Raw genomic sequence first — 72,089 nt, forward strand, 5'->3', positions numbered from 1 at the left:
ATTTTTTTATTAAAATTTCAAAATACAGATAAAAATGCATAGATGAAACGATAGCTTCAGAGAATGTAGAGACGAGGTTCAGCCTGTGACTTTCACTTCGTGGTCTAAGACAGCTGCTCCAGCTGCAGCCAGCACACCTGGTTTCAGCCACCAGCCAGAGAGAAGGGGAGGGGGTGAGCAGGTCTTCTCTGTGTAACAAAAAGTCCTGGAGGCTGCAAACATCACTTTCATTTACAGTACGTTTGCCAGAACCTTGTCACATGACCGAACACAGTACTTGGGGGACTGAGAAATAGAATGTATTCAGTTACAGAACTCACAGAGTCCTACACTGAGAAAAGAGAGAGAGTGAGATATTGAGAATGACGAGCACGGTCTACCTTGGGCGCAAACAGTAAATGGTTTAGGCACAACCCAATTTCCTGTTACTGGAAGCCACTAGTATTCTTAGCTTATATGCAGTGAATGGAAGGACAGAAATTTTAAAAGTATTTCTCAGATTTCCTTTCCAACTAAGATAGAATAACAGGGACCCAATTTACCCTTCTATATTGAAAAAATTACAAACATAGACAAAATATGTAAAAAAACAATGGTATTGGCCCTGGCCAGTTGGCTCAGCGGTAGAGAGTCGGCCTGGAGTGTGGGGGAACCGGGTTCGATTCCCGGCCAGGGCACATAGGAGAGGCGCCCATTTGCTTCTCCACCCACCCCCCCTCCTTCCTCTCTGTCTCTCTCTTCCCCTCCCGCAGCCAAGGCTCCATTGGAGCAAAGATGGCCCGGGTGCTGGGGATGGCTCTATGGCCTCTGCCTCAGGCACTAGAGTGGCTCTGGTCGCGGCAGAGCGACACCCCCTGGTGGGCGTGCCGGGTGGATCCCGGTCAGGCGCATGCGGGAGTCTGTCTGACTGTCTCTCCCCGTTTCCAGCTTCAGAAAAATACAAAAAACAAAACAAACAAACAAAAAAACAATGGTATTCAAGACGCTGGATATCAAGTCGCAAAAAACAGTAAACCCCCGAAAGATGAGAAACAAATGAAGGCAGGCCAGCTTATATTGCCTTGAGAGAGAGTTTCCAGGCCTAGGGGCTGAACCAGGAACTCAAATAAAGGGCCACACGGAGGAGAACCCTGAAGATTGGCAGGGGTCTCTCCCCAGTGCTCTGTGGTAAGCCTGTCAGTGCATACATGTTAGGAAACTAAAGCTGAGGGGAGAACAAAACAAAACAAACAAAAGGAGTAGAGGAAAGAGTGCTTGGTGCTTCTAAAGGTAGGGGTAGTGCCTGTTTCTACCACCCAGACTGAAAAGCCTAATAATTCATGGGTCATCAAGGTGCCATCTTCAGAATGGTCTTGCTTCAGCAGAGTAAATGCTGCTTTTGCTCCACTTAACAAATCTGAAAGACAGTATCTGAAATGATCACTGTTTTCAAGTAAATTAGCTCAATAACAGAACAAAGTCTAAGAGTACTTTTAGAATACAATGCTGTTCAGCACTAACGTGGAAATATTCGTGATGTTTGGTACCCAATAAAAGATTATCATGTATCCAAAAAATAATCATAATAGTAAAGAAAGAAAGAGAAAAGAAATGAAAAATCCACCCATGACTTTTAAGAAAGAAAAGTTGGCTAATCAGAATCAATCTAGAACTGACACAGATGTTAAAATTAAAATCATTATACAGTTGACCCTTGAACAACATGGATTTAAACTGCACTGGTCCTCTTATACTTGGATATTTTTCAATAACTATGTCTGAAAAAATTTGCAGACCAACTGTGTAGCCTAGGAATATATATTTAAAAGTTAGATGTGCCACAAATGTACAAAATATGTGTAGCTACTAGTCTATTTTATCATTAACTACTACAGATATACACAAATCCCGTATAAAAAATTAAAATTGATAGATAAAAACGTATGCACACAATCACAGACCATACATGCTGCCATACAGTTGAGAGAAATGTAGTCATATGTAAAGATACAGTATTTAATCATAACTACATAAAGCAATACAATCTGTACTATGATAATTTTGTAGTCACTTTCTGTTGCTATTGCAGTCAGCTCAAGTGTTGTGAGAATCCCCTTGAAAAACTGCATGACACTAATCATCTCACGTGAGCAGTCTGTCTCTAGTAAATTGGATATGGAAGTTAAAAAAGATTTCTGGCAGTTCTCACATATTTTTCATCATGTTTGGAACAATATTGAATAACACTACAGGGCCCATACCAAATACAACCAGTGATGCTGGAAGCAGAGGAGAGTCATGATGTTATAAAAAAGGTTGCATGGTTTGATGTATGCCATTCATTGAGGTATGCAGCTGGGGGCCCCTCCATTTTAAGATAAATATATCCAGTGTAAGGACCAGTGTAAAAAAAAGAAAAGAAAATTTGTGAAGTTGTCATTATAGCTATACCACCAGGTGCAAGGAACTTGGACTGTTTATAAAATATCTTTTAATCTCGTATTAAAGATGCAGCTGTTATGTGAGTGCAGGACTGGTATAAGAAAGGTATACCTATAGGCTCAAATGTGATTTGAAAAAAATAGCAAAGACATTATATAATAACTTAAAACAAAAGGAAGGTGAAGGATCGAAAGTTGGAGAATTTAATGCCAGTAAAGAAGAGCTGGATAATTTTAGGAAGAGGTTTAGCTTAAAAATGTCAAGATAACAAAAGAAGCAGCTTCTGCTGACCGAAAAGCAGAAGACGAGTTCCTAGACACCACTGAGAAAATAACGGAAGATGGGATATTATTACTCAGCCACGAGAGATGGTGACATAGTGTCATTTACAACAACATGGAGGGACCTTGAGAACATTATACTGAGTGAAATAAGTAAATCAGAAAAAGCTAAGAACTAGATGATTTCACACATAGGTGGGATATAAAACTGAGACTCCTGGACATAGACAAAAGGGAAGTGGTTACCAGGGGGATGGGAGGGAGGGGAAGAGAGGGAGGAAGGACAAATATAGGGTGATAGAAAATGATTTGACTTTGGGTGATGTGTACACAACACAACTATAGTTCAAATGCTATAGAAATGTTTACCTGAAACCTATGTCCTCTTATTGATCAATGTCATCCTATCAAATTTAATTTCTTAAGTAAAATTTTAAAACAAGAAAATCATTGAAGAGAAAGGATATGTGTCTGAACAGGTTCTTAATTCAGATGAAAGTGCTTTGTTCTGGAAAAAAAATTGCCATAAAGAACATTTATTACTAAGGAAAAGAAGTAAGCACCAAGATTTAAGGCAGGAAGGAATCAGCTACTCATTGTTACGTGCAAATGCAGTCGGGTTTATGATGAGGACTGCCCTTATCTGTAAAGCTGCCAATCCCTCAGCCTTGAAGAGCAAAGACAGACGCCAGCTGCCAGTCTTTCTGGTGTACAACACGAAGGCCCGGACCAGGAGAACCCTCTTTCTGAACTGCTTACATCGATACATTGTCCCTGAAGTCCTTGCTTGTAAAGGACTGAATTTGAAAGTGCTTTTGATATTGGATTATGCTTGTGACCACCCAGAATCCCATTTAATTCAGCCTCTAGATCAGGGGCTCATAATGACCTTGAAGGCTCAATACACATAGCACTCTGTGGAAAAGAGCCTCTATAGAGAGGACATAATAAAATTCTGGAAGGATTACATCACTGAAGATACCATTGTTATTACAGAAAAAAAATCTGTGAAAGACATCAGGTGTGAAATGATAAATTCTTTTTTTTATTTTTGTATTTTTTCTGAAATGCGAAGCGGGGGAGGCAGAGAGACAGACTCCCACATGTGCCGGACTGGGTCCACCCGGCAAGCTCACCAGGGGGCAATGCTCTGTCCATCTGGGGCGTTGCTCTGTTGCAACTGGAGCCATTCTAGCGCCTGAGGCAGAGGCCATAGAGCCATCCTCAGCACCCGGGCCAACTTTGCTCCAATGGAGCCTTGGCTGTGGGAGGGGAAGAGAGAGATAGAGAAAAAGGAGAGGGGGAAGGATGGAGAAGCAGATGGGCACTTTTTTGTGTGCACTGGCTGGAAATTGAACCTGGGACTTCCACACACTGGGCCAATGCTCTACCACTGAGCAAAACAGCCAGGGCCTGAAACAATAAATTCTTGCTAGGGAAAACTGTCCAGATATTGTACATGACTTCACAGGATTACAACAGAGCCAATCAAGGAAATCATAAAACAGATAATGAATATGGCAAGAAAAAAAGGGGTGTATGGGGGTGAATAGTTTTAAGGTATGGGTCTTGGAGAAATTGAAGAGCTAATTGACACCACACCAGAGGAATTAACAGGAGACAATTTGATGGACATGAGTGCTTTTAAACCAGTGCCAGATGATGTGGAAGGAGATATGGAAGAAGTCATGCCAGAATACAAACTGACCTTGGCAATCTGGCAGAAGGGTTTTAATTATTCAAGACTGCTTTTGACTAATTTTATGAATGGATATTTCTATGATACAGACACTGAAACAAAAACAAATGGTGAAGAAAGATTTGTACTCAATAAAAACATTTTTAAAGAAATTTAAAAAAAATCTGACAGAACTTCTGATGTATTTCCATAGAGTTAAATCAGGTTAACTGCCCCTCCCACCTCCCTTTCTCCACCTCCACCTCTTCCATCTGTGTCACCTTTGAAACAGCAAAACCAGCCCCTCCTTTTTCTTCTTTTCCTTATCCTTCTCAGTGTGAAGGTGATGAAGACCTTTGTGATGATTCACTTCTTAAATAGTAAATAATAATCATGCCATGCAGTTAGTAAACTTATCTGATGTGTATGTGTGGATCTTCATGTGACAGTCTAATAACTGTACAGCAAGAATTGTATGAATGAGAGGGCCTTGGCCAGTTGGCCCAGTGGTAGAGTGTCAGCCCAGCGTGTGGACGTCCCAGGTTCGATTCCTGGTCAGAGCACACAGGAGAAGTGACCATCTGCTTCTCCATCTCTCCCTCCCTTTTTTCCCCTCCTTCAGCCATGGCTCAAATGGTTCTAGCAAAGTTGGCCCTGGGGTGCTGAGGATGGCTCCATGACCTCGGCCTTAGGTGCTAAAATGGCTCAGTTGCAGAACAACAGATCTACAGTCCGGCTGGGGAGAGTATCACCGTAGTGGTTTGCTGGGTGGCTCCCGGTCGGGGTGCATGCAGGAGTCTGTCTCTGCCTCCCTGCCTCTCACTTAGTAAAAAAAAAAAAAAATTGCATAAGACATTTTTGTTTCATCATCATTGCCTAAGTATTCATCATGTAGAACACTGTGTTTAAAACTTGTAGTGAAGTGGATAGTATATTCTTATATAGGCATAAGGTGAGAGATATTCAATATAAAATTAATAATATGTTAGTTTTCTTAATGCTTTATAACCTTGCTTTCAACGAATTATATTACTGTATAGTATGCCTTACTCATAATTGGAAAAACTGTATATCAGTCTATCATAACAAGTAAATGGTTTTTAAAAATGTAGCAATGTTTTTGCAGAGGACCCAGGTTCGATTCCTGGCCAGGGCACACAGGAGAAGCGCCCATTTGCTTCTCCACCCCTCCGCTGCGCTTTCCTCTCTGTCTCTCTCTTCCCCTCCCGCAGCCGAGGCTCCATTGGAGCAAAGATGGCCCTGGCGCTGGGGTTGGCTCTGTGGCCTCTGCCTCAGGCGCTAGAGTGGCTCTGGTCGCAACATGGCGACGCCCAGGATGGGCAGAGCATCGCCCCATGGTGGGCGTGCCGGGTGGATCCCGGTCGGGCGCATGCAGGAGTCTGTCTGACTGTCTATCCCTGTTTCCAGCTTCAGATAAATGAAAAAAAAAATAAAAATAAAAATAAAAATAAAAATGTAGCAATGTTTTGCCTGACTGGTGGTGGCACAGTGGATAGTTCAAAACCCTGAGGTTGCTGGCTTGAACACAGGCTTGCCAGCTTGAGCATGGGGTCACTGGCTTGAGTGCAAGATCATCAACATGATCCCCTGGTAGCTGGCTTGAGTCCAAAAGTCACTGGCTTAAGCCCAAGAATAACAAAGAATAAAGTAACCCCTTGCTTAAGCCCAAGGTTGCTGGCTTAAGCAAGGGGTTACTGGCTTGGCTTGAACTCCCGGATCAAAGCACATATGAGAAGCAATCAATGAACAACTAAAGTACTGTAACTATAAGTTGATGCTTCTCATTTCTTTTAATTCCTGTGTATCCCTTTCACACACACACACACACACACAAAAGAAAAAAAAGAAAAGAAAAAAAAAGTAGCGATGCTTCCAATACGGTGTTGCAAATATGACTGTAGTACTACATGCTATAAAAATTCTGTAACAATTCCTTCATTGGTGTATAGGCTAAGCTGCCATGAAGCAATCATATTGATTAGACTAGACTATCATAAAGCAATCATTTCTGCTTCTTTATTATCAGTGCATGAATAGTTATACTTGCAAATAAATAAATTTTTTTATATTACCTTTTCATTTATTGATGTCTAGTGTTAGCAATACCTATAACATCTACAGTGTTTTGTATCATATTGATGTAGGTATTGACAGATTATTTATCTTATAAACATGATATAAACTCATAGTATCAGTAGATACAGTACAATACTATACATGTATTTTTATTACAATTTTATTAATAACATATTCTTTTCTCCAGCTTACTTTATTGTAAGAATACAGCACATAATACAAATAATATAAAAATATGTATTAGTTATTTATGTTATCAGTAAGGCTTCCAGCTAACAGTAGGCAATTAGCTGTTAAGTTTTTGTAGAGTCAAAAGTTATGCATGAATTTTCGTCTCTGTGGAGGTCAGCACCTCTAACCCTCACATTGTTCAGGCTTAACTTTGTATTCTATATGTTCAAAAGTTAGAGACTCAAATCAAACTTTTAGGGATGAAAACTACAATGTCTTAGATAAAAATAATACAATTAATGACTGCTTAAACTTTGCAAAAGAGAAAAATCAGTGAACTTGAAGACATGGCGATAGAAATCATATAGAATGAAACAGATAAAAAAAAGAATAAAGTAAACAAGCAGTGTATCAGTTAGCTGTGAAAAAACTTCAAGTGGCCTAATAAATGTGTAATCAGGGAAGGTCAGTAAAGAAAAAGATATTTGAAAAATTTCATAATATGATGTCAACTATAAAACTACACATGCAAGAATATGAATGAACCCCAACACAAGAAACATGAATAAAATGACACCAAGGTACATTATGATCAAACTATTTAAAATCAGTTACAAAATGTATTAAAAGGCATGTTCACATATAGGAACAAAGGTAAGGATAATCATATTTCCTTTTGGAAAAAAAGCAATTGAGAGGACAGTGGAACAACATCTTTTAAACACTGGAGTGAGGGAGGTGAGGACAGTCATTCTAGAACTAAATAAAAACAAAAGCGAAGTAGAAAACATTTTAAGCTTATGAAAGTTGAAGAAATTCATCACCAATGCAATAACACTATTATTTTTATTAATTTTAATTTATTGTGTTAACATGGATTCAAGTATCCCACTCAATATAACTCACCGACCCTGCCCCTTTGTCCCCCATTACACCCCCTTTGTCCCCCTTAGCCCTAACTTCCTTCCTCCTTCCCTCTGGGATTTGCTGTCCTGTTATCTGTATCTATGTGTTATGCATATGTAATTTCTCTAATCCCTTCACCTTCTCTGATCCCATCCCCTCATCCCCCTTCCCTCTGACAGCTGTCCCTCTGGTCCCTGTGACCCCGCCTCTGCCTCTATTCTGTTCCTCAGTTCACTGTGTTCATTAGATTCCACATATAAGTGAGATCATATGATATTTGTCTTTCTCTGCTTGGCTTATTTCACCTAGCATAATAATCTCCAGGTCAATCCAATCCATGCTGTCACGAAAGGTAAGATTTCCTTCTTTTTTTCACGGCTGCATTGTATTCCAATTGTGTATATGTACTACTGTTTTTTAATCTACTCATCCACTGATAGACACTTGGGCTGTTTCTAGATCTTGGCTATTGTAAACAATGCTGCAATAAGCATGGGAATGCATATTTTCTTTTGAATCAGTGATTTGGTATTTTTAGGATATATTCCTAAAAGTAGGATAGCTGGGTCAAAAGGCAGTTCCATTTTTAATTTCCAGAGGAAACTCCATACTGTTCTCCACAGTGGCTGCACAAGTCTGCATTTCCACCAGCAGTGCAGGAGGGTTCCCTTTTCTCCACATCCTTACCAGCACTTATTGTGTGTTGTTTTGTTAATGAGCGCCATTGTGACAGGTATTAGGTGGTAACTCATTTGCATTTCTCTGATGATTAGTGATGTTGAACATTTTTTCAACTGCCTATTGGCCATCTGCATGTCCTCTTTGGAGAAGTGTCTATTCAGTTCTTTTGCCCATTTTTTAATTGGATTGTTTATCTTCCTGGTGTTGATTTTTAAAAGTTTTTAAATAAATTTTTGTTATTAACCCCTTTTCAAACATATTGAAGAATATGTCCTCCAATTGTGTGGGTTGTCTTTCTATTTTGTTCATGGTGTCTTTTGCTGTGCAAAAGATTTTTAGTTTGCATAGTCCCATTGGTTTATTTTGTCCTTTATTTCTCTTGCTCATGGAGATAAATTGGCAAAAATATTGCTACGAGAAATATTGGAGAGTTTACTGTCTATGTTTTTTTCCAGGATGTTTATAGTTTCACAGCTTAAATTTATCTTAAGTCTTTTACCCATTTTGAGTTTATTTTTTTGAATTGGTGTAAATTGATGATCTAGTTTCATTTTTTTTTGCATGTACCTGTCCAAGTATCCCAACACCATTATTAAAAAGACTATCTTTACTCCACTGTATGCTCTTACCTCACTTGTCAAATATCAATTGACCATAAAATATAGGTTTATTACTGGGTTCTTTGTTCTGTTCCATTGACCTATATGCCTGTTCTTATGCCAGTACCAAGCTATTTTGATTACTGTGGCCTTGTAGTATAACTTGATATCAGGAAGTGTGATACCCCCCACTTTATTCTTCGTTTTTATGATTGCTGAGGCTATTTGTGTTGTTTTGTGGTTCCATATAAATTCTTGTAATATTCTATATCTTTGAAATATGCCATTGGTATTTTGATAGGAATTACATTGAATTTATAGATTGCTTTGAGTAATAAAGACATTTTAATGATGTTTATTCTTCTGATTTATGAATGTGGTATATACTTCCACTTGTTTGTATCTTCCTTGATTTCTTTTTTCAATATTTTAGAATTTTCTGAGTACAAGTCTTTTACTTCCTTTGTTAAATTTATTCCTGGTACTTTATTATTATTTTTTTGTTGTTGCAATAGTGAAGGGAATTGTTTCCTTTCAGACAGTTTATTGTTGGTGTATAAAAATGCCACTGATTTCTGTATATTAATTTTATATACTGCCACCTTGCTGAATTCATTTATCAGGTCCAGTACTTTTTTGAGTGAGACTTTGGGGTTTTTTATGTACAGTATCATGTCATCAGCAAATAATGATAATTTTACTTCTTCTTTTCCAATTTGGATGCCTTTTATTTCTTCTTCTTGTCTGATTGCTGTGGCTAGGACTTCCAGAACTATGTTGAATAAGAGTGGTGAAAGGGGGCACCCCTGCCTTGTTCCTGATCTTAAGGGGATTACTTTTAATTTTTGCTCATTGAGTATGATGTTGGCTGTGGATTTGTCATAGATGGCCTTTATTATGTTGAGGTATATTCCCTGTATTCCCATTTTGCTGAGAGTTTTGATCATAAATAGGTGCTGGATTTTACAAATGCTTTTTCTGCATTTATTGTTATAATCATGTGATTATAATCCTTCATTTTGTTTATGTGATTAATCACATTGATTGATTTACAAATATTGTGCCAACCTTGCCTCCCTAGAATAAATTTTACTTGATCATGATGCTGGATCCAGTTTGCTAATATTTTATTGATAATTTTAGCATCTATTTTCATCAGGGATATTGGTCTATAGTTTTCTTTCTTTGTAGTGTCTTTACCTGGTTTTGGAATGAGGATAATGCTTGCCTTATAAAAGGAGCTTGGAAGTCACTCTTTCTCTTAAATTTTTTGAAATAGCTTGAGAAGGATAGGTATTATTAGTTCTTTGAATATTTGGTAAAATTCACTTATGAAGCCATCCAGGTCCAGGACTTTCGTTTGTTGGAAGTTTTTTGATAGCTGTTTCAATTTTATTTGTTGTAATTGGTCTGTTTAGATTTTCTGATTCTTCCAGATTGAGTTTTGGAAGACTGTATGTTTCTAGGAATTTATCCATTTCACCAACCCTAGTCCAATTTTTTGGCATAGAGATCTTCATAATATTTTCTTACAAGCCTTTGTATTTCTGCAGTGTCAGTTGTTATTTCTCCATTTTTGTTCCTAATTTTATTTATTTGAGTCCTCTTTATTTTTTTCTTGATGAGTCTGGTTAAAGGTTCATCAATCTTGTTTACTTTTTCAAAGAACCAGCTCTTTGTTTTATTGATCTTTTCTATTTTTTCTTAGCTTCTATGTCAATTATTTTCGCTCTGATCTTTATTATTTCCTTTCTTCTACTTCCTCTAGGCTTTATTTATTGTTCTTTTTCTAGTTTTTTTTTAGATGCCAGGTTATGTTATTTATTTGAGCTTTTTCTTCTTTTTTTGTGACAGAGACAGCGACACAGAGAGAGGGACAGATAGGGACAGACAGACAGGAAGGGAGAGAGATGAGAAGCATCAATTTCTTGTTGTGGCTCCTTAGTTGTTTATTGATTGCTTTCTCATATGTGCCTTGACTGGGGGGCTACAGCAGACGGAGTGACCCCTTACTCAAGCCAGCAACCTTGGGCTCAAGCTGGTGAGCCTTGCTCAAACCAGATGAGCCCGTGCTTAAGCTGGCCACCTTGGGGTTTCAAACCTGGGTCCTCTGCATCCCAGTCCGATGCTCTATCCACTGTGCCACCACCTGGTCAGGCTTTCTTGCTTCTTAAGGTATGCCTGTAATGCTATGAACTTCCCTTTCAACACTGCTTTTGGTGTCTTCATAGATTTTGAGTTGTTAATTTTTATTTGTTTCAAGGAAATTTTTTATTTCTTCCTTGATCTCATTGTTAACCCATTTGTTATATAATATGTGGTATGCTATTTAGCCTTTAAGTGATTGAATGTTTTCCAGTTTTTCTATTGTAGTTGATTTCTGGTTTCATGTTACTGTGATCAGAGAAGATGCTTGATATGATTTCAATCTTCTTCAATTTATTGAGACTTGTTTTATGTCTTAACATGTGATCTAAATGTACCATAAGCCCTTGAAAAGAATGTATATTCTGCTGCTTTGGGGTGAAAAGTTCTGAGGATATCTATTAAACTCAGTTGATGTAGTGCAGGAATAGTCAACATTTTTATACCTACCGCCCACTTTTGTATCTCTGTTAGTAGTAAAATTTTCTAACCGCCCACCAGTTCCACAGTAATGGTAATTTATAAAGTAGGAAAGTAACTTTACTTTATAAAATTTATAAAGCAGAGTTACAGCAAGTTCAAGCATATAATAATAATTACTTACCAAGTACTTTATGTCAGACTTTTGCTGTTTGGCAGAATAAATCTTTATGAAACAACTTACTATAGTTAAAGCTACCTTTTTATTTATACTTTGGTTGCTCCGCTACTGCCCACCATGAAAGCTGGAATGCCCACTAGTGGGTGGTAGGGACCAGGTTGACCAGCACTGATCTAGTGTGTCAATTAAGGCCACTGTTTCTTTGTTAATTTTCTGTTTGAAGGGTCTATTCATTGATGTTAGTAGGGTATTAAAATCCCCTACTATTATAGTATTGCTGTTGATCTTGTCCTTTATGTCAAAATCTGCTTTGTATGTTTAGGTGCTCCTATATTAGGCACATAAATATTTACAATGGTTATATTCTCCTGTTGGATTGCTTGCTTTATCATTATGTAATATGTAGTGATCTTCTTTATCCCTTACTATAGCCTTTGTTTTAAAGTCTATTTTTTTATATAAGTATTGCTACCCCAGCTTTCTTTTTATTTCCATTTGCATGAAATACTTTTTTCCATCCCTTCACTTTCAGCCTATGTGTATCTTTCATTCTGAAGTGGGACTTTTGTAGACAGCATATGTACGGTTCCTGTGTTCTTATCCACATAGCTACCCTATGTCTTTTGATTGGAGCATTTAATCCATTTACATTGAAGGTTATTATTGATATGTAGTTATTTATTGCCATTTTATTTTTTAAATCTACAATTCTCTTTTTCTAGATTTTTTCCTGCTCTTTTTACAGCAGGCCCCTTCCCTTAATGTTTTTTGCAGTAATGGTTTGGTTGTGATGAATTCCTTGAGTTTGTTTTTTTTTTTTTATCTCAGAAGCTTGTTATTTCTTCTTTATTTTAAATGATAGCCTCTCTGGATAAAGAAGTCTTGGTTGTAGGTTCTTGTTTTGCATCACTTTGAATATTTCTTGCCAATCCTTTCTGACCTCAAGTGTTTCTGTTGAGAAGTTGGATGTCATTCTTATGGGAGCTTTTCTGTAGGTAATTAACTGCTTTTCTCTTGCAGCTTTTAGAATTCTTTCTTTGTCTCTTAAGTTTGTCACTTTAATTATGATATGTCTTGGTATAAGCCTCCTTGGGTTCCTCTTCAATAGGACTCTGCGTCTTGAACTTGTGTGATTTTTTTCCCCATCAATTTAGGGAAATTTTCTGCTATGATTTCTTCAAGAGGTCCTCTATCCCTTGTTCATTCTCTTCTCTTTTAGGAACCCCTTTGATGTGGATGTTGTTTCTCTTCATATTGTTGAAGAGATCTCTTAGAGTTTACTCAGTCTATTTGAGCATCTTTTCTTTTTGCTGGTCTACTTCTGTGCTTTTGTTTATCTTGTCCTCTAAATTGCTGATTCAGTCCTTTGCTTCATCCACCTGCTATTGATTCCTTCTAGTGCAGTCTTTGTTTCTGATATTGTATTTGTCATTTCTGACTCGTTCTTTTTTATTATTTCAATGTCCTTTTTGATGCTTGCTATCTCTTTATTTAGGTGCTTATTATATCCATCCATTGTTGCTCTAAGACAGCGGTTCTCAACCTGTAGATCGCGACCCCGGTGGGGATCGAATGACCAAAACACAGGGGTCGCCTAAAGCCATCAGGAAATACATATTTTATTTAAAAATGTATTGTATAATAAATATGTATTTTCTGATGGCTTTAGGCGACCTCTGTGTTTTGGTCGTTCGACTCCTGCCAGGGTCGCAACCCACAGGTTGAGAACCACTGCTCTAAGATCTTTGAGCATCCTAAAAATAGTTATTTTAAACTCTACATCTGGTAGTTTGGTTACTTCCATTTCATTTAGTTCTTTTTCTGAAAATTTTTCTTGTTAATTTATTTGGGTTGCATTCCTCTGTGTGCCCATTTTGTCTCTGACTTTGCAATTTTTGTGGTGTCTTTATGAGGAAGGTGGGTTTGGTGGTACTGACCTCCAGGCCACCTGTTTTTCTTATTCTAAGAATTCTTCTTGAGGGTACTGTTTTTTTCTCTTCCTGTATTTGAGTATTGAATGCAGATGGTCCTTTCATGTATATGGTTATCTTTTCAGGCTGGCTGGCTCTAAGGGTCAACCTTGATCATGTATATTACACACTGTGCAATGTCTGTCCTTTTTGGGCATATTTATTCTCCACACTGTCTGGTGCCTGCTAGATGCCTCCTTTTAGCATGCTGCTTGTGTATCTAGCTGACTCTAGGGTTTCTGCTGTCTGCCACACACTACCAGTTGTGTTGGCTCTGGATCTTCTTGGGTTGGTGTCAAGTGTTGTTTGTAACTCGCTCTGGGCTACCTGTCTGAAGCTACTGCACTTTTCAATGTTTGTGTCTGTGTTTCCTGTGCCTGGGTAGTATGGGAGTGGCCAACCTTTGTATAAATATCAGGTCCCTCCTGCTTAGAGAAGACAGTAGCTTCATAAAAGCTCCAAGCTCCATTAGATTTGTTTCTACTTTTCAGGTGCTCCTCCTGCTCTTGCAGCTGCCTGATCTTCCCACACAGACATAGAAGTAGAATGTTGCCCCAGGAATCTGGTGGGTGTGGTCTCTGATACCCAGAGTTATGGTCTGCCAGTCTCAGTGTGGCTTCTTCTGTGATCCTTGGTTATAGACTTCTCTTCATGTAGTCCCAGGGCTCCACCAGAGGGAGGGCTGAGAGAACTAGGGTCATGTGAGGAGAGTGTGAAATTGGTGGCCCAGGGAGGGACATGATAAGGGACAGCCACCAGAATCCCTGTGCTTAGTCATTCTCAAATACTGCCGTCACCATATTTCCTGGGTGAAGCAGTCCCTCATACTATTATACAAAGTAATAAAGAGCACTAGAAATAGTAACTACATGGGTAAATATATCAAATGTTTTTCTTATTCTTTAAATTTTCTCAAAAGCTAATTGATACTTTTAACAAGTTTATAACTAAAATATAAGTAAATTATATGAAGACAATAGCATAAAATCACCAGGGGAGAAATGAGAGTAAACTATTATGCAGTTCTTTCAACATAACTGAATTGGCATAATATCACTTGAAATAAAGTAAGACAAATAATGTTTGCAACAAATCCTAAAGCCTCCATTAAGATAACAAAATAAAGTTTTAGTTTTTAAGCCAACAAAAAAAGATAAAGTGAAAAAATTAAAAAATTTAATTAAATAAGAATAAATAAACAGAAGAAACAAAAAGAAAACAAGTAGCAAGATGCTGGATTTAAACATACCCTATCAATAGATACATTCAATGTAAATTCTCTTAACAGGCCAATTAAAAATGGATATTTCCAGATTGAATGACAAAGCAGGACTCAATTACATGCTATCTACAAAAATCTGTTTCAAAAGTATAGATGCAAATAAGTAAAAATCAAAAGGATGGGAAAAGATATACCATACTAACAGAAATAAAAAAATATGAAGTAGCTATATTAATATAAGACAAAGTAGATTTCAGAACATTAAATATTACCAGGAATAAAAAAGATCAATTCACCAGGAAGAAATAACAGTCTTAAACATTTGTGTACCTAATAGAATCTCAACATACATGAGGCAGGAGCTGATAGAACTTCAAAAAGAAATAGGTAAAATCACAATCACAATCTAATATTTTAATGTCCCACTCTCAATAATTGATGAAATAAGTAGAAAAAAAATCAGCAACACGAAAAGAAAAATAATAAAAAAAGAAAAAAAATCAGCAACAATATAGAAGACTTAAATAACACTATCAACAAACTTGACCTAATATTCATTTATAAAATATTCAGCCCAATAGCAGTAGACAGATACCCTTTTGTGGTGTATGTGGAACAAGATAGACCATATTCTGAGCCATAAAATTATCTCAATAAATTTTAGAGGATTCAAGTCATACAAAACATATTTTCTGACCTTAATATAATTAAATCATAAATAAATAACTGTAAAATATGTGGAAAATCCCCTAAAACTGATGAAGTAAATAACACACGGGCCAAGGAAGAAATGAAAAAAAAAAGTTATAAACTGAATAAAAATGAAAACGTGACATGTTACAAATTGTGGGATATTAGTAAAACAGTCTTGAGAGGTAAAGTTACAACTCAAAACAGTTATATTAGAAAAGAAGAATGATCTCAAATCAATGCCCTCAGTTTTCACTTTAAGAAACTAGAAAAAAGAAGAGCAAATTAAACCCACATGAAGCAGAAGAAAGGAAGTATAAAGAACAGATTAGAAATAAATAATCATGAACATAGATAAAAGTGAAGTGGTTACCAGGGGGAGGGGGAGGGGAGAATGGAGGGGGAAAGGTGTACAATTGTCCCTCATCATATTGTGGTTCACTTTTTGTGATATCACTGTATCATGGATTTTAAATTGTATATATCTAATTGTGTATCGCAAAGTTTTTGCTATATTGCGGGATTTTGTGGTATATAGGTATTTTTATATATTTATTGTTTTAATTATTTTTGCGATAAAAAAATCAAAATAAGTGTGGGAAAGGTTAGTAACAGTATGGGAAAGGTTTATAAGAGTGTGGGGAGGATTTATAAAGCCTTAAAATATATATAAATAATAAAATAAATATAAGGTCACTACTTCACGGATTTTCACCTATCACTGGGAATTCTGGAACTTAACTCCTGCGATAGATGAGGGAGCACTGTAAAGAGGGACAGATATTCAGTGATGGAAAATGATTTGACTTTGGGTGATGGGTATACAATGTAATCAACAGTTTATATGCTATAGAACTGTTTACCTAAAACCTGTGTACTCTTATTGATTAATGTCACCCTGCTAAATTTAATTTTTTAAATAAAATTTTAAAAAGAAATAAGTATTCAATCATGTATTGAAGAACTTTTTGGTTATTTCCATGTCTTGGCCACTGTGAAAAATGCTGCAGTGAACATGGGGCTGCATGTGCCTTTATGTACCAGTGTTTTTGAGTTTTGGGGGTAGATACCCAGTAGAGGGATTGCTGGGTCATATAGCAGTTCTATTCTTAATTTTTTGAGGAACCACCATACTTTCTTCCATAGTGGTTGTACTACTTTACATTCCCACCAACAGTGAATGAGGGTTCCTTTTCCACCATAGTCTCTCCAACACTTGTTATTACCTGTCTTGATAATAGCCGATCTAACAGGCGTGAGGTGGTATCTCATTGTAGTTTTGATTTGCATTTCTCTAATAGCTAGTGAAGATGAACATTTTTTCATATATCTATTGGTCATTTGTATTTCTTCCTGGGAGAAGTGTCTGTTCATGTCCTCTTTCCATTTTTTTTATTGGATTATTTGCTTGTTTGTTGTTGAGTTTTGTGAGTTATTTGCATATTTTGGATATTAGGCCCTTATCTGTGCTGTTGTTTGAAAATATCATCTCCCATTCAGTTGGCTGGCTGTTCTGTTGTCAGTTTCTTTGCTGTGAAAAAAGCTTCTTAGTCTGGCCTGACCAGGTGGTGGCACAGTGGATAGAGCGTTGAACTGCGATGCCGAGGACCCAGGTTCAAGACCCCGAGGTCGTCAGCTTGAGCGTGGGCTCATCTGGTTTGAGTGAAAGTTCACCAGCTTCGACCCAAGGTCGCTGGCTCAAGCAAGGGGTTACTTGGTCTGCTGAAGGCCCATGGGCAAGGCACATATGAGAAAGCAATCAATGAACAACTAAGGTGTCGCAATGTGCAACGAAAAACTAATGATTGATGCTTCTCATCTCTTTGTTGCTGTTTGTCTGTCCCTGTCTATCCCTCTCTCTCTCTCTCTCACTAAAAATAATAATAATAAAAAAAGCTTCTTTGTCTGAAGCCCTTCAATAGATGATTTGATAAAGAAGATGTGGTACATATATACTATGGAATACTACTCAGTCATAGGAAATGATGACATAGGATCATTTATGACAACATGGATGGACCTTGATGACATTACACTGAGTAAAATAAGTAAATTAGAAAAAACTAAGAACTGTATGATTCCATACACAGGTGGGGCACAAAATTGAAACTCATGGACATGGACAAGAGTGCAGTGGTTACCAGGGGGAGGGGAAGGGAGGTGAGAGAGGGGGTGGGGGAAAGGGAGGGGCATAAAGAAAACCAAATTAAAGGTGACAGGGGGCAATTTGACTTTGGGTTATGGGTATACAACATAATCAAATGTCAAAATGATCTGGAGATGTTTTCTCTGAATCTATGTACTCTAATTGATCAATGTCACCCCATTAAAATTAATTGTTTAAATAACATTTAAAAAAAAAAATAAGTAATATAGAAAATCAATAAAAAAATCAATAAACCCAAAAGCTGATTCTTTAAGATTAAGATTACTAAATGCATTTTTTCAGAAATTGCCAGAGAAACAGAACAGTAGATTATCTATATCTTTGTATATGTTTATGTACATGTATATTTATATTTATATCTATATGTATATCTGTATCTATATCTATCTATGTCATCTATCTCTATTTATCATGTCTGCAAAATCCCTCACAGCAGCACCTAGATTAGTCTTTGTCAAATTTTTAATTTATTATGTTAACATGGATTCAAGTGTCCCACTTAATATAACATCTAACCCCACAACAAAATGACCCCCATTATCTCCCCTCCTCTCCTCTCCCTGACACCCTCCTCTTCTCCCCTCTGGGATTTGCTGCTTGTTATCTGTATCTATGTGTTACATATATATAATTTCACTAATCCTTCACCTTCTCTGATCTCCTCCCTTCAACCCCCTTCCCTCTGACAGCTGTCCCTCTGTTTCCCATGACCCCGCCTCTGCCTCTATTCTGTTCCTCAGTTCACTTGGTTCATTAGAATCCCACATATAAATGAGATTATTTGATATTTGTCTTTCTCTGCCTGGCTTATTTCACTTAGCATAATAATCTTCAGATCCATTCATGCCATCACAAAAGGGAAGATTTCCTTCTTTTTCATGTCTGAGTAGTATTCCATTGTGTATATATACCCAAGATCTTTTACTTACTTGTCCACTGACAGACACGTGGGCTGTTTTCAGATTTTGGCTATTGTAAAGAATGCTGCAATAAATGTGGAAATGTATATCTTCTTCTGAATTACTGTTTTGAGATTCTTAGGATATATTCCTAAAAGTGGAATAGCTAGGTCAAAAGGCAGTTTTATTTTTCATTTCTAGAGGAAACACCATACTGTTTTCCACAGTGGCTTGCACAAGCCTGTATTCCCACCAGCAGTGCAGGAGGGTTCCCTTTTCTCCACACTCTTACCAGCACTTACTGTGTGTTGATTTGTTAATTAGTGCTATTCTGACAGGTGTGAGGTTGTATCTCATTGTGATTTTAATTTGCATTTCTCTGATGATTAATGATGTTAAACATTTTTTCCGTATTCCTATTGGCCATCTGTATGTGCTCTTTGGAGAAGTGTCTATTCAGTTCCTTTGCCCATTTTTTAATTGGATTGTTTTTCTTCCTGGTGTTGAGTTTTAGACGTTCTTAATAATTTTTGTTATTAACCCCTTATCAGATGTATCAGCAAATATGTTCTTCCATTGTTTGGGTTGCCTTTTTATTTTGTTCATGGTATCTTTTGCCGTGGAAAAGCTTTTAGTTTGATATAATCCCATTTGTTTATTTTTGTCCTTTATTTCACTTGCCTGTTGAGATATACTGGCAAAAATATTGCTATAAGAGATATCAGAGAGTTTACTGCCTATGTTTTCTTCCAAGATTTTTATGATTTTGCAGCTTACATTTAAGTCTCTAATCCATTTCAAGTTTGTTTTTGTGAATGGTATAAGTTGGCTGTCTATTTTTATTTTTTTTACATCTACCTGACCAATTTTCTCAACATAATTTATGAAAGAGACTGTCTTTACTTCATTGTATATTCTTGCCTCCTTTGTCAAATGTCAATTGACCATAAAGGTATGGGTTTATTTCTGGGTTCTCTATTCTGTTCCATTGATCTGTATGCATATTCTTATGCCAATATCAAGCTGTTTTTATTACAATGGTCTTGTAGTATAACTTGATATCAGGAAGTGTGATATCTCTCACTCTGTTCTTCATTTTCAAGATTGCTGAAGTTATTTGCATTCGTTTTTAGTTCCATATAAATTTTTAAAATATTTGTTCCAGATCTGTGAAGTATGCCATTGACATTTTAATAGGAGTTGCATTGAATATATAGATTGCTTTGGGTAGTATACACATTTTAATAATGTTAATTCTTCTTATCAGTAAACATGGTATATGCTTCCACTTGTTTGTATCATCCTTGATTTCCTTTTTCAGTGTCTTATAATTATCTGAGTACAAGTCTTTTATATCCTTGGTTAAATTTATTCCTAGGTACTTAAATTTTTTATTTTTGCAATAACAAAGGAGATTTTTTTCCCTTTTTTTGTATTTTTTTGAAGTGAGAAGCAGGGAGGCAGAGAGACATATTCCTGCATGCACCCAACAGGGATCCACCGGGCATACCCACTAGGGGGCAATGCTCTGCCCATCTGGGGCATTGCTTTGCTGCAACTGGAGCCATTCTAGCACCTGAAGCTGAGGCCATGGAGCCATCCTCAGCGCCCAGGCCAACTTTGCTCCAATGGAGCCTTGGCTGTGGAAGGGGAAGAGAGAGACAGAGAGAAAGGAGAGGGGGAAGGATGGAGAAGAAGATGGATGCTTCTCCTGTGTGCCCTGGCCTGGAACTAAACCTGGGACTTCCACATGCTGGGCTGATTGATGCTCTACCATGGAGTGAACAAGCCATGGCAGGAGATTGTTTTTTTTAATTTCTATTTCTGTTGTACAAAAATGCCACTGATTTCTGAATATTAATTTTATATCCTGCTACCTTGCCAAATTCATTTATCAGATCTAGTAGTTTTCTGACTGAGACTTTAGGATTTTCTATGTACAGTATCATGTTATCAACAAATGACAGTTTTACTTTTTCTTTTCCAATTTGTTTGCTTTTTATTTCTTCTTCTTATCTGACTGTTATGGCTAAAACTTCCAAAACTATGTTAAATAAAAGTGGTAAAAGGGGGCACCCCTGTCTTGTTTTTGATCTTAAAAAAGTTGCTTTTAATTTTAGCCCACTGAGTATGATGTTGGCTGTCAGTTTGTCATACATGGTCTTTATTATGTTGAGGTATGTTCCCTGTATTCCCAGTTTGCCAAGAGTTTGGATCATAAATGTGTGCTAAATTTTATCAAATCCTTTTTCTGCATCTATTTACATAATCATGTAATTTTTATCCTTCATTTTGTTTATGTGATAAATCACAGTTATTGATTTGTGAATATTGTACCAGCCTTGAGTCTCTAGAATAAATCCCACTGGACCATGATGTATGATCTTTTTAATGTATTGCTAGATCTGGTTTGCTAGTATTTTGTTGAGAATTTTAGCATCTATGTTCATCAGGGATATTGGCCTATAGTTTTCTTTCTTTGTAGTGCTTTTATGTGGTTTTGGAATGAGGATAATGCTTGCCTCATAAAAGGAGCTTGGAAGTCTTCCCTCTTCTTGAATTTTTTATAATAGCTTGAGAAGGATAGGTGTTAGTTCTTCTTTGAATGTTTGGTAAAATTTGCATGTGAAGCCATCTGGTCCAGGACTTCTGTTCACTGGGAGGTTTTTTTTTTTAATTGATTTTAATTTATTGTGTTTACATAGATTCTAGTGTCCCTTCGAATGCATTCCCCCTCTCCCTTGTGTTCTCCTCAACACCCCCTTGCCCCCTCCCCCCCAGTACCCTCCCCCTTCCCTCCAGGATTTGCTTTGCTGCTCTCTATAATGCTGTGTTATGTGTATATAATTTCACCAATCTCTTTCCCTTCTCTGATCCCATCCTACCATCCCCTTTTCCTCTATCTGCTTTCACTGGGAGTTTTTTGATTATTGTTTCCATTTCATTTATTGTAATCTATCTGTTTAGGTTTTCTGATTCTTCCGGATTGAGTTTTGAAAGATTATATATTTCTATGAATTTATCCATTTCCTCTAGGTTGTCCAATTTTTTGGCATATAGATCTTCATAGTATTTTCTTGCAATCCTTTGTATTTCTGTGGTTTCAGTTGTTACTTCTCTACTTTCATTTTTAATTTTATTTATTTGAGTCCTCTCTTTTTTTCTTGATATGTCTGGTTAAAGGGTCTTTAATCTTGTTTACCTTTTCAAAGAACCAGCTCTTGGTTTCATTAATCTTTTTTATTTTATTTTATTTTGCCTCTATTTCACTTACTTCCTTTCTGATCTTTATTATTTTCTTCCTTCTACTTCCTCTGGGCTTTATTTGTTGTTATTTTCCTAGTTCTATTAGGTTATTTATTTGAGCTTTTTCTTGCCTTTTAAGCTATGCCTGTCATGCTAGAAACTTTTCTCTCAGGACTGCTATTTTTATGTCCCAAAGATTTGGAGTTGTATGTTCATTTTTGTTTGTTTCAAAAAAATATTTGATTTCTTCCTTGATCTCATTATTAACCCTTTCTTATTTAATAACATGTTATTTAGCCTCCAAGTGTTTGAATTTTTTTTATTGTTTTCTATTTTAGTTGATTTCTAGTTTCATGCCATTGTGATCAGAGAAGATGCTTGACATGATTTCAATCTTCTTAAATTTATTGAGACTCGTTTTGTGTCCTAACATGTGGTCTATCCTAGAGAATGTACCATGAGCACTTGAAAAGAATGCATATTCTTCTGTTTTGGGGTAAAAGTTTTTGAAGATATCAATTAAATCCAGTTGATCTAGTGTATCATTTAAGGCCATTATTTCTTTGTTAATTTTCTTTCTGGAGAATCTATCCATCGATAGTGGGGTATTAAAATTCTCTACTAATATAGAATTGCTATTGATCTTTCCCTTTATGTCCATCAAAATCTGCTTTAGCCTGACCAGGCAGTGGTGCAGTGGCTAGAGCGTTGGACTGGGATGCGGAGAACCCAGGTTCAAGACCCCAAGGTTGCCAGCTTGAGCGTGGGCTCATCTGGTTTGAGCAAAGCTCACCAGCTCGAACCCAAGGTCGCTAGCTCGAGCAAGGGGTTACTCAGTCTGCTGAAGGCCCACAGTCAAGGCACATATGAGAAAGCAATCAATGAACAACTAAAGTGTCACATCAAAAAACTAATGATTGATGCTTCTCATCTCTCTTTGTTCTTGTCTGTCCCTATCTATCCCTCTCTCTGACTCTCTCAGTCTCTGTAAATAAAAAAAAAAAATCTGCTTTATATATTTAGATGCATAAATATTTACAATGTACAATTTAGATGCATAAAAAATAGATGCGTAAATATAAATATATATTCCTGTTTGATTGCTCCCTTTATCATTATGTAGTGACCTTCTTTATCCCTTAATATAGCCTTTATTTTAAAGCCTATTTGTCAGATATAAGTATTTTTTTATTACTCAGCTTTTTTTTATTACCATTTGCATGAACTACTTTTTTCCATCCCTTCACTTTCAGTCTATGTGTATCTTTTGTTCTGAGGTTGGTCTTTTGTAGACAGTATATATACAGGTCCTATTTTCTTATCCATGCAGCCACCCTGTATCTTCTGATTGGAGCATTTAATCTATTTACATTTAAGGTTGTTATTAATATATACTTATTTATTGCCATTTTATTCTTTAAATGTACAATTCTCTTTCTCTCGATTTTTTTTCCTTTGCTCTTTTTATAGCAGTCCCCTTAACATTTCCTGCAGTACTGGTTTTATCGTAATAAATTCCTTGGGTCTTTCTTTTTGTCTGGGAAGCTTTTTATTTCTCCTTTACTTTTAAATGATAGCCTTGCTGGAAAAGTACTCTTGGTTGTAGGTTCTTGTTTTGCATCACTTTGAATATTTCTTGCCAATCCCTTCTAGCCTCAAGTGTGTCTGTTGAGAAGTCAGATGTCATTCTTATGGGGGCTCCTCTGTAGGTAATTATTGCTTTTCTCTTGCAGCTTTTAGTAGTCTTTTTTGTCTTATAACTTTCGTATTTTAATTATGATGTGTCTTGGTGTAGGCCTCCTTGGCTTCATCTTTAATGGGACACTCTGTACTTCTTGAATTTGTGTGACTTTCTCCATCAATTTTGGGAACTGTTTGATTATAATTTCTTCAGAAATATTCTCTATCCCTCTCTTTTCTCCTTCTGAAACCCTTGTGATGTGGATGTTGTTTTTCTTCATGTTGTTAAAGAGGTCTCTTAGAGTTTTCTTAGTCTTTTTTAGCTTTTTGTCCTTTTGCTGCTCTGCTTCTGTGCTTATGTTTATCTTGTCCTCTAAATCACTGATTTAATTCTCCACTTCATCCAGCCTGCTGTTGATTCCTTCTATTGCAGTCTTCATTTCTGATATTGTATTTGTCATTTCTGACTGGTTCTTTTATATGAGTTCAATTTCCTTTTTTTATGTTTGCTATCTCTTCATTTAAGCTCTCATTGTGACCAGCAATTGTTACTCTAAGGTCCTTAAGCATCCTAAAAAAAATCATTATTTTAAACTCTGCATTTGGTAGTTTGGTTACTTCCATTTAATTTAGTTCTTTTTCTGGGGATTTCTCTTGTTCATTCATTTGAGTCATATTTCTTTGTCTTCCTATTTTGTCTGTGTATTAGGTAGCTTAGGTCTGCCTTTGAAATTTGTTATGACATCTTTTTTTTTTTTTTTTTTTTTTTTTTTTTTTTTTTTTCTTTTTTGCATTTTTCTGAAGCTGGAAACAGGGAGAGACAGTCAGACTCCCGCATGCGCCCGACCGGGATCCACCCGGCACGCCCACCAGGGGGCGACGCTCTGCCCACCAGGGGGCGATGCTCTGCCCATCCTGGGCGTCGCCATGTTGCGACCAGAGCCACTCTAGCGCCTGGGGCAGAGGCCACAGAGCCATCCCCAGCGCCCGGGCCATCTTTGCTCCAATGGAGCCTTGGCTGCGGGAGGGGAAGAGAGAGACAGAGAGGAAGGCGCGGCGGAAGGGTGGAGAAGCAAATGGGCGCTTCTCCTATGTGTTATGACATCTTTATGAGGATGATGTGCCCAGTGGTTATTGACCTCCAGGCCACCCAAATTCCTTGCTATAGGAATGCTTCTTGAAGGTGATATTTATCCTCCTGTTGTATGTGAGTATTGAATGCAGTTGGTTCCTTTATGGGCGTGGTTATTCTTTCAGGCTGGCTGGCTTTAAGGGTCAACCTTGATTGCATGTATTAGATACTATACAGTGTCTGTCCTGTTGGGTGTATTGTATTTATTCTCCTTAGTTTTTGGTGCCTGCTGAACCTTTCTTTGGGAATGCTGCTTGTGTAGATAGCTAAGTTGGTACAATCTGTCACCCACTACTGGTTGTGTTGGTTCTTGATCTTCTTGGGTTGGCATCAGCCACTGTTTAAAATTTGCCTTGGGTCACCTGTCTGGAGCTACTACTCTGTTTGATATTTGTGTCTGTGTTTTCTGTGCCTGGGTTGTGTGGGAGGGACTACCCTATGTATAAAGATCAACTTCCCTCTGCTTAGAGATGACAGCAGCTCTGTAAAAACCCCAAACTCCATTACATTTGCCTCTACTTTTTAGCTGCTCCACCCCCTCTTTCAGCTGCATGGTTTTCCCACAGTATTCTGTAGAAAGGCTGTAGTGTGGGCTCAGACTTGCCTCATCCCACCAAGCACTCTGCAGGTTGCTTGCTTGGTGGGTTAAGGCAGCTGATGTTGGGAATATAACATTAGTGGAACTCCCTAATTCAGAGGTCTCTTGGTCAAGAGCTCAGTATGGTGAAAGTGGCCTCTACTCCAGAGCCTAATCTCTCTCACACTGCTGGATACTCCAATTCTATTTCTCCCCCATGAGGTGAGGGGCAGGTTCAGATTGGATGGAGTTGATAGTCACCTCTGCTGAAGTTCTTCCAGCTGGTGAACCCTTGATTTCAGGAAGGAAGACTGAGAGGGTCCTCCCCTGGGGCTGGCTGTGCCCTAACCCCCAGAAAATGGCTAAGCCTTTTGACCAGACCGTACAATCAGCTCATGGGGACCAACTCTTTGCATGTCCATGCTCCAAGTCTCTCCCCCTTCCCTCTGTGGAACCTAGCCCAGTGGGGCAGAATATACAGTACCTGGGCTGGCTGAATGTGTATCTATACTCAGTCTAATATGTGTGAACCACCATGTTGGTGTTAATCACAGAGAGCAGAACTCACCTCAGCTGGGCCTAGTGTCCAAGGATCCTTCCCTTAGGACATGCCACCAGCAAGGGTCTTTAGATCCTGAATCAATGCTCTCTGCCACTGACTTCTGGATGTGTCAGCCCTGGGCCTCCCTGGAGGAAAACCAGTGCAGACCAGTGGGGGACACTAACTGTAACTGGCCCTCAGCAACCTTCTCAGAGCTAAAAGCAATCTAGAGTTTGTAGCTGCCTCTGCTGGGCCCAGGTGCTCATGGAAATACCAAGCTGCACACCTACGCTGGCTTTAACCCATACTGGACCTGGGAGAAGGTCAGCAAAAAACCAAGGTTCCCTGGGACCCTCATCCTGCAGCATCTGCCTACTGGCTGCTTATTGGGCTTGGCCACTAAAATAAAATCTCTGGTAGAGTCTAGTCTAGAGCCCGAGGCAATTCAGGGATTAGGAAGGGTGGTGGGTGTGGCTCCCACCCCTTGGCCCCAGGTGTCAGTCTGTCCAGACTTTTTTTACAGACCTCAGTAGGGTGTGGCCCCCATGGGCAGAGGCAGATTAAGTTCAGTTGAAGCCCTGGACACAGAAGAAAAGATTGGTCCCCTTAAAAGAGAGAGAGAGAGAGAGAGAGAGAGAGAAAATAAAAATATTTGTTAACTATATTTTTAAATAAATAAAAAATATTATGTATTATTAATGTTAACATTGCACACACAAAACCAAACTTGGTGTCATTAGAAAAAAATGTAAAGTTGGAGTTTTGCGGACCCCTTCAGAGTTTGGAGCCCAGAGCACACTCTTGGTGCACCAGCAGTTAAATCTGCCTCTGCCTGTGTGTCTGGTGGGTGTGGCCTCTGACAACCAGAGATGTGATCTACCTGCTGTCTGGACAGTTTCTCTACTGAATTTCCTGTGAGGCAGAAGCACCAGTCATAGACTTGGGAGCCTGTGAGGGAAACAGCTCTGGCCTCAATGCCAGAAACTGAATCACTGACATGCCCCCTTGCTTCCTGGGTTCTCAGAATGACCCAGTCTCCATGGGTGGGGCAAAAGAGTCCCAAGGGTGGGGCAATTGTTTACCCTCAGGCTAATGCCACAGGGAGAAAACTGCTCCACCCAAGAAAGATGGTGACTGTAGTTTTGGAGAATGACTCAGCACAGGGGTTCCAGTGGTCATGCTCCATGGTGTTTCTCCCTGCGCCTCCTACTTTACACTGTCCTCACACAACTCTTATTCTGCCAGCCCTCCCTCTGTTGGAGCCCCAGGTAAGTGGCTGTGATCGAGATTTTTCTCTGTTGTCCCTTTAAAAAGGTGCCTGTATTTCTGAGATCTTCTCTCTCTTTCTCGTAGACAGAAAACGTCACCTATTTTCACTACCAAATGCTATGTGGGCACCTCTTCTAGGCTGGGGTGTGATCTAGGCAGAGGTGCCTGGCCTGAGGCTTAGGACACACACCTCTCAGGGAAATCCTCTCTGCAGCTGAAAGTTTCTCCAGACCCTCAGCGGGCACTCATTCCTGAGTATGAGATAGTCCTTTTTGTGTCTCCACCCTTCCTACTAGTCTCAATGTTGCTTCTTCTATAACTCCTTGGTTACGGACTTGTAAAGCCAGAAGCCACGGCCAGGGCTACTATCACAGCAGCCGCCTGGTCCATGCAGGTTCGCATTGGATTCGGACAGTTGGTAAAGAAACAACGGAGCCAAAAACTGGTGGGCCATAGTCTTTAATCCTAGCTTGTACCCGGCGGGCAAGTAAAAACACACACTGGGCTCCAAAACCCACTCACATTCAGTGCTCACAAAGCTACTGACTTATCCGAGTTTCCTAGAATCAAAGGTTTCTAGCTCACCAGACTTATTCACCTCTGTTCCCCATCTCCTTCCTTCTCCAGCGTCAAACTGCGCAAACTGGCCTCTCATTCAGCACTCCGCCATCTTGGCTGCTTCTCCTGGCCACATGGCCTCTTTCTGCTCTCTGCTCTGCTCCCTCTGCTCTCTCATGATAATCATCCCAGGAACCAAGAGAGCAAACTCTCGTTCTGCCCCCATTTTATATTGTAGCTTCACAACCTCTAATCCAATATACAAAATAGGGAAGTCTCTAATAAAGTCACTTCTGAGGCATAATTGGATTGTACCACCCCACATCAAAAAGGGTGGGAAAGGCTTAATCCCAAAACCAAGCCCCAGGCTACAAGGATTATCAACACACATTAATATCACCTGGGCAACAGCCTCACATGGGCAGCACCATTTTTAACAAAGTGAGCATAATACACTTTATCTGCCCAACAGGACTCCTCTTCATTTAGTCTGAAGTTGGTTTTTCTTTCTTTTCAAAATCATTTTTATTTATTTATTTTTGTTTTCCAAGTGAGAGGAGGGTAAATAGAGAGACCGACTCCCTCATGTGCCCTAACCAGGATCCACTCAGTAACCCCCATCTGGGACTGATGCTCTGCCTGTCTGGTCCATTTTCACAACTGAGCTATTTTTATCACCTGAAGCAGAGACTCCACAGAGCCAACCTCAGTGCCTGGGGCCAATGCACTTGAACCAATCGAGCCATGGTTGCAGGAGAGGAAGAGACAGAGAAAGAGAGAGAAGGGGGAAGGGTAGAGAAGCACATGGTCACTTCTCCTGTGTGCCCTGACCAGGAATTGAACCCTATACATACATACCCTGGGCCAATTTTCTACCACTGAGCCAAACAGCCAGGGCCCAAAGTTGTTTTTTTTTTAAAGGTGATTGTTTTAAAATCATCTTATAAATATAACTCCAATTTGGTCCTGAAAAGTGGCAGTTGGAATGTCTACCTACTCCATCACCATCTTGAAGTCTCCTAAGGCATCATTTCTTTCGTTATCATGTACTCAAATCTGTCAGTCACCTGCGTTCTGTTCCCAAAATTGCTTTCTCGTTTACTAAAGCTTCCTTCACCATGTGATTTTTAAAATATTTGTTTCTAAAACTTTTATAAACCTTTTTATGTATAGCTCTTTAATACATTTGAAATTTATTCTTACACATGGTGTAAAGAAGGGTCTAACATTATTGATTTCAAAATGGCTAGAGAGGCTTCTGGTCAACATGGCAGAAGAGGTAATAAGCACTGTACTTGCCTCCTCCCATGATCACATCAAAATTATAACTAAATGATAGAACAACCACCCTGGAGAAACATCTAAGTACTAGCTGAACAGAAGAGTCATCACTCAGGATATGATAAACAAGCCACACTGAGACCAGTAGGAGGGGCAGAGATATGAAATAAGCTAGTCCCACACTCACATGTAGCATTTGAGAATCAGAGAGATATCTCAGCTGCAGAGGCTCTTCCCTGAGGAGCAAAGGGTCTCAGCCTAACACTGAGCTCCCCAGCCCTGGGCTCCAGTGCTGGAAAGAGGAGTCCTTACAACAGCTGACTGTGAGAACCAGCAAGGATTCTGTCAGGGTGAGGCAAAGCGATGCTGGAAACCCGGGCATCCTCCTAAAGGGCACACGCACTCCCTCACTCACAAGCACTCACCCTGAGCACCAGCAAAGGGCCGGAAGCCTGAAAGTTTCCAGAGACATATGGGAAGGAACTGAATTGTATGGTTTCAGAATAAGGCCTGCATTGTCTTTATGTTGAGCCCTCCTTCTTACCTAGCTTAAGGTGCAGACTGGTGCCAAATTTGAACCTGCATTAATCTGGAGAACATTGCTTTCCCCATCCTGGTGACCCCCTGAGGTGGCCCATGAAATGACTGTTATTTTCAAACCCTTCTCTTAACCACCAGCTAAGGAATAACAACACAAAGGCACCAGAGACATATGGGGAGAAAAGGAAATGCATAGCCTCAGAACAAGGGCTGTCACTGCCTCTGTGTTGAACTTACAGTGCACATAGCCTGTAGGTGCAGGTGGTCACCACATCCAAATCTGCATTAACTGGTCGACCACTGCTTACCCCACCTTGATGACATCCTGAGACTCACCCCACCTAACTTGCACACTGCCCTTGGACTTCTCAGCCGCTGTGTCTCATGGTCAACTAGCGTTGGCCCTTGATGCAACTTTCTTAAAAACTCTCCAAATTCTGCAAGAACCAAGCAGGTGACAGTTGACCTCGGTGCATCCTGTGCCTCTTGCTGAGCAGCCCCAGGCCCCATGCCAGTTGTAGATGGCCTCAGGTCAAAGTGTGGATTCTCCCATGCACTTCTGGGCCAAGCAGGGACAGCTACCAACCTCAGATTAATTTGTAATTCTTACCAGATGGCCCCGGGTTGAGTACAGACAGTGGCTGAACTCAGCCTGCATGAAAGCACCTCCCAAGAAGAATCAGCACTAATACTCAGTGGCTAGCTTCAGACCACAACAGAGCACCACCCTATTAGCTCCACAAATGGCACACCCAAAGGGTGGTCTTAGCAGCCATCAAAGCCCTGCTGGGGCCAATCTCACTCTATGTAATCAGCTCCCACTATGGTTGTGACCAGTCCTCACAGTGAGCATCATGGTCAAGCTCACAGACTGACATGCCAACAAGAAGCAAGGCCCAACTGCAACAGGAGGGCACACACAACCTACACACAAGACATTCCTGCAGCACCCAGCTCAGTTGAGCAGGGAGACTGCATCACAGGGCCCCACAGGATACTGACTACTTAAGGCCAACTTGCCAAGACTAGGAGATACAATAGAACTACCTAAATATAGAAATAAACACAGGCATCCAACCAAAATTAGAAGACAATGAAACATGTCCCAAATGAAAGAGCAGGAGAAAACTTCAGGAAAAGAACTATAAGCAAAATGGATGCAAGCAATCTATAATATGTAGAGTTCAAAACACTGGTTATAAGGATGCTCAATAAACTTTGGGGAAGAATAGATCAACTCAGTGAGAACTTTCACAAAGCAATAGAAAAAAATAAAACAAAGGACACAAAAACTATAAAAAAGAACTAGTCATAAATAAAGAATACAATAATTGAAATGAAGAGTACACTAGAAGGAGTTTCTATGAAGCAGAGGATCAAATCAGTGAGTTAGATGAAAAAGTAGTATAAAATTCCCAATTAGAGCAGTAAAAAAAGAAAAAAAATTAAATGAGAACAGTTCAAGGGAGCTCTGGGACATCAAGCATAATGACATTTGCATCACAAAGGGACCAGAAAAAGAAAAAAAAATAACAAGGGATTGCAAACCTATTTGAAAAGATAATGACAGGAAAATTTTCTAACCTGGTGAAGGAAAAAGTCATACAAGTCCAGGAGGCAAAGAGAGTCCCACACAAGATGAACCCAAAGAGACACATACCAAGACATCATAATTAAAATGGCAAAGGTTAAAGACAAGGAGAATCTTAAAAGCAAGAGAAAAGCAATTAGTTACATTGAAAGGAGTTTCCATATGATTGTCAGATGATTTCTCAACAGAAATTTTGTAGGCCAGAAGGGATTGGCATAAAATATTTAAAGTGATGAAAAACAAAGACCTAAAACCAAGACAACTCCACACAGCAAGGCTACCATTTAAAATCAAAGGGGAGATAAAGAGCTTGTCAGACAAGAAAAAGCTAAAAGAGTTCATCACCATCAAGCAGTATGACAAGAGATGTTAAAGGGACTTTGCTAACAAGAAGGAGGAAAAAGAACATAAATATAAATAATAAAATGACAATAACTATACATGTAAATGGATTAAATTCTCCAGTCAAAAGATACAGAGTGGCTGAATGAATAAGAAAACATGACCCATATATATGCTGCCTACAAGATACCCACTTCAGATTGAGAAGACACACAGACAAAAAGTAAGGGATGGAAAAAGATATTTCATGCAAATGGAAACAAAAAAGCTGAGGTAGCAATACTTATATCAGACAAAATAGACTTCAAAACAAGAGCTATGACAAGAGACAAAGAAAGACACTACACAATGATAAAAGGGTCAATCCAAAAGAAGATATAACCCTTGTTAACATTTATGCACCCAAATGTAGGAGCACATCAATTTATAAAGTAAATAATGGTAGACCTGAAGTGAGAGATCAACAGTAATACACTAATACTAGGGGGATTAATACCCATTGACATCAATGGATAGATCATCCAGACAGAAAATCAACAAAGAAACAGCAGTCAGATGGATTTAATTGATATTTTTAGAGTATTTTATCCCAAAACAGCAAAATATACATTCTTTTCAAGTAGAACATTTTCTAGGGTACACCACATGCTAGCCTACAAAAGAAGTCTCAATAAATTATAAGAAGCATCTCCTTTGATCACAGCGGTATGAACCTAGGAATCAATTATAAGAAGAAAACTGAAAAACACACAAACACATTGGAGACTAAATAATATGCTACTAAACAATGAATGAGTTAACAACAATATCAAGAAAGAAATCAAAATATACCTTGAAACAAATGAAATTGAAAACTCCAAATCTATGGGAAGCTTGTTTTATGAGGTCAGCATTATTCTGATTAAAAAACCAAAGACATGTGAATTCTGAAAAAGAAGACACTTATTAGGAAGGGTTTCTCCTGGCTAACTGGGTTCAAATTTTTTAAAAAACCGAGGCTAGCAGCCATATCTACACAGGGGCCTCTCACACAAACTGCACTCCAGGGAAAAACCTGCCCTGAACTGCCTGCCTGTGCTGTGTTTCTCCTGTCTGAGCCCTTCCTTCCTTCCTTCCTTCTTTCCTTCCTTCCTTCCTTCCTTCCTTCCTTCCTTCCTTCCTTCCTTCCTTCCTTCCTTCCTTCCTTCCTTCTTTCCTTCCTTCCTTTTTTTTGTATTTTTCTGAAGTTAGAAGTGGGGAGGCAGTCAGACAGACTCCCACATGCACCCAACTGGGATCCACCCGGCATGCCCACCAGGGGGTGATGCTCTACCGATCTGAGGCATTGCTCTGTTATGGCCGGAGCCATTCTAGCACCTGAGGCGGAGACCATAGAGCCTTCCTCAGTGACTGGTCCAACTTTGCTCCAATGGAGCCATGGCTGCTGGAGGGGAAAAGAGAGATAGAGAGGAAGGAGAGGGGGAAGGGTGGAGAAGCAGATGGGTGCTTCTCCTGTGTGCCCTGACTTGGAATTGAACCTGGGACTTCCACATGCTGGGCCAATGCTCTACCACTGAGCCAACCGGCCAGGGCCTGCCTGAGCCATTTCTGATACAGGAGTTCTTGGAATCTTATTTCTTCTTCCTCCTTTTCTTCTTCTTCTTTCTTCTTTTTTTTTTTTTGTAAATTAAATTTAATAGGTTGCACTGATCAATAAGAACACATAGGTTTCAGGTAAACATTTCTATATCACATGAACTGTTGATCATATTGTGTGCCCATCACCCAAAATCAAATCATTTTCCATCACCATATATTTGTTCCTCTTTAGTCCCTTCCCCTTGTCCTTCCCTCCTTCCCCAGGTAACCATTTCACCTTTTCCTTGCGTCCATGAGTCTCAGTTTTATATCTCACTTATGTGTGAAATCAGATAGTTCTTAGCTTTTTCTGATTTACTTGTTTCAATAAAGAAGACTGAGGCTTTTCTCAATCAGTCAGAGCTGTGCAGCTCTGACGAACCAGAGAGGCTCTATCCTGACAAACCAGGACATTGCCTTTTAGAATAATCAACCTGCATAGATTTGTAGTCTGCATTTGCATGAGGACAGACCAGGTGTGGGAACTTTCTGTCTATATGAGCCAGCTCCCCTCTGGCTCTGGGAGCACACTTTCCTTTTCCACTGAGGACTGAAGACTGTTTCCCTGGTTGAGCTGCAACATGGAAGATGTATTGTCAGAGCAGAATAAAGCAGATTTGTGCAGGCCAGAGCAGACTGGCATAGAATGGAGCAGACCAAGACACAACAGAGAAGACTAGATCAATGAGGAGAAGAGCAGAGCTGTCTAGCAGAATAGGGACCTGGCCCTAGGGTTGCCTTATCCCTGTGGTGTTTTTACAGATGTGATGTATCACAATTGAGCTGTTCCACAGCCATGCTGTTTTCACAGCTCTGTTGCATCACAATTGAAATATTTTGCACTGAATAAAGTTTTCTTTTTCACTGCACCCCAAATTGGGATTCTTGTTGGTGCTGAATTAGTGCCAATGACTATAAGTTGACAGACATTACAAAAAAGAAAATTATAGGTCAATATCCCTGATAAACATGGATGCAAAAAATCCTCAACAAATATTGGTAAACCATATTCAGCAATACATTAAAAAGGTCATACACCATGTTCAAGTAGAACTTATTCCTGAGATGCAAGGTTGGTTTAAAATCTATAAATTAATTAACATAATACAGCACATTAAAAAATGAAGATTAAAATTATATGATTATGTCAACAGATGCAGAAAAACTATTTGACAAAATCTAGAATTTATTTGTGATGAAAATTCTCAGCAAATACGGGGTTAGAGGGAACATACCTCCAAAAAACTATTAGTACTGATAAATGAGTTCTGATAATGTAGCAGGGTACAAAATTAATATTCATGAATCAGTTGCATTTCTGTACACCAATAATTAACTATCAAAAACAGAAATAAAGAAAACAATACAATTTACAATTTTATAAAAATAAATAAAATACCTATAAATAAATTATCCAAGGATGTAAAAGACCCGCACTTGTAAAATAAAATGTTGAAGCATGTATTGTGCTCATAGATAAAAAGCATTAACAATATTAAAATGTCCATACTACCCAAAACAATCTATAGATTCAATGTAATCCCTATCAAAATACCAATGACATTTTTCACTAGAAGAAACAATCCTAAAATTTATATGCAATTACAACAGAACTTTAATGGCCTCAGAAATTTTGAGAAAGAAGAACAAAGTTGAAGGTATTATGCTACCTGATATCAAACCACGCTACAAGGCTATAGTAATCAAAGTGGCATGGTGCTGGCATGAAAATGGACTCATCGATCAATGGAACAGAATAGAGAGCCCAGAATTAAACCATATTAATATGGTCAAGTAATCTATGACATAGGAGGCAAAAATGTACAATTGGGTATAGACAGCTTCTTTAATAAATGGTGCTGGGAAAACTTAAGAGATATATGCCAAAAAATGAAACTAGACCACTTTCTTATATCATATACAAGAATAAACTCAAAATGAATTAAAAACTTAAATATAAGACCAGAAACCACAAAACTCCTAGGAGAAATCTCAGGCAGTAAACTCTCTGGCATTTCTCTTAGTAATATATATTTTTGCATATCTCCTTCGGCAAGGGAAACAAAAGAAAAATAAACAAATGGGATGACAACAAACTAAAAATTTTTACACCGGACAGGAAATCAGCAACAAAACAAAAAGACAATCTATCAATTAAAAGAAGATATTTGCCAATGACACATCTGATAAGGGGTTAATATTCAAAATTTATAAAGAACTCACACAACTCGACACCAAAAAAAACCAAAAAACAAAACAAAACCTCCTAACGAACCCAATTAAGAAAATGGGCAGACAACCTGAAGAGACATTTATTCAAAGAGGACATAAGGATGGCCAATAAACATGAACAGATGCTCAACATCACTAATCATCAGAGAAAGGCAAGTTAAAATCACATTAAAATATCACTGTATACCTGTCAGAATGGCAGTCACCAAAAAATCAGCAAACATGTGTTGACAAGGTTGTGGAGAAAAGGGAACCCTTGTGCAGCATTGGTGGGATTGCAAATTGGCACAGCCACGATGGCAAACAGTATGGAGATTTCTCAAAAAAATTAAAAATAAAAGTACCATATGACCCAAGCAATTCTACTTCCAGGTATCTATCTGAAAAAACCCAAGAAACTAATTCAAAAGGATACATGCACCTCTATGTTCATTGCAGTGTTATTTACAATAGCCAAAATATGGAAGCAACTTAAGTGGCCATTAATGGATGATTAAATGAAAAAGATGTGGTACATATATACAATGGAATATTATGCAACCATTAAAAATAATGAAATTTTGCCATTTGTGACAACATGTATGGACCTGGAGTTTATTATGCTAAGTAAAGTAAGTCAGACTGAGTAAAACAAATGCGATATGATTTTACTGATATGTGGACCCCAAAGGACAAAATAAAGGTTCAAACAAAACAGAAACAGACTTAGATATAGAGAACAAACTGATGTTTGCCAGATGAAACCAGAACTCGGGGGGCTGGGTGAAAAAAGGTGAAGGGAATCAAATACAAATTGGTAGTTACAGAATAGTCACTGGATGTAAGGTAAAGCATAGGGAATTTAGTCAATAATGTAAAAACCATGTATGGTGCCAGGTGGGTACTAGGCTTAGAGGAGGGATCACTTGATGCATTATATAAATGTCTCACCACTATGCTGTATACCTGAAGTTAATATAAAATAATATTGACTGTCAACTGTAATTGAAATAAAAAAAGATAGTTTTCCCCAAAGCATTTGTTGACCCTCCATCCTTTTAGCTTTGGTTGAAATGCAGCTTCTTTTGAATAATAATACATTTCCACATAAACACGAGCCTGTTTTTAAATTTTAAGTATTAATTACCAAAAGTTTTTTGTGTGTGTGTGTGTGGGGGGGGGCTTTTCAAATAGCCTGATATATTAAGTATTTGCTCATCCAGATGTACTTTCAAATCAACTCGTTTCATTGTCCTGTTGAGATTTTGGTTGAAAATGGACTGAATTTATAGATTTTGCAGTTATAAAAAAAATAATATTTGAATTTTGGGGGAAATTTTAAATGGTTTGTTTTTAGATTGTGACAAGATGTCCCTCCATATAAAGCTATCAGATGCCTAGGCCTGGGGGTCAACGTGGGGAAGTGTTAGCTGCACGATCAGTTTGCTGGTCTAGCCCTGACTACTTGGTCAGGACTGCAAAACCCTTGCTAAACCCAGCAGGAAGGAGACCACATGTAAAATGGAATCAGCAACACTCACCGTCGTAGTGAAGGAAGACTCTGACAACCTGTAGCACATGGGAAGGGCGGGGTGTGAAATGGAGTTAGTCTGGCCATTGCAAGAGAGGAAGCATTGACCAAAGGAAAAGCCACTGAGGCTGGACCTCTGTATTCCTCCCTCGGCATCACTTCCACTCAAGTTCTCAGTGCAGACCCTTGGTCCTCCCTGTGCATACATAGTGTGTGTGCTTCTCAGGATGGGCTGAAGAAGGAGAGCATGCACCAGGTGCCTAGCACTTAGCCTTGGCACCTGCCACAGCCGATAATTGACTTGGGTTGGTCTTGCTTGTTGAAGAAAGGTTTATTTATATGTTTATATATACATATAAAAGTTCAAACCCACCTATTGAGGGAACCAGAGGTAGATTTAACGGCGGGCTCACCAGGTGTTCGCCCTGGGCCCTGACTTCTGAAGGGTCCCACAAAACCCCAACTTTATACTTTTTTCTAATGACACCAAGTTTGGTTTCATATGTGAAATTTTAACATTAATAGTACATAATATTTTCATTTATTTAAAAATATAGTTAACGTGTATTTTTTTCCCCCTGTCTCTCTTTTTTTCAAGGGGCCCAATATTTTCTTCTGCACCCAGGCCTCAATTGACCTTAATCTGCCTCTGGATGGAACTCAGATTTTCTTGAAAATCAGTTGCTCTTGTTACTTTTTTTGGCATTTTCCACATTTCTATGGATTGATTTCTTTTTTGTTTTTTGGTTGACTTAATAATATTTTAGTTTACTTGACTGACTTTTAAGCATTCAAATGTCCCTCTCAGCCTCATTTTAAGCAATAACACCTATGAAAGCATGGATTTGAAATGCCAACTTTGTTTCCATTTACATTAAAATAGAAAATAACTGTTGAATATGCTATGCTTACCCATTTCCCACTTCAAATCATTTTTGCCCACCACTGGTTAGCAAAATACTGGTAGAGAGATGTAAGTATTGGCCAAGTACCGGCAGGCAGATGACAGGGTCACAGGCCTTGATGTTTGCCCTGGCTTTGCCTCAACTTCTCAGATGACGATGAGAAAGGAATTTTGGTCTTGAGGTGTCATTCTCCTCTTGTGGAATTACCGCGTTTCCCCATGTATAAGACGCACCTTTCCCCCCAAAATTTGGGGTCTAAAAACTGGGTGCGTCTTATACAATGGTTGTAGATTTTTTTTATTTGCACTTCTCGCTTTTTCGTGCTTGTTGTTTTTGAGGTTATTGTTTCGCACTTTTTACTGGTATATTACAGTAGGTTACATTTTGTCACATTCTGCCTAGAAATGGCTCAGAAAAGAGTTTCATAGAGTGCTGAATTCAAGTTAAAGGTGATCCAGTTTGCCAATTGAATGGAAATCATGCTGCTGAATGTAAGTTTGGTCCTCCTCCAACTGAGAAATCGATCTGAAAATGGCTATGGGAAGAAGAAACCTTACTGAAAACACCATGGCAGAAGAATGCCATGAGAGACAAGTCAGCAAAATGGCCCGATTTAGAGAGAGAATTGAAGATACAGATTGAAGAGCAAAGGACAATTGGAACTCCTGTGTTGACAAAGATGGTTCAGCAACTGATTTCAAAGGAGGACACAATTGGTGCTTCAGGTTCATGAAACGAAATAGATTAAACATGCGTACATGCATCAGACTTGCCCAAAAGATGCCTGAAAGCTATGAGCAGAAGGTCCTTGAATTTCATCGTTTTGTCATTCAATGTCAGAAGACACACCAGTTTGAGCTGGGACAGATTGCAAATATGGACAAAGTCCCCCTTCAATTTGATGTCCCAAGTAACAGAATTGTTGAGAAGAAGGGGGTGAAAACTGTCACTGTGAAGATGAGTGGACATGAAAAGAGCCATTACACAGTTGTTCTAGCTTGTGTGTCAGTGGAACCACGCTTCCTCCTATGCTGATTTTCAAATGCAAAACATGCCAAAAGATGACATTCCTTGAGGAGTGATTGTTCATGTTCCTGACAAGGGTTGAATGGATCAGGATGGGATGATCTGGTTTGAGAAATTTTGAAGAAGAAGACCAGGTAGGCTCTTATGCAAACCTGCCCTATTGGTGCTTGATCAGTTCAGGGCACACATAACAAAAAAGACAAAGAAAATTGCTGCAGAGCAAAAAACAAAACTTGTCGTCATAGCTAGAAGTTGACATCCCACTTCCACTCACTTGATGTCAGCATTAACAAACCCTTTAAAGCTGCCATGAGAGACAAACAGAACCAATGGATGAAGTCTTCTGGGGACAATTTGACACCAGCAGGAAGAGTGAAGAAACCAACTATAGGAGAAGTTTGTACCTGGGTAAAAAGATCCTGGGATAACATCAAGATTGAGATAGTTGTGAAGTTATTTAAAAAGTGTGGCATTTCAAATGTCATAGATGGAACTGAGGATGAGGCTATATATGAAAACAGTGATTTTTCATCAGACACAGACGAGGACAAGCTAATGGATGGGAGTTTTGACAGCGATGAGGACTTGTATGAATTTTATGATGAATGAAACTTGAGTTCAATAACTTTATGTAATACTTTCTTTTTTTCAAATTCTAGGCCCCAAAATTATATATAAGAGCATCTTATACATGGGGAAATGTGGTAAAAAGCTGACTCAGTACTGCAATTGTTAAGGCAATAAAACTCATTTCATCATGGCCAGGAACCTTGGGTTCCTCTTGAGCAGATTCCCACCCATAGGACCTCCTGTGGAGGATGGAGTCCTAAGGGGCAGATCTAGGCTAGAGTTCATATTGACTCTGGACCAAGGGATGTTCTTATTTTTATATCTCCTGAGAGTCCATACCAGATAGCAAGGAAGGACCTGAGCTATATGGATATTGAGGTGAAGAAGAAAGCATACACATCAGCTCGTCGGTAGGTGGGACTAGACTTGCCTCACCAGAACAAGAATCCTTGGCAGCTGAGTGGTGGCCCCAAAAGGGTTGGGCCTTGTCAGAGCATTCCCTCCTGGACCCCTGGGGAACTAGGGACTCTAGCACTCTTGTCTGTCAGTCTGAGTTCACAGGGGCTCTGTTTCCCTCTAGGCCTGACACTGAGTCAAGCCACAAGATAGGGGAGTGAGTTATCTCGGTGGTCATTCAGACCCTTTCCCTCACATTAAGAAGAGAAAGGAGGAATCTAACAGGGAGGGGGACTTGATTAGAGCTGTTCTAGTGTAAAATGGCATCTCATTGTGGTATTGATTTTCATTTGTCTGAAGACTAATGATGTTGAACATCTTTTCATGTGCTTATTAACCATTTGTACATCTTGTTTTATTTATTTATTTATTTATTTATTTATTTATTTATTTATTTATACATTCATTCATTCATTTTAAATATAAGGGAGAGAGAAAGAGAGAGAGAAAGAAAAGGAGGAAGTATCAACTCCCATAGGTGCCTTGACCAGGCAAGCCCACTGAAAGAAATTAAGGATCTAAATAAGTACAAAGACATCCCACGGCTGTGGATTATAAGACTTCATATGGTTAAGATAGCAATACTCCCCCACAGTGGTCTGCAGAATGTCAGTCTCTGGATTCCTTGTAGGAATTGTCAAGCTGGTCCTAAAATTAATGTGGAAACTCAAGTGACTCAGACTAGGCAAAACAATTTTGAAAGAAAAGAACAAAGTGAGAACTGATACTTCTTGACTTAAAAATTTCTACAAGCCTACAGTAAGTAAGACATTTACGGTACTGGCATGAGGACAGACATATGGATCAATAGAATAGAATCAAAAGTCTTGAAACAAACCTATGTATCTACGGTCACCTAATTTTTAACAGGAGTGCTAACTAAGTCTGTTTGATGGGGAAAGAACAGTCTGTTCAACAAATAGTGTTGGAATAACTGGATAGCCTTATGCAAAACAATGCAGTTGCAGTTGAACCCTTACATCATCCCTACTAATGAACTATAAATGGGTCAAAGACCTAAATGTAAGTGCCAAAACTATAAAACTCTTACAAGAAAACATAGAAGTAAATCTTCATGACCTTGGGTCTGGCAATAAAATTTTAGACATAATAACAAAAGCAAAAAGATAAAAAGAAAAAAATAGATAAATTGGATTTCCTCAAAATTAAAAGTATTTGTACTCTAAAAGATATTCTTAAGAAAGTGAAAAATACAGTCCACAAAATGAAACTAATTATTTGTAAATCATGTATAAAGAAATTATATGTAGAATATACAAAGAACACTTACAACTCAATAACAAGGAGACAAATCACACAATTAAAAAATGAGCAAAGGGCCTGACCTGTGGTGGCGCAGTGGATAAATCGTCGACCTGGAAATGCTGAGGTCGCCGGTTCGAAACCCTGGGCTTGCCTGGTCAAGGCACATATGGGAGTTGATGCTTCCAGCTCCTCCCCCCTGTCTCTCTCTCCTCTCTCTCTCTGTCTCTCTCTCTTTCCCACTCTCTCTCTTCTCTAAAATGAATAAATAAAATAAAAAAAATGGGCAAAGGTTCTGAATAAACATTTCTCCAAAGAAGATTTACAGCCTGATCTGTGGTGGTGCAGTAAATAAAGTGTCAACCTGGAATGCTGAGGTCGCCTGTTCACAACCCTGGGTTTGCCTGGTCAAGGCACATATGAGAGTTGATGCTTCCTTCTTCTTGCCCTTTCTCTCTCTCTCTCTTTCTTTCTCTCTCTCTCTCTCTCTCTCTCTCTCTCTCCCTTATCTCTAAAATAAATAAGTAAACAAATAAATAAAACAAAGAAGATGTACAAATGGTCCATAAGCACATGAAAAGATGTTCAACATCATTAGTTTTTAGACAAATGAAAACCAAATACCACAATGAGATACTACTTCAGACTAGAACAGCTCTAACCAAAAAGTCTAATTAATAACAAGGCAAAGATGTAGAGAAATTGGAATCTTCATTCTGCTGGTAAAAATGTCAAGTGGGATAACCACTTTGGAAAACAATCTGGCAGTCTAACAAAAAAATTAAGTTAAAAGGTTAAACACAGACTTACCATTTAACTCTGTGATTCCATTTTCAAGGGAACTGAAATATGTCCACATAAAAACTTCTACACAAATGTTCATAGCAGTGTTACTTCGTAATAACCAAATGCCAATCAAATGATGGATAAATAAACAAAATATAAAATAAAATTTTATTTGACTTTAAAAAAGAAGGAAGTATTGATACATTTTATGATATGATTGTGCCTTGAAAATATTATACTAAGTGAAAGAAGCTAATCACAAAAGACCATTTATTGTATGGTTGCATTTATATGAAATGTCCAGATTTGGTAAATATATAGAGACAGAAAGATTGTCTAGGGTTGGTGAGTAGATAATAGGTGGGGAAGAAGGTAGGTAATAGCTAAAGGGTACAGGGTTTCTTATTGAGAAGATGAAAATGTTCTGTAATTAATACTAGCTGCACAACTTTGTGAATATACTAGTAACTACTGAATTATATACTTCATATGAGTGAAGTGTGTGATACATGAATTGTATCTCAACAAAGCTGTTGCCACAAAAACAAAAAAGACCCATGTGAGGAAAACAAAAAAGGCAACTAAAAAGATTTTTTTCTCTCTACATTCTATGATTATTTTATTTTCAAAACTTTTTACATTTATATACAAAGATTAACCAATAAGAAAAAAGTACTCAGATTTATTTACATTATTATTTTATGGTTTATCTTTTTAAATCCTTTTTATTTTTAAAATTTTTAAATTAATTTTAATTTATTGTGTTAACATGGATTTAAATGTCGCACTGAATATACCCTTTACCCCTCATCCCATGTTCCTATTTACACCCCTTTTGCCTCCCTCCCCCCCCTTCCTTCCGGGATTTACTGTCCTGTTATCTGAATCTCTGTGTTATCTATATATATATATATGCACTTTTGACTGGTCACAGGAAAGCAACAAAAGAAGACAATAGAAATGTGAAATCTGCACCAAATAAAAGGAAAACTCTCCCAGTTTCATACCTAGTCAGTGCAGTTCGATGTGGGCTCATGCACAGATTTTTTAGGGCTCCTTAGTTAGCTATCCCGTATAGCCTCTACAGACTCGTCACTGACTGATGGCCTACCAGAATGGGGTTTCTCCACCAAACTGCTGGTTTCCTTCAACTGCTTATCCCACCAAGTAATGTTATTCCTATGTGGTGGCGCTTTGTTATAAACGTGCCAATATTCACGTTGCACTTTGGTCACGGATTCGAATTTAGTGAGCCACAGAACACACTGAACTTTCCTCTGTATCGTCCACATCTCAACTGGCATGGAAGTGGGCTGCTTTGCTGTATACACGGTGTTAGGTCATCATCCGCGCATGCGCACATGCTGCCACATCATCCTACAGAAACTGGGAGGGTTTTCCTTTTATTTGGTGCAGATTTCACATTTCTATAGTCTTTTGTTGCTTTCCTGTGACTGGTCAAAAGTGCACCATGACTTTATGAACACACTGTATATATACACATATACATACATACACATACACATACACACACAATTTCAGTAATCCCTTTACCTTCTTTGATCCCAACACCTAATCCCCCTTCTCTGACTGCTGTCCCTCTGGTCCCTGTGACCCTGCCTCTGCCTCTATGCCATTTCTCAATTCACTTTGTTCATTAGATTCCACATATAAGTGAGATCATATAATATTTGTCTTTCTCTGCCTGGCATATTTCACTTTGCATAATAGTCTCCAAGTCCATCCATGCCATTGCAAAAAGTAAGATTTCCTTTTACCCAGCTGCATAGTATTCCATTGTGTAAATGTACCACTGTTTTTTAATCTACTTGTCCACTGACAGACATTTGGGTTGTTTCCAGATCTTGGCTATTATAAACAATGCTGCCATAAACATGGGAATGTATATCTTCTTTTGAATCAGTGATTTGGTATTTATAGGATATATTCCTAAAAGTGGGATAGCTGGGCCAAAAGCCAGTGCCATTTTTAATTTTTTGAGGAATCTCCATACTGTTTTCCACAGTGGCTGCACCAGTCTGCATTCCCACCAGCAGTGCAGGAAGGTTCCCTTTTCTCCACATCCTCCCAAGCACTTATTGTGTGTTGATTTGTTAATGAGCGCCATTCTGACAGTGGTATCTCACTGTGGTTTTAATTTACATTTTTCTGATAGTGATGTTGAACATTTTTCATATGCCTGTTGGCCATCTATATGTCCTTTTTTGGAGAAGTGTCTGTTCAGTTCTTTTGCTCATTTTTTAGTTGGATTGTTTATCTTCCTGGTGTTGAGTTTTAGAAGTTTTTTAAAAATAAATTTTGGTTATTAACACCTTATCAGACATATTGGTGAATATATCCTCCCATTGTGTGGGTTGTCTATTTTATTAGTGGTGTCTTTTGCTGTACAAAAGCTTTTTAGTTTGAGAGAGTCCTGTTTGTTTATTTTGTCTTTTATTTCACTTGCCTGTGGAGACATATCGGCAAAAATATTGCTATGAGAGATATAGGAGAGTTTACTGCCTATGTTTTCTTCCAAAATGTTTATGGTTTTGTGAATTACACTAAGTCTTTTATCCATTTTGAGATTATTTTTGTGAATGGTATAAGCTGGTGTTCTAGTTTCATTTTTTTGCATGTACCTGTCCAATTATCCCAACACCATTTAATAAAGAGACTGTCTTTACTCCATTGTATGCTCTTACCTTCTTTGTCAAATATTAATTGATCATAAAGATGTGAGTTTATTTCTGAGTTCTCGGTTCTGTTCCATTGATCTCTATGCCTGTCCTTATGCCAGTACCAAGCTGTTTTTATTACAATGGCCTTGTAGTATAACTTGATATCAGGAAGTGTGATATTCTTCTTTTTCAAGATTGCTGAGGCTATTTATGTTGTTTTATGGTTTCATATAAATTTTTGAAATATTTGAAGTATGCCATTGGTATTTTAATAGAAATTGCATTGAATTTATAGATTGTTTTGGGTAATATAGACATTTTAATGATGTTTATTTTTCCTATACATGGACACGGTATATACTTCCATTTGTTTTTGTTATCCTTGATTTTTTTTATCAATGTTTTTTTTTTTTTTTGTATTTTTCTTAAGTTGGAAACGAGGAGGCAGTCAGACAGACTCCCGCATGCGCCCTACCGGGATCCACCCGGCACACCCACCAGAGGGCGATGCTCTGCTTATCTGGTGTGTCACTTTGCCGCAATCAGAGCCATTCTAGCGCCTGAGGCAGAGGCCATGGAGCCATCCTCAGTGCCCGGGCAAACTTTGCTCCAATGGAGCCTTGGCTGCGGGAGGGGAAGAGAGAGACAGAGAGGAAGGGGGGGAGGGGTGGAGAAGCAGATGGGCGCTTCTCCTGTGTGCCCTGGCTGGGAATCGAACCCGGGACTCCCACACGCCAGGCCGACACTCTACCACTGAGCCAACTGGCCAGGGCCGCCTTTTTTCAATGTTTTAAATTTTCCGAGTACAAGTTTTTTTTTCTCCTTGGCTAAATTTGCTCCTAGCTACTTTATTTATTTATTTTTTGTTGCAATAGTGAAGCAGATTATTTCCTTAATTTCTCTTTCAGATTGTTTATTTTATTTTTTAAAGGTTATTTTATTTTTATTTATTATTATTATTATTATTATTATTTAGAGAGGAGAGGGAGAGACAGACAGAGAGAGAGGAGAGACAGAGAGAGAAGAGGGGAGGAGCTGGAAGCATCAACTCCCATATGTGCCTTGACCAGGCAAGCCCAGGGTTTCGAACCGGTGACCTCAGCATTTCCAGGTTGACGCTTTATCCACTGCACCACCACAGGTTAGGCCCAGATTGTTTATTTTTGATGTATAAAAATGCCACTGATTTCCAAATATTAATTTTATATCCTGCTACTTTGTTGAATTCCTTTATCAGGTTTAGTAGTTTTTTGACTGAGATTTTAGGGTTTTTTATGTACAGTATCATGTCATAAGCACATTGATAGTTTTACTTCTTTTCCAATTTGGATGCCTTTTAATTCTTCTTGTCTGATTGCTGTGGCTAGGACTTCCAGAACTATATTGAATAAGAGTGGTGGAAGGGGACACCCCTGCCTTGTTCCTGATCTTAAGAGGATTGCTTTTAATTTTTGCCCATTGATTATGATGTTGGCTGTGGGTTTGTCATAGATGGCCTTTATCATGTTGAGGTATGTGCCCTGTATTCCCACTTTGCTGAGAGTTTTGATCATAAATTGATGCTGAATTTTATCAAATGCTTTTTCTGCATCTATTGATATAATCATGGGATCTTTATCTTTCCTTTTTATTTATGTGATGAATCACATTGATTGATTTGCAAATATTGTACCAGACTTGCCTCCCCAGAATAAATTCCACTTGACCATGATGTATGATTTTTTTAATGTATTGCTGGATCTGGTTTGCTAATATTTTGTTGAAAGTTTTCTTTCTTTGTAGTGTCTTTACTTGGTTTGGAATGAGAATAATGTTTGCTTCATAAAAGGAGCTTGGAAGATTTTCTTTCTCTTAAATTTTTTGAAATAGCTTGAAAAGAATAGGTGTTAGTTCTTCTTTGAATATTTAGTAAAATTCACCTATGAAGCCATCCAGTCCAGGACTTTTGTTTGCTGGGAGTCTTTTGATAGCTCTTTCAATTTATTTATTTTTTCTTTTTTTTTCAACATGACAAATCATACAATTTCAACAATTACAAAGGTACATTTCACCAGTCTCTGAGCACTTTGCCAAAAGTGCAAAATGTCCTCGGCTTCCTTTCTAGCCGTTTAAAAGGCTTCCCGGGACAGGCGATGGTCTCCAGCAAAGCCATCCCCCACCCCCATCAGGGTGTTTCACATTGTCCAAAATCCATAAGTCCATCCAACAAAGGAGCCAGTGCTCACTCCAGTCGTAGTCCAGGAATCAGTCCACACACATGGGGCATCAGCCTCCCCCCTCAACCCTGCCGTCCTGGCAGGTCTTACACTGTCCCAAGGAGGAGCATGTGGCAATGGCAGTCAGCATTTCCATCTCTGCTCCGGAGAGCATGATGGTGTTCACCCCTATGTCCCAAAATCGCAGACCTACCAGGGCCGTAGTAGGTGCTCCTTCCAGCTGGGCTGTCATCTTCTGGAGATTGCAGATTGCAACTCCAGCCCGATTCTCCTCATCCTCCAAACAGGAACTGAAAACTCCAGCTCGCGCTGCTGGGCTTGAGCTGTGGGCCGCTGCTTCCGTCTGCTCTGAGGGCCTTGCAGCTCCTGCCCTAGCCTCCTGCTGCTGGCTCTCCACAACGTCCAGTGCAATCTGCAACTCATGAACCTGTGATTCCTTCTCCAGCAGCTGCTCCATTTCCAAGCAAATTTTATGAACCTGGTCGGACTCCTTCTCTGGTGCTTGCTCCAGCTCCAGGGTCGGCATCTCTTTCTCCCGTGTTTGCTCCAGCTCCTTCCACTGCTCGGTTTGCAGGTCCTGGGCAGCCTCTTCCACAGAGCTCTTGGTTTCCTCACGCATGGCTGTTAGTCAGCCAGCCTACGGTCCCCAAAAGGACAGCCGTGGGGAACCATAACAGCAGCCAGTCCTCTACTCCGCTCAAAGGTGGTGGCGGCTCCTTGCCGATCTGTATCGAATCCTGCCCCGACAACGCCAAATGTAAGGTCCGGAGCCTCCATCATGGCCATTCACATGCAGGTTCACATTAGATTCGGATAGTTGGTAATGAAACAACGGAGCCAAGAACTGGTGGGCCATCATCTTTAATCTTAGCTTGCACCGGCGGGCAAGTAAAAACACACACTGGGCTCCAAAACCCACTCATTCAGTGCTCACAAAGCTACTGACTTATCCGAGTTTCCTAGAATCAAAGGTTTCTAGCTCACCAGACTTATTCACCTCTGTTCCCCATCTCCTTCCTTCTCCCTGCACAAACTCTGCACAAACTGGCTTCTCACTCAGCACTCCACCATCTTGGCTGCTTCTTTTGGTCTTCTCCACATGGCCTTTCTCTGTTCTCCTCTCTAATGCTAATCTCAGGAACCGAGCGTTAACTCTTTCAATTTATTTGTTGTAATCAGTCTCTTTAGATTTTCTGATTCTTCCAGATTGAGTCTTGAAATATTGTATATTTCTAGGAATTTATCCATTTCACCTAGATTGTCCAATATTTTGGCATATAGATCTTTATAGTATTATTTTTACAATCCTTTGTATTTCTGCTGTGTCAGTTGTTACTTCTCCACTTTCATTTTTAGTTGTATTATTTTGAATCCTCTCTCTTTTTTTCTTGATGAGTCTGGTTAAAGGTTTATCAATCTTGTTTACCTTTTTAAAGAACCAGCTCTTGGTTTTATTGATCTTTTTTATTGTTTTTTTTTTTAGTCTCTATGTCAATTATTTTCACTCTGATCTTTATTATTTCCTTCCTTCTACTTCCTCTGGGCTTTATTTGTTGTTCTTTTTCTAGTTCTTTTAGATGCAGTGTTAAGTTGTTTATGTAAGCTTTTTCTAGCTTCTTAAGGTATGCCTGTAATGTTATGACCTTCCCTCTCAGTACTGCTTTTGCTGTGTCCCATATATTTTGAGTTGTTGTATGTGCATTTTCATTTGTTTCAAGGAAATTTTTTATTTTTCCTTCATCTCATTGTTAACCCATTCATCTAATAGCATCTCTAAACATGCTATTTAGCCTCCAAGTGTTTGAATGTTTTAAAAATTTTTTTTATTGTAGTTGATTTCTAGTTTCATACCATTGTGATCAGAGAAGATGCTTGATATAATTTCAATCTTCTTAAATTTATTGAGATGTGTTTTGTGTCCTAAAATGTGGTTTATTTTAGAGAATGTACTATGAGCACTTGAAAAGATGTATATTCTGCTGCTTTGGGGTGAATGGTTCTGAAGATTTCAGTTAAATCTGGTCGATCTAGTGTGTTATTTAAAGCTGCTATTTCTTTGTTTATTTTCTGTCTGGAGGATCTATCCATTAATGTTAGTGGGGTATTGAAATCCCCTACTATTATAGTATTCCTGTTGATCTCACCCTTAATATCCATCAAGGTCTACTTTATATATTTAGGTGCTTCTATGTTAGGTGCTTAAATATTTATAACAGTTATATCTTCCTGTTGGATTGCTCCCTTTAACATTAGGTAGTGATCTTTATCCCTTACTATAGCCTTTGTTTTAAAAGATATTTTGTTAGATATAAATATTGCTACCCCAGCTTTTTTTTCATTTCCATTTGCATGAAATACTTTTTCCATCCCTTTACTTTCAGTCTATGTGTATCTTTTTTTCTGAGGTGGGTCTTTTGTAAAGAACATATGTACGGGTCCTGTTTTCTTATCCATGCAGCTACCATATGCCTTTTAATTGGAACACTTAACCATTTACATTTAAGGTTATTTTTGACATGTACTTATTCATTGCCTTTTTATTCTTTAAATCTATATTCCCCTTTTTTCTATTTATTTTTATTTTTTATCTTCTTTGCTTTATTTTACAGCAGGCCCTTTATCTTTTCTTGCTGTACAGGTTTGGTTGTAATAAATTCCTTGAGTCTTTTTTTGTCTGGAAAACTTTTTATTTCTCCTTCAATTTTAAATGATAGCCTTGCTGGACAAAGAAATCTTGGTTGTAGGTTCTTGTTTTGCACCACTTTAAATATTTCTTGCCAATCCTTTCTGGCCTCAAGTGTTTCTGTTGAGAAGTCAGATATCATCCATATGGTGGCTCCTCTGTAGTTAACTAGCTGCTTTTCTCTTGCAGCTTTTTGTATTCTTTTTTGTCTCTTGATTTTGGCATTTAATTATGATGTGTCTTGATATAGGCCTCCTTGGCTTCCTCTTTAATGGGACTCTCTGTGCTTCTTGAACCTGTGTGACATTTTTCTTCATCAATTTAGGAAAATTTTCAGCTATGATTTCTTTATTCAGGTTCTCTAGCCCTTGTTCATTCTCTTCTCCTTCAGGAACCCCTATGATGTGGATGTTGTTTCTCTTCATGTTGTCACAGAGCTCTCTAAGAGTTTCCTCAGTCTTTTTGAGCCTCTTTTTATTTTGCTGCTTTACTTCTGTGCTTATGTTTGTCTTTTCTTCTAAATCGCTGATTTGATCTTCTCCTTCCTCCAACCTGCTATTGATTCCTTCCAGTGCAGCCTTCATTTCTGATATTGTATTTGTCATTTCTGATTAGTTCTTTTTTATGACTTCAATGTCCTTTTTGATGCTTGCTATCTCTTTATTTTAGTTCTTATTACATCCATCCATTGTTGTTCTAAGATCCTTGGGCATCCTAAAAATCGTTACTTTAAACTCTGCATCTGATAGTTTGGTTGCTTCCATTTCATTTAGTTCTTTTTCTAGGGTTTTATCTTGGTGATTCGTTTCAGTCACATTTCTTTGTCTACCCATTTTGTCTATCTATGAACTCCTCCTTTGGGCGTGCTGCTTGTGTAGCTAGCTGAGTCTAAGGTTGGTGCTGTCTCCCACCAGCTACCAGTTATGTTGGTCCTAGATCTTTTTTGGGTTGGTGTCAGCTGTTGTTTCTAACTTGCTGTGGGCTAGTTGTCTGCAGCTACTGCTCCTTTCTGCTGTTTGTGTCTGTGCCAGGGTGGTATGGGAGGGGCCAACCTGTGTCTAAGAATCAGCTTCCTCCTGCTTAGATCTGACAACATCTCCTTAAAATCCCAGCTCTGTAAGATTTGCCTCCACTTTTCAGCTGCTCCACCTCCTCTTGCAGCTGCCTGGTCTTCCTACAGTCTTCTGTAAAAAGACTGTAGTGTAGGCTCAGACTGGCCTCACCCAACCAACCCCTTCAAAATTTGCAAGCTTGTTGGGTTAGGGCAGCTGAGGCTGATATTATAACGTTAGTGGTACCCCCTAATTCAGGGGTCTCTTGGCAGTACTACAGTACAAGGATTGTGGCTCCTACTCCAGACAGAGCCTAATCCTTTAGCCACTGCTGGATACTCAAATTTTATTTCTCCCCAACAAGTAGAGCAGCAGGTTCAGATCACGTTGGGCTGATAGTTCCCTCTGCAGAAGTTCTTACAGCTGATGAGACCCTGGTCTCAAGGAGGAAGACTGAGAGACTCTTCTCCTGGGGCTGACAATGTCCCCCAAGAAAATGGCTAAGCCCCTCGACCAGATCCAAGTATAGACTCACGGGGACACACATTTTGAATGTCCATGCTCTAAGCCTCTCTCCCTTCCCCCATTGGAGTGTATACCAGCAGAGTGGGATATCCAGCACCCCTGCCAGCTGACTTTGAAGCTTCACACTATCCAATGCACATGAGCTGCTGTGCCAGTGCTGATCACAGAGAGCAGAACTTACCTTATCTGGGATAGGTGTGAGGAGCACTTCCTTAGGATACCACTCTAACAAGGGTTGTTAGGTCCTGAACCAATTCTCTGTGTATCTGGCCACTAGATGTGCCAGCCCTGGGCCTCCCTGGCAGGAACCCTGCACAGACCTGTGGGAGACATTGCCTGTGACTGGCCCTCAGCAACCTTCTTGGAGCCACAAGCAATCCAGAGTTTCGGGTTGCCTCTTCTGAACCCAGGTGCACATGGAAATACCAGCTGCAAACCTAGGCTGGCTTTTACCCCTTCTAGGCCTGGGGGGACGTTCACTTAAAATTCCAGTGTTCCCTGAGTCCATCCGTCTGTAGCCTCTGTCTGCTGGATGCTTGTTGGGCTTGGCTGCTGAATAAACTGCTGCTGGAGTCTAGAGCCTTCAGCAATTCAGGGATTAGGAAGGATGGTGGGTGTGCCTCCCCACCTCGGCCCCAGGTCTCAGTGTGTCCAGAGTTTGTTTATAGACCTCTGTAGGGTGTGGCCCTAGAAGTTCAGTGTGTGTGGCCTCTGAGACCTAGAGATGTGGTCTGCCCACCCTCTGGAAAGTTTTAACTGAATCTCCAGTGAGGCGGAAGCACCAGTCTTAGACTCAAGAGCATGAGGGGGAGGTAGCTCTGGCCGTAACACCATAAAACTGAGTCACTGATGTGCCCCTGCTTCCTGGCTTCTCAGAACAACCTTCTGCCCTGACTGGAGCAGGGGAGTTTCCCGAGGTTGGAACTGTTGCTTTTCCCCAGGCTGATGTCACTGAGAGGGATTGTTCCACCTAAGAAAGATGGTGACTGCATTATTAGAGAATGACTCAGCACAGAGGATTCTGGTGGCCATCCCCCATGGTGTCTCTTTGTGGGCCTCTAACTTACACTCTCCTCCTGCAACTCCAGTCCTCTCAGCTCTCCCTCCACCGGAGCCCCCAGTAAGTGGCCGTGAATGAGATTTTCTGTGTGAGCCCTTTAAGATGGAGCCTGCACCTCTGAGAGCTCAGTCTTTTTCTTGCCAACAGAAACTCTGCTCTTATCACCACCAAATGCTCTCTGGGCACCTCTTCTAGGCTCTGGGGCTGTCGGCTAGGGCTCCAGGCCTGCGGCCGAGCACCCACACCTCTCAGGGTGACCCTCCCCACAGTGAGAGTCCCCCCAGACCCTCAGCCACTGCTCATTCCTGGGAGCAGGCAGCCCATTCCACGTCTCCACCCCTCCTATCAGTGTCAATGTGGCTTCTTCTGTGACCCTTGGTTATAGGCTCCTTTTCCTTTAGTCCAAAGTTGGTTTTTCAAGATGATTGTTCTTAAGTTAAATTGTAATCCAGTTTGGTCCCGGGAAGTGGCAGCTGGAACATCTACCTACTCCATCGCCATCTTGGAATCCTCACTAAAAACATTTTTTTAAAAGACCACAATAAGCAGTGGTTTCTTAGGAAAGAAGACAATATTCTAAAAGGCAATTTCGTTCTAATCAGTTTACAAATTCATTTCAATCCCATTCAGAATTCTGATGAAATTTTTTTTTGAAATTTAAAAAATTCTAAATTTTATCAGAAGGAATAAATGTTTGAGGATGGTCTAGATATATTTGATACAACAAAAGAGCAATGGGAATTATTTGTCTTATTGGATATAATTTATTTGAAAGGCAGAGGGATTAAAAAGCACCCTGCCAGACACAGGAACAGGAAAATAGAAACAATAAATGAGAACACGGAAGTAAGAGCCAGAGAAGCACATTGCTGGGCCTTCAGCAGGTCATACAAACGGCATTCCAGATCAATGAAATGGATTATTTAGTCAATGGTATTGGACTCCATGACCCAAACCTTAAAACTTAGATTTCTTCCAAAAGAATGAAATATGAAGATGTGAAAATAAAACCTTAAAGGAACTGGAGGCAAACATAGAAAAATAATTCTACAAACTTGGCTTGAGGAAGGCTGTTCTCAGCCAGCTGAAAAGGAAAAACCTGGATGGATTTGTCCACATAAAAATTAAAAATTTCCTAAGCAAATCAGAAAATACTAAGAACTGTATGATCCTATACATAGGTGGGACACAAAAATGAGACTCAGGGGCATGGACAAGAGTGTGGTGGTTACCAGGGGGAGGGGGGAGAGGGAGAGAGAATGGGGGGAGGGGAAGGGAGGGGCATAAAGAAAACCAGATAGAAGGTGTCAGAAGACAATTTGACTTTGTGATGGGAATACAATAATCAGATGTCAAAATAACCTGGAGATGTTTTCTCTGAACCTATGTACCCTGATTGATCAATGTCACCCCATTAAAATTAATTTAAAAAAATTAAAATTTTCACATGGCAAAAGGCCTTACAATAGAGCTAAAGATTGAAATAAAAAATAGTTTAATAATTTTGACACTTGCAGACATTTTAAGTTATAGAATGTATGAAGTGGTCTTAAATTCAATAGGAAAATGATACCCTTCAAATATCATCTATATAAAAATGATGTCTTTGCCATCATGAGATTTTTTTTTAATGAACTTGAAATATTTTTCAACAGGCATGTACTGTTTACATTGGTACAGAATTTGAAGATATGGGGCCCCTGTGAATGCTCATGACAAGGGGTCTCAGCAGAGAAGAATCTCTTAGCCGTATGAGGACAGGAGGATTCTTAGATATGGTTCAATAGCAGCTTCTTCTAAACCATTTTGGCTGAGAGAGCCATGAATGCCACATATTTTAAAATGTAATTCCAGGCCCTGGCCAGTTGGCTCAGCGGTAGAGCGTCGGCCTGGTGTGCAGGGGACCCGGGTTCGATTCCTGGCCAGGGCACATAGGAGAAGCGCCCATTTGCTTCTCCACCCCCCACCCCCTCCTTCCTCTCTGTCTCTCTCTTCCCCTCCCGCAGCCAAGGCTTCATTGGAGCAAAGATGGCCCGGGCACTGGGGATGGCTCCTTGGCCTCTGTCCCAGGCGCTAGAGTGGCTCTGGTCGTGGCAGAGCATTGCCCCCTGGTGGGCAGAGCGTCACCCCTGGTGGGCAGAGCATCGCCCCCTGGTGGGCAGAGCATCGCCCCTGGTGGGCGTGCCGGGTGGATCCCGGTCGGGTGCATGCGGGAGTCTGTCTGACTGTCTCTCCCCAAATTCCATGAGAGCCATACAACGACCCGTGTACATTACGCATTATCCAATAAAAATTTGGTGTTGTCCCGGAGGACAGCTGTGATTGGCTCCAACCACTTGCAATCATGAACATGAGCGGTAGGAAATGAATGGATTGTAATCCATGAGAATGTTTTATATTTTTAACATTATTATTATTTTTATTAAAGATTTGTCTGCGAGCCAGATGCAGCCATCAACAGAGTCACATCTGGCTCGCGAGCCATAGGTTCTCGACCCCTGTTCTAAGCACTCACTTTCTGGTTAAACAGCAGGTGATAGAAGTGGTATTCAAAATCAGTGAGCCTATCCCAGAAGCCAGCTCTGAACCATTCTACCATAGCTACCATCTGGGAGCAATGCTTCTCTCCATGCTGTTTTTCATTCCAGAAGCCTGGGTATTAGCCTGGTGCCCACAGAAACTGTCTGTTACCTGCAGCAGATGCCTTCTGTGCATATAGCTGGCCTTGGGGTCTGAGTGCTCACCCTTGTCCTGGCCCTCTGACCCCCACATTTCACTTTCCACAGAGTGGCCAAGGGGGAGCTCTTTAAAATGTAACCTGATCAGGGGACTCTGGGACCTAAATCTCCTAGCAGCTTTCATGTCACATTTGCACTTAGAGAGCACTCATGCTCACTTTTAGAAATAACCCTGCTCATTGGGGCCACAGTGGTCTTTGTTTCCTTCTTCTCACCTGGCCCTCGGGTTGCAGGATAATGCCTTTTCTTCAGAGATGCTTCTCCTCCATTTCTGCTGGGAGTGAGAACTGGATGCTCCAGGAGAATATGACTGGGAGTGAGGAGTGGGGGGGGGGGGGATGGCTGTAGGGAAGGCTCCAGAAACCTTTAAAGCACCTTTCAGCTTCCAGCCCCAGGACGTGCACTCGCCCGGGAGCACTGGTCTCTATCGCTGCTGGGCCATCCGGTTCTGTGGGGCAAGTCAGCACCAGCACCTTTTGCTGTTACCTTACTTGGTATGAATATTCATGATTGTGACCATAAGAATGTCAGTGTATTTGATTATGGAGTGCTACCCTCAAACCCTCAAACCATAATATCTTCTAAAACAAGATACAACCTGAATTCGGGAACCATCTGACCCGGGTGATCTCAGATCCACCTACTTTCATCTTCCAAAGCGTCGCCATCACCAATCTGACAGCAGCTCTTTTCTCCGTGCCCTACTGATAGTGGCTAGAATGCTTTATTCTTTTGAGGGGAACACAGAAATTCAACGCACATTTTACAGGCTGTGTTACTTTTATAATTTAGAGAGGATGATAAGCCAAATGTTAACATGTGGCAAAATGTTAACAATAGGTAACTGGGTGAAGAATAAATGGGTAATTTTTTTGGACTATTTGTATTCTTGTAATTTTTTTTATAAGTTTGAAATGATTTCTACATAAATTTTTATCTATGTCACTTATTGTTTCTACCTACCTCTCAGCATCTCCCATTTAATCTCAGCTTATTGCCTTACGATCATTTATATCTCCTTTCAGGAATTTTCCCCAAGTTTTCTAGACTTTTTATTGAGATGGTTTCACAGATGCTTTCTGAGATTTACGTTCTGTTTTTGTAGGTTATTCCAATAAATATGCTCCTCCCCTGTGTGTGTAGTCCTTTAACAACTGTCTTAGTTTCTTCACTTTTCAGTCTTCTCTGATCTTCGCAAAGGTCCTCTGCCCCCATTTATCACTTAAGCCAAGAGACAGCCATCTGGGCATGGTGTTGGTGGCACACAGAGTGAACGGTCTCTTCTTTTCTCTCTGCCTCTGCAGAAGAGGGTTACTTGAACAAACCATTTTTTTTCCCAACTTCCTTGTGGCCTATAGACTTTACTTTCATGGGTCTCTGCTGTCCTGAGGGTGGGGGCTTCTGGTCCTGTGGTCTGGTTGTTCTAGAAGTGAGTGTATGCTTGCAGCTCTCAGCAATCTGTGGGGCTTCCCTTGCCAAAGGATGACTCTAATCCAAGACGCAAGGCTCCTGTGTGTCCTGGCTCCCTTGGGTGGATCACTTGCCACTTCTCAGAAGGCTCTCCCACTTGCTGGCTAGTGCTGGCGTTGGAGCATGGGCACTGCGGAGAAGAAAGGGATGAAATCACTGGCTGTCGCACAAGTTGCTCTCACTCAGTGGGGCTAGGAGAGGTTCTGATGGGTCATTGAGCAACAGTTCTGATATGCAACCCTGTCGAAACTTTGCTGTGTTTCACAAGCATGGCCTCTGCAATGTCTGGATAGGAGATTGTGTCACAAGTTGTTGAAGTGTTGCTATAAACACTAGCATTAAACTCTATTTGTTTAAAAACACAACCCCCTACCCCAACACTCAGAAAAGAAGGAAGGAAGAGGGGAGAGAGGGAGGGAGGGAGAAAGGGAGGAAGGGAGGAAGGAAGGAAAGAAAGTAGGAAAGAAGGAAGGAAGGGACAGGAGGGAGGAAAGAAGGAAGGAAGGGACAGGAGGGAGGAAAGAAGGAAGGAAGGGAAGGAAGGAGGGAAAAGAAGAATGGGAGAAAAGGAGAGAGAGAGGTGGGGCGAGAGAGGAAAAGGGAAGAAAAGAAAAGGAGTAGGCAGAGGCTGCTTGGAAACAGAGAGATTGGGTGACCAAGTTATGAATCTTTTTATTAATTTTTAAAACTTATTGATTGATTTTAAGGGAGGGAGAGAAGGAGGGAAGGAAAGAGAAAGAGAGAGAGAGAGATTAATTTGTTGTTCCACTTAGTTGTGCATTCGTTGGTCACTTTCTGTATGCGCCCCGACTGGAGATGTAATCACAACCTTGGTCTTTCAGGACAATACTCTCGTCAACTGAGCTAACTGGTTATGGCCAGATCGTTTTTTAAAACACTATCTGTGACCAGGCTCCTCTTTTTAGAGTCATCCTGCCCCTTCCTTGCTCAAATACATTATGCACTTCCTGTCACTTCCAGGGTTAACATGGAGCATGAGTCTTTCTGGTCCATTTTCACCCCACAGTGATGCAGGGAGAATGGGAGATCCAGTTTAATCCTGGAAAACCTTCTGACGAGGCCGCTGAAGGCTGGCCACCGTCCACTGCAAAGGAGATGGGAAGAGAAGCAGGACGTTGTTCCCATGCTCCCACTGCTGGACTGTCTCAAATCCTGGTGAGAGGACCGTGGGGGGTTTCGAGGTGACCTCTTGGAACCCAGAGGGTGAGAGTAGGGACAGACTAGTGGGCCAATGCAGAATAACCAACACAAAGTGCTTATGCAGCCCATGCATATGGGACAGCAGTCAGGACGAGAGCCACAGAAAGAATGAAAGTTGAAGTCTATGCAGTGCTTACTCTGAGTCAGGCATATGTATATGCTTTGCATTATGAATTCACTCAATGCTTACACACTCCTATGAGTGAGAGCTATTTGGGACTCTATTTCATGGAGGAAGAAATTGAGGTCTATAGTCAGTGCCCCATGAGGTGAGCACTCTCATCATCTTTGTTGTAGACCTGGGCAAATTAAGGCACAGAGAGATCCAATGTCTTGCCTAGGAAGATGAACAGGGATTTGAATCCATGCCTGCATCAGAGCCTGGGCCTCTCTAACTGCTGCCCTGCTCAAGTCCCACCGGGGGCCAAGGGATCTCCTCCAAAGATTTTCCCAGAGTTGAGATGACCTCATTCTTGTCCTCTGCTTCCACTCTCTTGCCTGCCTTTGATCCCTCCAGACTGACGCCTTTCCTCTTCTGCCCCAGTTCAAGCCTTACCATTTTGCTCACCTCTTCATGGGCATCCCCGAATCTCTCAGTTCTTACTGGAACACAGCTCAGCAGCCCTCCATGGCTACCCCTTGCCTACAGTAGCTTCTCCCAAACTGCAGTCATGTCCCCTGTGAAGGTCACGATTTTTGTCATGTACTTGAACTAGCTATATTAGTATGTCATTAGCCTTGTTCTTCAAATCAACTCGCTACTTAAATGTATGTATTTAAATATCGTAGCTCTCCCATTAATAAAAACCCAGTGATTTTGAAATAGACCTTAAAATAAATACAAAACCATAAAAATGTAAAAGATTCATCCAAGTACTACCTATAATCAGGAACTTTTCTTCCTAGCACCACTTGAAATCACACATTTATTTATTTATAATTATTTATGTGAAAATGTAAGAAGAAGATTTATTTATTGACACAGTGAAATTTTCTTTTTTTTTTTTTTTTGGTCAAATCCATTTACCATTTCCCTTATTGTTTTAATTTTTGGTTTTGGTGTTTATTAAGTTTTCCCTTACCCCCAAGATTACGTAAGGATTCATTAAAATATTCTTCTAGTGTTTTTATGGTTTCATTTTACTTTTGAATCTTTAACCCATTTAGAACAAGAAAAAAAAGGAGTGTAACTTCATTTAATTTCAAGAGGTTGGCCGTTTGCCCAAACTGTTTATGGAAGGACGCCCAGGCTTTCCCCACTGACTTGAGGGGTCATCTTTTCACACAGTAAATGTTTATATGACTTCAGGTTGACGTCTCCAGTTTCTGTTCTTTCCGTTCCATTTTTGCATTAGGAATTCAATGTTTAAAAGACTTTTTTAGCTTTCATATCTGATAAGCTCATTTCTCCACCCACCTATCTTCTTTTTCAAATATTTCTTGCTAGAAAAATGAACATTTTTGACAACATCATGTCTTTCAATCCAGGGGCATGTCACGCCATTCCATTGACTAACTCATTTGTGTTTCTAAGGTAAGAGGCGCAGTCTTCTGTCCTGCTTGTGTTTCCTTGTTTGGTTTATTCCTAGGATTCCTAATTTCTCATTGAATTGTGAATGGGATCTTTTTTTCCCCCCCTAATATATTTTGTTATAGTTATTTTGGGGAGTTTGGCAAGCCACAAGGTTTTGTATATTTATTTTGTAACTGGCGACTAAACTGAATTCTCTTTTCAGTTGGAAGAGCGTTTTCACCCTCTGGCTTTCTCTGGACATTTTGCTCCTGTCCCCTTCTGAGGCAGCGGGCCGGGCCATCAAGGCTGCCTCTGCGGCTGTAAGAGGGCGGTTGGCCCTCAGCTCCAGCTTGGGGAAGAGGGACTTTACCCTCACAAACACTCAGGGGTCCATCTCCAAGCAAAATATTTTTTCCGTGAAGGACCTTCTTTTACGTCAGTTGGAATTTTGGTCAGAAATCACAGAGTGTACTTCACAACAACAAATTCAAAACACACTGCTTTTTAAAACCAGGTCTTTCCAACAAGATCAACAACAAATGTGTCACTTTTCTCACACCTTGGACATGTAGGAAAAAATGTGTGCTCAGGAGCTGGCCGGGCGCCGGCCCGGGGAAGGTGCCAGGCTGGATGAATGCGCCAAGGTAAGGGCTGGACTTGCTCTTGTTTGCTGGACTCTGAGTAGCTGCTAAGAGTCCCTCCGAACCCCACGGGGCGCTGGGTCCTCGGAGCGGAGTACAGGCCAGGAGCTGGCAGCCTTCCTCCAGAGCAGCAGGCTTCCGCAGCACGGGGAGGGCCTGGCCTCACCACTGTGTTTGGTGTCAGCGTCGCCATCCACCTTTCAGGGAGAAGGTGACACTTTCCCCTCTTCAGAAGAGAAAGGTGAAGCCCCAGGCTTCACCTTTGATTTGCTCCAGGTTCATAGTCATTCAGGGACAGAACCTGGATTTAAGCCCAGTTTAAATTGGTGAGACTAAAATGTTTTGGTCTCAGGATCCCTTTACATTCTTAGTTAATTCATTAAAAATTATGGGGAACTTTGGCCTGGCCTGTGGTGGTGCAGTGGATAAAACGTCGACCTGGAACGCTGAGGTCACTGGTTTGAAACCCTGCACTTGTCTGCTCAGGGCACATACGGGAGTTGATGCTTCCTGCTTACCCCCCCCCCCCTTTCTTTCTCTCGTTCTCTCTCTCTAAAATGAATAAAGAAAAAGACCAAAAAAAGGTGGGTTTTTTTTGTTGTTTTTGTTTTTTCTGAAGCTGGAAATGGGGATAGACAGTTAGACTCCCGCATGCGCCCCACCACGATCCACCCGGCACACCCACAGGGGGCGAAGCTCTGCCCACCAGGGGGTGATGCTCGGCCCCTCCGGGGCATCGCTCTGTCGTGACCAGAGCCACTCTAGCGCCTGGGGCAGAGGCCAAGGAGCCATCTCCAGCGCCCGGACCAACTTTGCTCCAATGGAGCCTCGGGGGAGGGGTGGAGAAGCAGATGGGCGCTTCTCCTGTGTGCCCTGGCTGGGAATCGAACCCGGGACTTCTGCACGCCAGGCCGATGCTCTACCACTGAGCCAACCAGCCAGGGCCCAAAAAAAGTTTAAAAAAATATAAAACAAACAAACAAAACTATGGGGAACTTTGATGAGCTTTTATTTAACATATCTGAAATGAGAACTGAGAGGCTTTTAAAGCACAAGGAACACGCAGCACATGTCTTGCGGGCTGTCGGAGCTCCAGCGCCATCGCATGGCGCTCCTGAAGACGCTTGTGCGCCCTCATGAGAGAACGAGAGCGGGAAATGACGTCTCACGAGTGGTGTTTTCACCTCAAAGTTCCCCTGAGAGGGTTTGGGGGACCCAGGGCCCTCTGGACTGCACTTTCTGAGCACAAATCAAAGTGACTTGGTTTCTGCCCTGGAAGGATGGGTCCAGATGAGCTGATCATGACGAGGACATGGGGAGGAGGATGGAGAAGATGGTGGTGGGAGCATCTTTGAGCAGCGGCTTTTGTTGATGCCTCCAGCAACCCCAGGATGGAGACACCAGGACCACCATTGCCTACTGAGCTGAGCAAAATGAAGTGGTTTGCCTGAGGTCATCCCGCAAGTGAATGAATAGGTTCAGGAGCAGGAAGACTAACCAGACAGAGTGACCTGCTGCAATGACTGTCAATGAACTTCTCACATTTGCTAGCCCAGGAGAGGCCCTCACCTGAGGCTTTGGCCTGATGCCTGCTTGGCTGAGCAGAAACTATAGGACCCAGCCTGTTCTAACACCTTCTTCCACCAATCCTTGAAACTCCAAGCACCTACTGTACACGATGCAGGCTAATCCAGGGGGCACATATGAACTGATGATGATGAACAGATATTGAACTCCAGTCTGGGTGAAGCACTGTGGTAGACAGGTGGAGACATCACTCTTTTCTCTGGCTTTTGAAGGCAGGCTTCTGCAACCTACCATCTAGTTTTCCCCCATCTGCTGGCTTGGTGACTCTAAGACCCACACAGTGTCCCAACACCTGCCCCCTAATCCCCCGCCCCAGCCTTTCTTCTTGCTATTCCTTCAGCCAGAATTCCCGGCCAGCCCCTCCCTCTCTCCAGTTCCACCCAGCACCTCGTAGTGTCCTCAGAGACATAGAGCAAAACCTACACTCTCTCTGGCCTTAGCCCTGGCCAAGGCCAGCACTTAGAATTAAGATGACTTCTTCATGCTGTTCCTGCTCAACTCGGGGACACGGCCACAGCCGACCTGTTAGCGTCTTGGCACCCCTTGTCCCACCCAACCTTGTTGGTTGGCTGCTTCAACCATACCCCCTTTCTCTACCTTACCTGCTTCCCTGCCAACCCAGTGCCAGGTTGATTCTGCCTTTCCTCCTCTGTTCTGATTGCCAGTGCTTCAAGTGAGATCATGATCCATCATCCCCCAGGTCAGAACCCCTACCAGCTAGACCCCAGTGTAAGGTCGGTGGATAATGGGAAAGGTCAGACCCGCGAACTTTGGCTAGGACCGCCCACAACCAAGTGCGCCAAAAGAGGCTTCACAGGAACCCTTTGGAAAAAAGCGACCGTCTGCCAGCCAGTGAGATTCCACACGTCATATTAGCTCGACCACCCTAGGGACCCTTTAAATATCTCCCACACTGGTCACCACTTGCGACTTCCCTGGCCTCCATCTTTCCTCGGGGCCAGGGAACCTCACCGGGTGGGATGCGCTCTGTACTCAATAAAGCCTTTTACTATTCCACACTTCGTGGCTCCGGCCCCTTCCTTCCTTCTCCGCGGGGGAAAAATACCTTACACCCAGCACCGCCCTCAATCCCACTGCCTACTGACCTAACACAAGTGGGCCACAGGCCCTGTCTTTGCAGAAGGTACAGTTCAGCTAGGGAGATCAGACCCCCCAAGAGCCAATGAGAACACATGAGGGGCCAAGAGCGTGGGCAGGGGGCATCAGGGAGGCTGTGGAGGAAGACTGGACTGACTAAAGGTGATGTGGGTAGCAGGGAGGAGGAGGTACCAGCACATGAGAATGTATACATTAAGCTACTTCATCTCTCTGACCCTCAGTTTCGCCATCTATAAAATGGGAGTGATAACAAAACCTACCACATAAGGGAGCTGTGGGGTACTTCTGTTGCCCAAAGGTGCTCTGGCTGTTTTTGACTTCTCAGTGCCCTTTTGGGCCTGGTGCACCATGGTGCCGTTTCCAGCCACAACCGTGAAGGTCGCCTGTGAGAAGAAGCGTCCCTGAAGCTCCTGCGCACAGCAGTCCCGTGCAGACAGCCATGCCAGGCTGCTGGGTAGACTGCTCACGCGCTCATCCGTCCCAGCTGCGGGCCAGCGCCAGATACTGGAAGCTCGCAACCCAGAGCCAGAGCCAGAGCCCCATGAAGCCTCTTTCGGCTTTCGGTCACTAACTCCCCGGCTTTGTCTTCCCTTCCCCCGCTGGCAGGAAAGATATGAATGGAATGTACGAATTCCAGCCCTGCTGTGCGCGCCCAAGAATGTGGCCACGGTGACCTTCCCCGGGGGCGGGGCGCTCTGTCCAGGGCCCCGTGTGTTGGCGCCTGACATCGCGGGCACTCAGAGCTACCCAGCCTGTGGTTGCAGCTGGAGAGTCAGAAGGTGGGCCTCGGAAGGACCGCTGAGAGAGGCCAGGGCACCCTCACCCACCAGGAGAGCAGGTGGGCACAGGCACACCTCAGCCTAGGGGACATACACAGCAGGATAAGCACACATACTCTCACACGCACAGAGCAGGATGAGGATGTACCCACAGATTGAGGTGTACATGCAGCCTGTGTGCACATGCATGGAGACACTGCAGGTATGACACCTACAGTGGCATGCACACATCCACATGGTGCTCTTCACAAACAAATACACGTAAATAGGGCTGTTTGCACATAGAGACATGCACTCACACACCAGATGCTTGCATACATGTGTATGCCCCTGCACACACATTGCAGTGGTTTGCACACAAACACAGGAGGTCTTGCACACACATCAAAGGGGCATGGATGTCCATAGCATAGTGTGCACACACAGACCGCTGCATACACTTCAAGGGAAGACTGGGATGAACAGCCTCATTCTCCTTAGTGGACAGGCTGAAGGCAGAGGGCCCTCAGGTTTGGGGCAGAGAAAGCCACTCCCAGCTTGCCCTGTTGGTCTGGCATCTTGGGACTGAAGCTTCCAAGGAAAAGCTGCACAATGAATGTGGTGCTGGGGGTATGAGATGCTCTTTTCTCAGTGGCTTGTACCAACTCAGGACCGTGTGTTTGTGTTAAACCACAACATGAGGACTTAAGGAGAGGAAGACGTTGGAGAACTGGAGTGCCACGGTGGGCACCTAAGGTTAATCCTACCCCAGCTCCTTTTGCTTTGGCTGCCAGCCAACCCTCATGTCCATGCCAGCTCCAGCACATCCATGGTCACACTCTCTGTGGGAACCATGTTTTCCCATGGGATATGGGGAGAACACACTTCCTACCCATGGGAACTGGGCATCCTGCCAAAACTTCCATCCATCCATCCATCCATTCATCCATCCATCCACCCACCCATCCATCCATCCATCCATCCATCCATCCATCCATCCATCCACCCACCCACCCACCCAACCATCCATCCATCCATCCATCCATCCATCCATCCATCCACCCATCCATCCATCCATCCATCCATCCATCCATCCATCCATCCACCCACCTATTCATCCATCCATCCATCCATCCATCCATCCATCCATCCACCCACCTATTCATCCATCCATCCATCCATCCATCCATCCATCCATCCACCCACCCACCCACCCATTCATCCATCCATCCATCCATCCATCCATCCATCCATCCATCCATCCATCCATCCACCTATCCATCCATCCATCCATCCACCTATCCATCCATCCATCCATCCACCCACCCACCCACCCACCCACCCATCCACCCACCCACCCAACCATCCATCCATCCATTCATCCATCCACCCACCTATCCATCCATCCATTCACCCATCCATCCATCCATCCATTCACCCATCCATCCATCCTTCCATCCAGGAATTATTTGCTGAATGTCAATGACATGCCAGACACCACAGGGATACCAGTCAATCAGAAGACTGCTGTTCCTGTCCCCAGCCCCATGCAAACTTCCCACTCAAAGATACACTTTGTTTGACCAGGTTATGATTTTAAAACTTCTGATTTCCTGTAAAAATCTAGATTTCTGACTTTTTGAAAAAAATGGGAAAATCTGACGTCAAGCCAGCCTGCCCAACCATCCTCTTATGCTGGGCCTCCTGGGTACTGCACCTTGCTACTGCTTCTGCCTTGCTCTGTCCTGTTCTCACTAAGCCCAAAGGATGCTGTGCTAGGATCTCACCTGCCACCTCCAGGGGACTGCTTCCAGCCCAAGCAGGGACAGCCCTGGTGTGGCTGGAAGGACTAAATTAATTCAGAACTCTGGGCATGTGTGTTTTAAGTCTGAGGGAGGCAGAGCATTCAAGTGTTGAGAAGAAAGGCCAATCAGAATCAAGAATTGCACAAACCTTGGTTTTCTCATAAATGCAAGTGGCTTTGAAACATCTCAGATGCTGACCTCAAGTGAAGCCAAGCGAAGTCAATGCCCACTTTGATTTACCATGCCCTCTGAAGAAGACACAGCCGTATTGCAAACTGCCCAATAGGCTTCATATTGTGTCTGAGTGGGGATGGGGGTGGTCCATTCCCAGAGAGCTCAAAAAGGAAAGAATTCCTAGGTCACCTCCCATTTTTAGATACTGTATAATCTTTTATGACACATTCCAGCATTTCTGACTTGCATTTTGTGGTGTCCTTTGCTTTCATCCCAGCGTCCAACCGTTGGTCAAGGTCCAGAGCCCCAGCGAATGGCCCCGGACACTCTTCCTTCCGCCTCTCGGGCTATTTCCATCTGGGCTCAGTGCACTGGATTCAGGAGAGTGATGCTTCTCAGCTCCAGTGTCTGCACTTCCATCCTTTTTGCTGCTCTTTATTCCTTGTGATAATAAGAACAATGTGCACTAAGACACATGAATAATTACACAGCCTTTGCACCCACAGACAGGGTGATGCTGCTGGTGGGTCTTCTGTGTCCCCAGCTGTGCTGCTAATCTGGGATCCTGCTTTTTTTTTAAATTTATTTATTCATTTTAGAGAATAGAGACAGAGAGAGAAGGGGGAAGGAGCAGGAAGCACCAACTCCCATGTGTGCCTTGACCAGGTAAGCCCAAGGTTTTGAACTGGCGACCTCAGCATTCCAGGTCGATGCTTTATTCACTGTGCCACCACAGGTCAGGCTGGGATCCTGCTTTTTAAGGAGGTCTTCCCTTTTCTCTCAACCTCTGGAGTCTGGATCTGAACACGCCAGGGCGACAAGGCACCCTTCAAAAGAGTCTTTGCCTACAAATTGCTGCATGTCTTGCCTCCTGCAGCCGTCTGTGGGTTCTCTTCCTTCCTTTGTCCCCCGAGGTGGCCTTACTCCTGATTCTTTCCAAAAGACACTGGGTAGATGGTGTGAACCCAGGATCACACAAACATGCATCTGGGCTCCAAATCTCCTTGACCCTAGAGTGGGGGCCAGGATGAGTGTCCAGGCTTATGTGAACTCCTTCTAGATACACAGAGATGGACACGGACCCCCCAAAAAGGAGTGGGAGTGTCCCTGAACCGACTGGGATTCTGGTTATGTTAAAATAAGAAATGGAAAGAGATTAATTTGAGCAATGAATACCATTTAAAATGACCTGTGCACCAAATAGATAAATAAGTAGATAAATAAATAGTTACAAATTTTAAAAAAGAAAAAGAAAAAAGAAAGGGAAAAGTATTCTGAAATTGGATCTTTCGGTCATGAAACTGAGCATAGCTAATAGACAATGAATAATTTTTTTTTTTTTCTACATGTGCTTTTTTTGTCTTTGGTATTCTGTAATAAAATTTTGCAATAGTCAAAACAAATACAATTGTCAGATAAAATAAAATGACCCGCGTACCTATATAGCCTATCATTATCCTGAATGCATGGTTTATTTTTTTAAAGAAAATCTCTAATTAAAAATTTTTTATTATCTTTTGATTTATCTTATTTTACTTTACCCTTATATTTCTTTTTTTTTTTTTTTTCATTTTTCTGAAGCTGGAAACAGGGAGAGACAGTCAGACAGACTCCCGCATGCGCCCGACCGGGATCCACCTGGCACGCCCACCATGGGGCGACGCTCTGCCCACCAGGGGGCAATGCTCTGCCCATCCTGGGCGTCGCCATGTTGCGACCAGAGCCACTCTAGCGCCTGGGGCAGAGGCCAAGGAGCCATTCCCAGCGCCCGGGCCATCTTTGCTCCAATGGAGCCTCGGCTGCGGGAGGGGAAGAGAGAGACAGAGAGGAAAGCGCGGCAGAGGGGTGGAGAAGCAAATGGACGCTTCTCCTGTGTGCCCTGGCCGGGAATCGAACCCGGGTCCTCCGCACGCCAGGCCGACGCTCTACCGCTGAGCCAACCGGCCAGGGCCTTTACCCTTATATTTCACATCTAATTTTAAGTTTAGTGCCAGCCTCCAAAGAACCCGCAATGCTGCTCTGCTGAAGCAGTGGGTCCTAGATTTTGGGGAGTTCAGTTGGGGTGGCAGAGATTTCAGCCCGCCCTGGAGGGACCGTGGAGGCTCTGGCTGTCACTGGCCCTTCCTCCTGGGGCTGTGCCTGGATCCTCTGCTCTGAGAGGCTGGGATGGAGTGGCCCAGACTGGGCCAGACAGAAGTGAGGAGGGAGCAGAGGCTGAAGGGAGGGTTCAGACATTTTGGGGCCTTGATCTTGGCAGAAAGGTTCCGATGTATCCCCTCTGCTGCCCTGTCAAAGACCGAAGAGATAGCAGAAAGTCCTGGATATAACTGCATCGTGTGCTGGCTTTGGCCTCTGGGTTAATGTAACCCCACTCTCCATTGCGCAATGAAATGAAAGGGCCACCAGGGAGGGAAGGCACACGTCAGGGCTTTGCATCATCTACTCGGGGAACCGGGTCAATCAGCTATTCACACTTGGCATGGAGAGAGAAAGGGAAGGCAAAGCTCATTCTCTCTGTGCAGGTGATATATGTCCTAAGAACCCAGCGAGAGCAGTGGTGAGAAGGATGCAGGGTGCCTACGCAGAGCTGAAGTGCCTACTAAATGCTCTGTTCTTATTAAAAGCTCGGAAGCCTGGCGCCTCCCACTTCCGTAGGAGGTGGCTGTAGCAGCATCTCTGCAGTCCTCCCAGAGACTCGCTCTAGGGTGTAAAAACAGGTTTGGCTCATACAAGGTTCCCACATCCACTGCTGAGCTAGAGCTAAAGAGGCACTGATCTGAGCTTGCGGGAGAGGGGCACCCAGCTGTGTTGACTTAGCTAGACTGGGCTCTCTCAAGGATGGTCACTTACTAAGATGTTTCCTGTGGGACTTTAGGCCAGTCTTGTGTTTGGCTCTGCCCTGACCTTAAGACGTGATTTTGGGGGTGCCGCCATCGCGCGAGAGGTTCCCAGAGGAACCAGGATTTCACATTCCTCGGCTGCACTCTGCTGCCCCCGTCGTGTCAGGCCGAGAGGCCATCACAGGGTCTGAGCAGTGGTCTACGGAACAGGGCACCAGGGGACAGGAGGTGTCAAGCACCCTTGCACCAGCAGCGCCCTGGGAGTGGACCTTTAGTCTGTCTTAAAGACAAGCTCTTTACCCTTCAGGGTATGGTCTCAGAGGTGTCATTTGTAGAACTGTCTGTTGTAATTTCTATGAGACTCTTCAGTGGCCTGACATTGTGTTGGAAGCAGATGTACATCCCTGGCTTTTGGGTGAAGTAGGGAGGCCAAGCCTGGGCAAGCTTTTCCTCTGTGGAGCAAGCACATAGCCCACCCCTCTTCTCTTTGGTCTCTTTCTGTCCTGCTCCATGAGAGTCAAAGATCTGGGTCCTGGTCCCTAGTTTGTCATGCACCATGAGATGTCAGCCAGGCAGTATGCCTCCCGGGGCCTCAGCTTCTCCCTTCATAAAACGGGACTCTTGGGCTGGGAGGTCATAATATTCCTGCCACTCTGACATCGCCTCAGATGCTGAGATTCAGAACAAACGAAAAACCTCCCTAGATCCCCCAAATAGACACTGAGGGAGCCCTTGAGCCTGTGCGGAGGCTGGGACAAATGACTGGGACACATGGCTCCAGGCCTCCATTTCTTCCTGGTAATTTCTTATTTCAAAATGTAGATACCTTAGTAGATTTTTCTAGTTATGAAAATACTATAAACACATGAAATGATCCTCAACTTCCCTAGCAATTACAGGACTAAATATTTAAATTGCCCTATTATGTCATTTATCAGTCACCAGAGTGGCAGAAGTACAGAAGTATGTGAGTGACCAGAGTTGTTGGGGGTGCAGGAAAAGAGGCAATTAGACATCACGTGCCCTGTTGTGAGCAATTGCACAGCTACAGATCTGCTCTGCAGAGGACTTGCTCAAGGACTCTGGCACGTGGTCCAGCATGAGCACTGGGGCATTCTCTGTAAGAGCAGGAACAGGAAGCAAGCTGGGCATCTGTCCACAGAGGGAGCTGGCTCTGCTTCAGGTGAGGACAGGTGACTCGTGCCAGCTACCTCCATCCTCTACTGCGACGTAACTGCCATTCTGTGCAGCACGAACTGGGACCTGTCTTTCACCCTTGAATGGTGGTCCATGGCACACACAATGTATGGTGATGGCCTGGTGCCAGAACTTTGCAGCTTCTGCCAGTACCGAGTGAGACCCCTGAGCCCAGCAGGCTATGGCAAAGACCAGTCCAGCCTGTTAAGGAGGGGGTCCCCTTGGAGAAGAACTCAGGTGCCCCAGCAGACAACCAGCGCAACCCTGGATGTGAGCAAGGTCCTCCCGGGCCTCCCGGGCCCTAGATAAGCCACCCCATGACTGTAGCCACACACATGATCACTGCTGCATCCAGTGGAAGGCACACCCGGGCTGGCACCACGAGAGATAGTAAATCTTTGTGGTTTTCAGTCACTAAGGTTTTAGAAGGGTGTGATGTTAATTTATGTGTTAATTTGGCTGCACCGTGATCCCTAATTTTGGGTCAAACACCAGTCAAGATGTTGCTGTGCAGGTAGTTTTCAGATGAATTTGACATTTAAATAGAAAAGACTTTGAGTAAAGCAGGTGACCCTCTATAACAGGGGTCCCCAAACTACGGCCCGCGGGCCACATGCGGCCCCCTGAAGCCATTTATCTGGCCTCCGCCGCACTTCTGGAAGGGGCACCTCTTTCATTGGTGGTCAGTGAGAGGAGCCCTGTATGTGGCGGCACCGCAAAGCACGGCATCATTCACGTACAGTACTACTTCCGGTGACGCAGGACGCACGCCTCACGGCTCTGGAAGCGTGTCATATCACTTGATATGGCTAGCAGTGACAAATATGGAACCAGACATTGACCATTTCATTAGCCAAGAGCAGGCCCATAGTTCCCAATGAAATACTGGTCAGTTTGTTGATTTAAATTTACTTGTTCTTTATTTTAAATACTGTATTTGTTCCCGTTTTGTTTTTTTACTTTAAAATAAGGTATGTGCAGTGTGCATAGGGATTTGTTCATAGTTTTTTTTTATAGTCCGGCCCTCCAACGGTCTGAGGGACAGTGAACTGGCCCCCTCTGTAAAAAGTTTGGGGACCCCTGCTCTATAATATATGTGAGCCTCACCTGTTCAGTCGAAGACTTTCAGACACAGGACTCTGGAGAGGAAGGAGTGCTCTCTGCTTCCAGACAGCCTTCCGACCGGGTGCGGATCAGCCTTCCCTGGTCTCTACCCCGCCAGCCTGCCCTGCAGATTTCAGACTTCCAGTCTTCACAATACCCTGAAATAAATCTCTCTATATTTGCACACCCTGTCTGTTCTGTTTCTCTGGAGCACCCTGACTAATATAGATAGTTGTTAGATAGCAGAAAATAACACAAATGTTATGCAGCCATTAAAACTTGAGGCAGATATTTATGCAATATTGTGAAAATAGTTTTGTGATAGATTAAGGGAAAAAGAAGTAGACAGTTGTAGAATAATATGTATGTCTTAAAAGGGAAGCTTGTATGGGTTATTTTTGTACATACATGAAGTATACCTTGTAAATGTGTATATAACGTGTAGAAAATGCTTTAAGTAACACCACACTTGCTATGATGTCCTCTGGGGAGAGGGTAGTAATGTGAAAAGCTTTCCTTTTTTTTTTTCCCACGAACTGCTGCACTCTTTGGATCTGTTAGACTGAGTGTGGTTTCAATATAACTTTCATGCCTTGGCCGGTTGGCTCAGTGGTAGAGCATCAGCCTGGAATGTGGATGTCCTGGTTCAATTCCTGGCCAGGGCACACAAGAGAAGCACCCATCTGCTTCTCCAGCCCTCCCCCTTCTCTCTCACTCTTTCTTTCCCTCCTGCAGCCATGGCTCAATTTGAGCAAGTTGGCCCTGGCCACTGAGGATGGTTCCATGGGCTCACCTCAGGCGCTGAAATAGCTTGGTTGCTGAGCAACGGAGTAATGCTCCAGATGGGCAGAGCATGGCCCCATAGGAGGCTTGCCAGGTGGGTCCTAATCAGGGTACATGCAAGAGTCTATCTCTCTGCCTCGCCGCCTGTCACTTAATTTAAAAAAATATATGGCTTTCATGATAAGGTTTCTGAGGTCTGGGAGACATCAGCTCAGTGTGGGAGATAGAGCATAGATTTGTGTCAGGTTTGGGTTCAAATGCTGTCTGCCACCAACTGCTGTGGGACAAGGAGTGCTGAGCCCCAGTGCATACCTTAGTCTCTGCTCCGGGGCGTGAGGCCAACGACACCAAAGCCATGGGGCTGTGGGAAGACTGTGCCTATGAAAGACATTTGGCATGCACCCAGCTCAGGCCATGATATTGATTTTGTCAAGAATATTCTCCACCAACCCAAGTACCATGCAGTGAGAGCCACAGAAGGGTGGGCCTAGAGTTCGTTAATTCAGGTCTGGCTTCTCCATTGACCTTGCGGGAGCTCAGGCCAGCTCGAGGTTGTTTCAGCTCTCTCTCTGACCCCTCCCTGTTCATGTGGACAGGTGGTGTGGCTAAATGAGGAGGCTATAAGAGTAGAACACGCCAGAGAAGGCAGCTCCATAAACACCAACCAAATGCCTTACAAAAACTGCCCCTCCCATAAGTAAGTGCCCCACTAGGAGGGAGAGAGAACGTAAATTCATCAGTGTGGACCTGGAAGGTAGCCAGACCCACTATGCTGACCCCACTCCCTGCTCCCTCTCTTCTGGTCTAAGCCTCGCCCCTCTCTCAGCTGTGCCTTCTCAGTCCCTACATACCTGAGGCATTGCTATCTTTAGTCACAGCTGTCTTTGTCTCTGCTGTCTACTCAGTCTATTCCCCTAAGAGTAGCAAAGTCAAGCGCTTACTAGGGCCAGAAAGGCCACATAAATAAGCAAAGGATAAGCATTACAAACAACTATCCATGTCGGGATGATGGTGGTGACGATGGAGCCCCGGCTATCATATCAGGGATACAGGATGGGGTGTGGTGAGCAGAGGGTATGTGCCGCATCTATAGAGTCAGCCACAGCTGCAAGGAGCCCCTGCTGAAGGTAGTCATGGGACACTGGTGGGCCCCTCTAAGCCACTGGCTGCCAGCTTGCCATCTCTCAACTTGACAGATACTGAGGGCATTGGACATTCTGAGCGACGTGCTCTCGTGTATGTGCCATTCTGCTGCGGGCTGGAGCCGACTCC

Source organism: Saccopteryx bilineata, chromosome 11 (genome assembly GCF_036850765.1).
Source record: "Saccopteryx bilineata isolate mSacBil1 chromosome 11, mSacBil1_pri_phased_curated, whole genome shotgun sequence".
Lineage (NCBI taxonomy): Eukaryota > Metazoa > Chordata > Mammalia > Chiroptera > Emballonuridae > Saccopteryx > Saccopteryx bilineata.